Source organism: Magnolia sinica, chromosome 19 (genome assembly GCF_029962835.1).
Source record: "Magnolia sinica isolate HGM2019 chromosome 19, MsV1, whole genome shotgun sequence".
NCBI lineage: Eukaryota > Viridiplantae > Streptophyta > Magnoliopsida > Magnoliales > Magnoliaceae > Magnolia > Magnolia sinica.
The window spans coordinates 9,490,485-9,562,573 of record NC_080591.1 but is presented as its reverse complement, the minus strand read 5'-3'; the positions used below and the strand labels follow the sequence as shown (position 1 = coordinate 9,562,573).

Genomic DNA, 72,089 nt, shown 5'->3' with positions numbered 1-72,089 from the left:
GTTGCGTAGAGATCTTATGACCGAGGCACATCGATCGCGGTTTTCTATCCACCCTGGCTCGACGAAGATGTATCGTGATATGAGGAGACAGTATTTTTGGGCGGGGATGAAGCGCCAGATCGCCAGTTTTGTGGCCGAGTGTGACACGTGCCAGCGTGTCAAGGCCGATCATCAGAGACCCCCTGGTCTATTGCAGCCGTTGAGTGTCCCGACGTGGAAGTGGGAGCACGTATCTACAGATTTTATTATGGGTTTGCCGAGGACTCAGCGCGGTCATGACGCCATCTGGGTTGTCGTGGACCGTCTGACGAAGTCGGCACATTTTCTTGCGATTCGTATGACTTGGCCTTTGGACCGGCTTGCGAGGTTATTCATTGAGGAGATTGTGAGACTGTACGGCGTACCAGTCTCGATCGTGTCTGATCGAGACCCGAGGTTCACGTCTCAGTTCTGGAGGAGCTTTCAGAGAGCTATGGGCACTGATTTGCAGCTCAGCACCGCGTATCATCCGCAGACCGATGGCCAGACCGAGAGGGTCAACCAGATCCTTGAGGATATGCTTCGGGCCTGCGTGATTGACTTCGGGGGTAGCTGGGATGAGCATCTGTGATTGGCTGAGTTCGCATACAACAACAGCTATCAGGCGACCATTGGCATGGCTCCTTTTGAGGCATTATATGGCAGACCGTGCAGATCTCCGAGTTGTTGGACCGAGGTTGGAGAGCGGCGTCTCCTAGGTCCCGAGCTTGTGCAGGAGACATCAGAGGTTATTGATATCATCAGGCAGAGGATGTGCATATCTCAGAGCCGGTAGAAGAGTTTTGCTGATCGCCGGCGTCGTCCCTTGGAGTTTGATGTAGGGGACCATGTGTATCTCAAGGTCTCGCCCATGAAGGGCTTTGTTCGATTTGGAGCAAAGGGCAAGCTTGCCCCAAGATTCATAGGACCTTTCGAGATCACTGAGCGCATTGGCGCTATGGCCTATCGGCTTGCCTTACCATCTCAGTTGTCTGGCGTCCACAACATTTTCCACGTCTCTATGTTGAGAAAATGTGGGTCAGACATAGTTCCTGTTATTGATTGGCAGCCGTTGGAGGTTCATGAGGACGCTTCTTACATCGAGCAGTCAGTTCGTATCCTTGATCGGAAGGAGCAGGTCCTTCGAACCAAGGTCATCCCCTTGGTGAAGGTTCAGTGGGGTCACCATTCTGTGGATGAGGCATCCTGGGAGCGCGAGGCTGAGATTCGAGAGCGCTATCCTCATCTCTTTGATGATTGATTGTATGATTATGTTGTATGTTGTCTCTGATATTTATATGGCGATGCCTTGCTTCCTCTTCTATTATGATTTATGTTTTCTTGTGATGATTGTTTAAATTTCGAGGACGAAATTTTTATTTGGAGGGGAGAGCTGTAAGACCCGTGTCCTAGTCCGTACTGTTCCGTTAGCTTCCGCGGTCCTTCCGGTCAAATTCTGGCAACCTTCGCATCGTATTCGGTGTTTGCGCACGATCCTAAGCCAGGTCCCGCGCATCGACGTCGGCTTGATCCGAAAGTTGTATCATAGCGACCGCGTCGTCGCAGCGGTTCCAACGCCATGACTTGCGCATCGAACCGATACCCAGGCAAGAAGATGCCGATCTGCGTTTATTCCGAAGAAACACCGCGTGTTGCGAATTTCGAGGGAATCTCTACACAATTAGTCCCATCAATCAACCATTAATGCATCCCATACATCAAGTACTATACCCATTCCCTCTTTTTCCAAAAGTCCACCATCTTTCCACCTCACCATTCCTCTTTTTCTCATTTTCAACCACTACCATCTCTCTTCTCCACCAATTTCAAACTAAATCATACCTCTCATCACTCCTTTCTTACAACCATCACTCCACCCATTCCTCCGTCCATTATTTCTATCTCTCCCTCTCATTCTCTAGCAATTTTTCCAAATCCCATGAGAAATTTCACACATCCAACACACTCTCTCAACTTCAAGTGTGGCCCACCCTCTCATCTCCAATCTCAACCATTCATCTTTCATCAACCTCCGTTAAAAGTGAAGCTGAGGAGCATTGGAGTCTAAGGGACCAAGAAGAAGGAAGATAAGGTGGGTGATTTGTCATTATTTTACATTTTAGGGCCCACTTGTTGGTGGGACCCATTTTGATGTGTGTGATGTATCAATGGAGGGCCCATAGTGGCGGGGTCCCTCCTCTCTATCTCACCATATATTTCTCTCTCTCTCTCTCTCTCTCCTGTTGTGATGATGTGGATCCCACCAATGTGTTATATCTACCCCGTCCATCTATATCAGACGGTGTGGCCCACCCTATTGCAGGTGATGATCCACACCATCCACTGTTTGGATGGGCCCAATGTATTTATATATATATATATATATATATGTTATATTTTATATAATATATATACTATAATAGGCATTATATATATGTAATATAATATAATATATATATATATATATATATATATATATATATATTACATGTATATAGGTTGGTGGGCCACATCTACGTGGGACCCACCCCAATAATATATCTGAGTATGCCGTCCAGCATCCTTGGATGCTGGACGTTGGCAAATGGCGTGGGTGTGTACTAACAAAAAAAAAGGGGGAAAAAATTACTTTTAGGGTGGACCATTCATATAGGCCCCACCTTGATTCAGGTATTTGATCCAATCCGTCTATCCTCTTCCTTGGATTATTTTAGACATTGAGCCAAATTTTGGAACTAATTCGGTTCTCAAGCGGGCCATACCATAGGAAATAGATGTATCACCATTGAAATCCACTTTGACCCTTCCATTTGCCAACAACACATTGCATATTGGTCTCGTTTCGTCGATCATGAGTCGTAGAATCCTATGGCTGGGACGGATCGGACTGAAGTGGGCCCTACCATAGAAAATCCGTAGAAAAACTATTTTTTTCAAAAAAAAAAATAGACAAGGGATGCAGCAGCGCTGACGCTGCTGCTGCCATCAGCGCTGGCCACTGACGGACGGACGTGCTGGGGCTCACGGCCCCAGCTGTGGGCCCCACCTTGATGCCTTTCGACCATCAACACCGTCCATTTGATGGGTCCCCTCAGTCCACACGTCCAGCCCAAAAATCAGCCTTATACGAAACTCAGGTGGGCCATACCATGTGAAATCGTGAGAAGACATGCTGAAATATATAAAATCAGTTGGTGGGGCCTACCTGAAATTTGGATGTGGCCAAAACTTGGTCTGAATGTTCAGCCAAGTGGGACACGCATAATGGACGGGCTGGATCAGTGGACCACATCACAGTGGACCCCCAAACCGTGACCCTATGAATGGTTTAGATGGCAAATTAAAAAAAAAAAAAAAAATCCAGCGTAACCCTATCAACCGTCCGATGTAAGTGAACATTATGGTGGACCCTGGTCCACTTGGCTTCGTGAACAGATAGGAGGCAAATAAATATTACAATGGGCCTACCCCCCCCCCCCCCCCCCCCCCAGTCCACGTGACCCTTTGACAAGTTGGATGGCAACAAACATCACTGTAGGCCCTACCCTCCTATCCATGCCCACGTGACCTTATGAAGAGATTGGATGATAAATAAACATTATAGTGGGCCCTACTTTGGTCCACATGACCATATGAACAGTTGGGTGGAAAATAAACATTATGTTGGGCCTTAAGTTGGGTGGAAAATAAACATTATGTTGGGCCTTAAGTTGGGTGGAAAATAAATATTATATTGGGCCCTAGGCTGGGTGGAGAATAAGCATTATGGTGAGCCCTACTTAGAACTCACCTATGCATGTATTGTAAACCACGCCCTCTATTAGTGTGGACTCCATCATGATGTATGTGTTTCATCCAACTGTTCAACTATTTTGGGGATAATTTAAGGCCCATTTTATGAGGCCTATTGTGATGTATACAAGGCCCATGTGACTAGGCCCATGTGGATGCATTTGTGGCCCGTCATTGAGGCCTACTTTGATATTTTTATACGAGACCCATGCATGAGGCCCATTCCATGATTTATGTGTTGACCCTTATAGCGGCAGTGCCTTGGGAGCGATGATGGTTTGATGTCCACATTATAAGGTTAATGTTGGTTAAATGTCCGCATTACGACTCTCCCTAAGGCCCATTAATAGGCCCATGTCTGTAGTATATAGGCCGTCTAGGCCCATCTTCATGTTGATCAGAGCCCAACACCACATAACATGCATAGTAGAGATCCATGATTCATGATCATACGCATCATATGTATGCCTGATATGAGAAGTGACCGATCATAGCATATGCCTTCGGGCGGACTGTTTATGGGCTTCCTGATAGGCGGAGTTGCCCATATAAATGCATGGTACACACAGGACTGTTGCATGACTGATAGTATGATTTACGCACTTGCATTTGTGTGATTGTAGTTACTATATGCCCTAGCGACATCAGGGCCATAGCCTTCACAGACACATCGTGGATGGCTGGGTTGGATACCGGAAATGTTTGGTTCTAGCATACGGGCGCCATAGATGTCCCTGGGTGAAAATTCCTAAACCCAATGGTACCAGAGGATGACTCTAATGTCGAGACCGAGTGGATATATGAACGCACGAGGGCCGAATACCAGGGGGCCGCGTCTCCCACTGTGTCGTGGTCGGTTGGAAAGGGGTGTGGCCTTACTCGCCCGAGGGTAGGAGGCAATACTAGGCTGAGTTTGACCAGCTCGCGAATGGGTCCGCTATCGACGTGCCGGATAGGTATTGGCAGACTATTGGCCAGGCGGATAGTGAGGTTTCTTACGCTCACTTGGGTATGCGGCTAGGAGAGCGGCAGTGCCATTTGGAGTGTATTGAACCCGGTGATTATCGAGAATGAGAACTGCATTGGACACAATGAGGATTGGCATGCTTGAGTTGCATCTCGCATCGCATGGCCGTACTATGGCCGATGGCATTCATATATTGCACCGCATAGCCTTGGTACGGCTGATTGCATTCATGTACTCATCGCCATGATTCCGCATTACTCTGACTTTGCATTTTGAGCACGCTTATATTGCGCACATACTTACACCACCCTCTAAGCTTTCTATAAGCTTATGCACGATTGATGCGTGCAGGTGACGCCAGGACGCAGTCGCAGCCATAGTCTCGCCGTAGTTGGACCGTGCAGACGAGCTTTGGAGTTTTTATCTTTTGCACTACATTGTATTTTCCCTTTCTGTCGCATTGTACTAAAAAGTTTTTGATCATAGTGGATTTTGTGGTGGTGTTCTTGTGGTTATTGTTTGTGGGTTATGTTTTTGTTATGCTCATTATGAATCAGACTGATGATTTGAAACCCTCCTTGTAGCATCCCAGGATTGGAACCTGGTGAATGGGTATCGGGATCCGAGAACGGGGTTCTATGGAGGCTATCGGCGCCGGGTTCGGCGATCGGGAATTTTGTGAGCCCGGTTTCCGAGTTCGGGGCGTGACACGGTTTCACACATTGTGGCCAATAGTATGAAGGAACATGACGATCTTGTTCCTCTAAAGAGCATCTCATTATGTCAGACAGCAAATTCTTATCTCTTAATAAAGAACAAAGCTCAAAAAATTTATCACGACTCATTCTTAGTTGTGCAAGACAGTCTGCATCGCTCCTCTTTATGATCTCATCTATAAATCTATTTCTACTTATATGACAATCCAGTGGCAACAACTTCACACAGTAACGACGATAATATTCAGCAGCCCCCATAACACATGCAGAGGCTGCAATTACGATTAATACTGCTGCAATTTTTGTTTCATTCCAATCACTATTGGAGGAGTCTGCCCGGCTAGAGACCTCACTGTGAGACCCCATGAATGATATGGGTTCTGACCTATAACTTTTTTAAGTTACCCTGTTTTTAATAATTTAGATAACAGAAAAAATTCCAAATATACAGCAATGCGAAAATACTCGTTATAATAATATTCTTACAAGAAATCAGCTAATATCGAATCTGTTACACAATATGCATTTGATTGAAGATAATAAAAATAATTCATGGATCAAACATAACAGAAACTAATTTATCTAGTAATTTATTCAAAATCTTAAACAATAATCGTGCCACGAACATAAGTAATGCAATAATTACTGAAGAAATTCAATAATCTGTATGCCACATCATGTTTAACATAAACTGATCAGTATACCACGCACCTATTAACAGTTTCAAATGAAAAGTACTGATAACTTTGAAGGTCAGCACTCTTGGAAGACTGGACTGCAGTAAAGGGCTACAATTAGTCCTGTTTGAAATGTAGATTTCAGAGTGCTATATGCAAGTGAAGACAGTATTCCATGAGAAGCTTCCATAACACATGATGTGAGTATTCACTTGAAATTACACGAATATATTACAAACACACAACCCGCGTTTAGTTTGGAATATTACCTCCACTGTCCAAAAGTGGAGGTAATAGGAAGAACAGTGATGATACTACACAAATTTCATTGGCATTGAGAAAAAAATGTTACCTCCACTGTCCTTCAGCGTAGGCGATTTAGGAGAAACCCCAACAACATTTCATAGACAAACGGAAGCTGCTCCAGCATCCGGTGGTGAACATTTTCTTATATATTTATGACAGATATCGTTCGAACTGCCGAAGAAGATCATAAACACAAGTCCAATTAACATGCATAAGTCATGTCACAAGTAGCTGGAGGTGTATCCATCTACGGGATTTTCTTCTGGATTGCAGTAATGTCACGATGGTACAGCAGACTGTACAAAGATATTGTGGATGTACTGCATCACCTGCCTGCTTCGTAGAGGGAGAGAAAATCTTGGGCTAACACCCACAGAGATGCGACTACATGTCTTGGGATCATCTCGTGATGAACAGGGAGATGAGGTAGACCAACATGCAAGTGATAAGGTCCATCAGAGCGCGTTTGTTGATCCTCTCCTCAACAAAAAAACAATGACATTCCATTACATGCATAGGGTATTATACTTACCTTCGCTCAACACCTAGATTCCACTGTCCTTCTGTGAGATGATCGGTGTAGCAGATGAAACCGGGATGGAAACAGGGAAATCTCACAGAGACGCGCTGATTGAACGATCCTTAGACTAGCACATAACAACGGTACACATCAAAGAGGACAACAGATGACCATCCATGACGACGATCTTGAAGAATCGTTATGATCTTCCGTCCCAACCAGATCAGTGAGGAAGAAGGGAATGGATGCGGGAGGGATGATATCAAAACTAAGGGAGTACATGCACGTATGGTCTGCAAGATCGAACCGTAATGAGGCTTGTCTTTCACGCTACAGGGTGGTGCAGTGCAATGACTGCACTGCCATTTTTGGATGCGTTGTATCTGACATGATATTACGCGTGGAAGCAGAAAACTGGTTCGGGGGCGTACTTGGGTCTCATCCACAATCGGTTTTAATTCAAAATCAAACGTTGCAAAATGTACGACCGACCTCTAAACACAGTGCAACACCACGTGGGCCATGAATCCAAACACGCTCTAAGGGTTTAAAAAATTTCACCCAGGGACATCTATCGCACCCCATGTAGAGAAAGATTTTTAGTGTCTAATCCTGCCACCCATGATATGCCTGTGGAGGCTATGACCCTGATGTCGCTAGGGCGTGCAATAGTCATGTCACACAAATGTGAGATGCATGAATCACGCTATCAGTCATGTAGCAATCTCATGCGTATCGCGCGCTCATGTGGGCAACTCCTCCTATCAGGGAGTCCCATAATAATCCGCCCAATAGCATATGTTATGATCAATCATTCCTTATATCAAGCATACATATGATGCGCATGGGCATGGGTCGTGAAACTATACTAAGCTTGTTATATAATGATGATGCACTTTCCTCATATCAAGGATGGGCCTAGACGGCCTACTCATATCAAGAATGGGCCTAACAATCATGGGAATCCAACAGTTTGGGTTAGCCCACTAAGGGAAGATGAGAAAGGGCCTAATAATGGGCCTTAGGGAGGGTTACAATGCGGACATTTAACCATCATTGCTCTTACAAATGTGGACATTAAACCATCATTGTTCCCAAGACATGACCCATTTAGAACCAACTAGGAAGATGAATAAGCATCATAAACATCATTACATACATCATGGTGGAATCACACATCACAATAGGCCTCATATACATCACATAAGGCCTCACTCAGAGGCCTCAAATACATCACAATGGGCCACATCTATAGGCCTCAAATACATCACAATGGGCCACATCTATGGGCCTCATGTACGCAATCAAGTGAGCCTTACACACAACCATAATGGGCCTCACACACGGCCACAATGGGCCCTGCACATACAACAGGTGGGCCCTGCATGTATAGTAGGCGGGCCCTACACGTCCAGCAACACAAGCGGGTGGCGTGGATATAAAACATATACATCATGTGAGTCCCACCGGATTACAACACATATATTACGTTGGGACCCACGGCTGCTGGACAACGTGGTTGAAATACATAATAGTGGGTCCCACTTGAATTTTTAGATCTATCTTATTCTATTTGTAATGCCACAAATCAATCTCTACAATGATTAGATGGTGAGGATATAGATCACCCGAATCAAGGTGGGCCGCTACAGCTGTTGAACAATGGTCCAGCAACGTTCCACCCATTTGAACGGTGTGGATCAATGCATACATCATGGTGGGTCACACACAGATGGACGGTGTGGAGCAAAACATATACGTCTCAGTGGGGTCCACACATCCTGAAAACGAATGACTTGGATTAACAAATACCTTATGATCAGATCCTCAGAACTTACTGACGTCGATACAGCTATATAGGAGGGTGGTCCCCACCGTCTAGATGGACAGTTGGGATATAACACATACCTCTGATTAGAGTCACGGAACTTGTTGACGTCCATGCAGATGGACAGTTTGGATATAACACATACCTCTGATCAGACCCACATAACTAGATGACGTCAACATAGCAGCTAGATAGCTATGGGACTCACAGAGCTTGTTGACTTCATACAGCTAGCGGGACCCACAGAACTTGCTGACGTCAATACCGCAGCTACATAGCTGGTGTAAGGTACACCAACCGGTCCTCTTCTCACTGTCCATGGTCTGGACGGTCTGGATATACAACGCATACTTCATGGTGGGTCCCACCGTCCAAGGTCTGGATGATGTGGATACCACACATGTGTCTTGGCTCCATCGTCCAAGGTCTGCACGGTGTGGATAGACCCATACATTACGGCAGGTCCCACATCATGGATGAAATGCATGCATCATTGGTGGGTCCTCACGTGTGGCCCACCACAACTTTGGGATAAAACTAATATTTACATTTTCCTTCAACCATGCCTGTCCAGACGGATAGCCAGGTGGGCCGTATGGATGGTCAGTAAGGCGGGCCCCACAGGTGGTCGGCATAGGTAAAATACTTGCATCATGGTAGGCCACAAACAAGAGAGAGAGAGAGAGAGATGTGAGGTGGGGGAGCTCCGCCACTATGAGGTCCCCTAGAATTTACAACACATACATTCAATGGGTCCCACCACAAGTGGGCCCTCAGATAGAAATCAAGGGTGGAATTCCCAAGATCACCCACCATTGGTCTTCTTCTTTAAATCCTTGGACTCCTTAGCTCCTAGGCTTTAACTTTGATGGTGGAAGATGAGAATTGAAGGGTGGAGATGGAGTTTAGAGGTAGGAAGTGGGCCACACACTAGGCTCTTTCTCTCTTAGAAAGCTTGGACATCCACTCCTCTTGGGTTGCTTGGGAATGGTAGAGAGAATGAGAGAGGAGAGGGCGTTGTAAGAGGAGGTGATATGGAGGGTATGGCCTTTGTTGACTTATGGGGGCATGAGGTGGCATGGGATATGAGTTGCCTTGACTTGTTGGTAAGAAAGGGATGGGATAGGCATGGGTTCATTTGACTTGGTGAAGAGAGAGGTATGGGTGAGGGATGGGTTGTACTTGACTAATTGATGTGATGTTTGGGTAAAGATTCTCTCGAGATTCGTAATACACGGCGTTTCTTCGAAATAAACCGAGGCCCACAACTTCTAGCCTAGGTATTGCATCAGTGCACAAGTCACGGCGTTGGAACCACGGCGACAGTGCGATCGCTAAGGTATAGGTTTCGAGTCGAGTCGACTAAAATCTACGGGATGCGACTTAGGGTCGCACGCAAACACTGTCTATAGGTCGCAGGTTGCTGAAATTCAACGGGGAGGATCGCGGGGATCTAAGGAATGGTACGGACTAGGATACGGCCCTTACACTCATAGCCAAAGTGATAGAGGCTCCTAAAGCCCTATATTCGATGCTTGTGATGGATTGGAAAAGCTTCTGGAAGCTCTTGATTGGCCGAGATGGAGTCATGCTTAAAGAGGAAAGATTCCTTCCACCTTTTTGCTAGCCGTAAGGAAATTCTAAAACAGGGTGGAAATGGAGGGGTGAGATGAATTGGAATGGAAGGTTTAGATGAGCAGAGCCAAGCTGACTCAGATTGCCAAGTTAGCAGATCAACAAATATGATTTCAGTTTTCGGTAAAACTCCCAGCATAGCTCTGTTTGCACCCCACGTTGTGCACATTTTCATGTGAAACGGCCCAAGTTTTGGTTAGATTTCCCGTCTAGATCAAATGGGCGGTTTAGATTGGGTGAGCCGATCACAAAGATGGGCCATGGATCACGTCAGTAACGGAGAGTTTCCATTTTCAGAAACCATCGCACGCACCATCTGATTTGTGCCAGCTATTGTGAGTATGAGCATGTGAGTGACCGAGGTTTTGGTCGGACGTCAATCCCACACTTGATGAATGGTTTAGATCACCTGGACATGGTCGGATGGTGGGCCACAACTGTTACAAACGGACTTTCTCTGTTTAAACCGCAGCCGGGCGAGAAATGGGAGAAAAAATCTCCTTTTTTTGTTTTCATCGGGTCAAGCCCGATTTAACTGGCTACGCTGTCTAGTGCACGACGGGTGTGTACAATTCTATGCACATGCACGAATTCAAAAGTGGGGTCCACGTGTTACTCCATGAGATCCATACCGTTAATATGGCTCTACTACTACTGATAGGTTATTAGACTAATTTCTCAATAGATCCGACAATTAGATGAGTCATAACTTTAGCTTTTGGTCTTTTAGTTGTAAATTTTCATCAATTTGATGGCCAGATTCCGTCCATTCTGTTCATCTACGGTTATAAGGGTCCTATGTCTGCGTAGATGGGATTTAGAGGATGAATTAGTGGTTTGAGGGCCTAGGCATGATGGTTAGGTGGTGACCCTATAGGTTGGACGTTGTAGGTTTGACGAATTGTGAATCTGATGATCTAAGATCCAAGATCGATAATGTAGGGTTCAATTTATTCACTAAGGCAGGGTTTAGGCTTTTATTAGCATTGGGATCCCAGACATACAATGGGTTCATGAAGGCCAACGTTGATTTCGTGATGAGATGTTTGCTTGTCTTTGAGAACCAACGGTCATATGACTTGATTTACAGATGAAGGTTGTTTTTCACAATTAGATTGATGTATGTTAGAATTTACAGGCTGATCTCAAAGCTTTTAGGTGCAATATCACATGCCTTAATGGTTGGATTTGGATCGTGGGTTGACTAGTCAGCGATGATGTAATCTTACGCTGAGAAGTAAGGGGTCAATCAAGGGTGGATCGTGAGTAATCAAGCATCATGTAAGTTATAGGTTGGGTGTTCTAACGTATGTTCATACTATATTTGATTTAAATGGTAACACTCGAGTACTGAAAAGTACAGGGTGTTACAATCTATCCCCCCTCCCCTCCCCCTAAACCCCCTCCCCTCCCCATAAAGAGAATTTCGTCCCCGAAATTCAACACTTCTACCACTACAGCAAACGAAAATATCTTTTTAATGATATTTCTAATCATTCATTACTTTCCCTTCGAATTGTATGTGTATGTACACATGTATACAACTAATTATCAAAATTGGGGGTTGTTACAGAAGCATATCCAAAGCTTAAGTGGACCACACCACAAGAAATTTTTTTAAAAAAAATCTATCGAAGAAACTTGGCATAGGCAGAATTTGCTTGATCGCATCCAACAAGTAAATGTTGATTTTGACTTATTGAAAAATTTATAAGACGGCATGATTTTCATATGGGCACTTTGATGAGATGAGGTGGTGGGAAAATGGAGTCAAGGGCTTGTACTCATGCGTCGACTCTTTGTCATGTGGAGCGGTACTAGGTCCATCATCATCCTTGGTTTTATCTGAATTCTTAGGCGTGTCGGTCTTTATCGGGAAAGTCTTATCAATTTCTTTTTTACTTCTAAGAGTGGTGATGGACTTGGCTTATTTTGCATGTGGGTTAGGATGATTAGAATCAGTCACCTCATATTATTCTTTTGGCTTAGGCTGTGGTTAGGCCGGAAATATCCATTTCTCTCTAACAATCAAGTGTCATTCAATGCTAGAAACTGACATGGTAAGATCATTTATGGTTACATGGTGGTTTGGTTGATTTGTATATGCCCTTGCATGAATACTTGTAGCGTGCCTCAATGATACTCTTTTGCAGTTGCACTTGTAGTGTACTTTGAGGTGTGGGAGGAAACCCTTGGGGAGGAGTGCTAGCATTAACAGTTAGCCCGTTTTCCAACTGAAGTTGGGATGATTCCGCCAACTTGGATTATATGTGTTAGAGTTAGGCTCACTAAATAGGCATTGATAAGCATTCATGGCATTTACTTGAGTTTGCAATACATCCTGTAACGTTAGGATTGTAGGGCAACCCTTAATAAGGTGTGTATTGCTCTCACATATGCCACAAGTACTCTCAATAACTACATTGGTGGGTTGGACGACTTATACCTTCTTGAGTTCCATAGCCTCAACTTTTCGAGTGAGACCTACAGTTTTAACATTTACATTGTCCTCCTTTCTCCTTAGGTGTAAGATTGACATTACTTGATTCGTTGGTGGTATCCTATGACTGTGCGTTTTCAGCCAACCTATCAAAGTAATTCATTCCTCTCCAAGATCATTGGTCATGAACTCACCATTGCACATTATCTCACAAATTGGTGCATATTCGAGTTCAATCCATCATAAAAGAAACTAATTGCTTGTCAAATTTCATATCCATGATGTGGGCATGCAAGTAAGAGTTCCTTGAATCTCTCCCAACATTGAAAGAATATCCCATTTTCCTTTTCGAAGAAATTTATTATAGCACGCCTTAAGGTGTTGGTTTTATGAATTGGGAAGAACTCTTTAAGAAATTCCTATGTCATCTCAGCCTGTGTCTATCGAGCGTGGTCATAACGAATGGAATCATGACTTGGCTCTCACCTTTGGAAAGAAGTGGATTATTTCAACTCCTCCCTTATTTTGTAATCCTAAGTAAGGGTTTATTTCACTTATCTCTCTCTCCTTGACTAGTAGTAAGGATAAATTAATGTCTCCGTTAGATTCAAATCTAGCCCTCTTGTAGGAAAATTGGAACTTTAAATGTTGTTGTTATACGTTTTCCTTGCGTTAGGAACTCCTTTGATCGATCGCAAAATTTAAGGATTAATTGTTAAGCTGTATAACATGGACATTACATACCTCATGTGCATAATGTGTTTGGGTTTGAATTATAGAATGCATTGTATGCTTGGGATTTGCTTTCATTTTCATAACATTCATATCATCACTTTATTTCGTTCTATTTTTGGTTGGGTGACGATCGATAGTGCATGGTTGATTTGTTCACCAGTGTGCATGATTTAATTTACTGCCTTGATGTACTGGTTAGGTGAGCATAATTGATTTGTCACAAGTTCATAATGTTAGAGGCATGTGAGATCTAGTTATTCTATTTGTTTTATTGAGCATGGTTAATTTGCTCAGTTGGATCGGTAATTTATGATTGATTTCGATCCTTATGTACACATCTTGCCAGATCGGTTAGATAAGCATGGTTGATTTGCAACATGTTCCTATTGTCAAAGTCGTGCTAGATCATGGACATTATGTACATGCCTCGTTGTATTGGTTAGGTGAGGATGTTTGATTTGTGATGGGTTCCTAATGCCTAGAGGCATGCGAGTTTGTGGACATCCATTGATTTAAATTTATTATACATTCATTATAGTATACATGACATCTTGATAATCATACTTCATTCATACTCTCAGTAAGGAATCTAATGTATAACATTACTTTTTAGTACATTGTCAACTCTATTTAATATTAAGTAGGATATCGTATATCAACAGGAAATTTTCCTATGATGAATATGTTCTTGCTGAGCTTTTAGCTCACCTAATTAAATAACACATATAAGTTTTCGGGATGAGAGAGGAGCATAAGATGGATAATACTTGGATGGTTATTCTTATTAAAATTTAGTTTTATTTTCATTTATTCGGAAAGTTGTAAAGAAATTATAGTTGAAAACTTTGAGTACGAGTTAGTAATAATATAGGAATTGAAAATGGGGATTCATAATGTTTATATTGAATTTTAAGTATTATGGTTTATATGGTTTAATAAGGAGTTGTTAAATGCATGATGAATAGAATGTGATTATTAAAAAATAAAAATAAAAAAAAAGAGAGAGAGAAGAAGAAAACAAAGGAAGAGAAAAATTAGTTCACACCCCTAGAACTCGACAATTGGGGCTCCATACTCAAGTTCCGAATTTTGGTGCATGGCAAAAAGTTTTGGGCCTAAAAAAACTTAATACATACAACATAAATGTGAAATAATAGGTGGTCATTCTTTAAATTTAACCGATCATTTAATTTCATATGGGCCCACTTATACTACAAGTTGAGAACCCGAATATGTTGTATATATTTTCATAATGATCAAATCTATTTTCATGGATTGTTTTGATTAGATCTTCATGATTGAGCCATCCTTGATTAATTTGAGCCAACAAATGTTTCCAGAACATGCCAATTAGGATAGGTATAAAATTTAAACCCAATCAAATCTGAGATGAGCCTGGTAAATTCATGCCAATATATGACAACGATCAATTCGGCCATATCTAGATGATCATTATCCAATCCAATTGAACAGTCTCAAAGAATGCATCAAGGATCCAACTCAAACCAAATTTGATCTCCTTCCAAACTAGTAGATCATGAGATAAGGCTCACTCAATAGATGATCAATCTTGACTATCTAATAACTCTGTGATCCAAACTTCGATATGGATGAGTTACCACTTATTTGAAGCTTTCAATAAGGAAAATAAGATGGATGGATTAGATATTCTAAAGTGAGATCAAATTGTGAAAAAAAAAAGAAGGCCGGAACACATTTCATGGGCCCCATATAATAATCCAGCAATCTAAAGGCTACTGGTCCCATCCACGGTTAACTAATATTGGGCCCTATACTCCTAACTGCTCACAAGGTCAGATCCACATACTGGTGATTAGATTTGGACATGAATACATTATGCATATATGATCAGTATAATGGATGGATTGTATCATGCATGAGCATCTAAACTTTCAAAATTAAAAGTTTTTAAAAATTTTAAAATTTCAAAACTTTAATTTGTATATTTAGGAATATTAATTTAATTAGGATTTTAAAAACAACCTAATATTAAAAACATGATAAAACTTAAATAATAAAAAAAAGTAAATAAGATAAAGAAAATAAGAGAAAAGGATATGTAGAGTTCAAACGTCAGCGAGTTACGGTTCACTTTTTAAATGACTTAATTTAATCATCTTTAAAAAAAAAAAAAACTCTTTTCAACAAGACTCATATGTATATGTGTATTAACATTGGTGTTCATGATCCGATCTAAGTGGTTAGAAATCTAAACTCATATATAATATTATATACCATGTTTTGGTAAATTTGCAGTTCTACTATGATAAGTAATATAAGCTTTATTAATTGATACAAAATCTTAAAAATAAATCTTGAAATTTTGCCAAAATACAACTCTCTCATAGGTCATACAAACATGTGATAATAATGGATTATTAAAATATTATTAGTGCAAGCCATAAGTTGAATCAATATACACACCATATATCACATAGCCACAAACAACCCATTATGAATGAAAAGAATGGTTTCAATCAGCCAACGTGTCCTCAAACAATCCATAATTCAATATATATTCTTGATAATATGACAAAATTGAAATAGTTGTATCTCCCAATCTGAAAATCATTTACACTGAAACTTGTTTCTACTTGATCCTCATTTAAAATACTACCATCTGATATGTCCATGTGCTAAACATATATTAACCAATCTACTAAATAATTCTAGAAGTTGATGATTATTGTGGAGTGGGGATTGAAATTATCGGGAATAGAATATCACAGCTACGCGCGGAAGCTTGACAGAGCTAATGAACGATGGCTATGTTCTAAAGGAGGTGACTAGGACCAACTAAAATTATGCTTTTAAAGACACAGTTGCCTACTTAAACTAATATATAAATTAAACTAAGTAAGCTACTTAACTCAAAGACTTCCAAGCCAATAGAGGGTTAATCATATAGATTATAAATGACGTGGCAATTAAGAAACTAGTCTATAAGCATGATAGTGTATATGTGAGTGTAGGATGTGCTACCCATTAATTCATAACATTCATTTAATCATCCATACATATAATAAAATATTCAATCACATAAGCATATAATTAAATAAGTGCTCAAATAACAATCTCAAAATATAAGCATGTATAGTTGTTCGGTTTCTCTACTCCACCTCAACAAATACACTTAACATATGAGTGTACCAGATTTCATTATAGGAGGTTTTTAATCAGGTTCAAATCTAATCTTTATAACCCTACACAATGACTTTAGCGTACACTCCCGTTGGAGGCTCCTTTAAGAGATTTTAGTTAGTTTTCTATTCGTTAATTAACAACCTCAGTCATCCAAGGACATATGTTTAACCCCACTGGAGGCTTACTCGGAGATTAACACATACACACTCGTGTCTGGTGGCTTACACGAGAACTTTGATTTAGGTCATACACAAGAACCAAAGCCATACACAGGAATCTAATTGAGTTTGAGAATTCAAATTCTTACACTCAATCCTACATAATGAATGATCATATACAGACTCGACAATTGACAACTTTACTTGTCGGATTGAGCCCCATTACTATGTCATCTTGGACGTAGCTTGATCAATGCACTCTCATGCTTCAATTAGCTCAGATTTTCTCCCTCGATCATGATGTCGATGCTTTGCCGATGCTTCAATTCCAAGATCAAACACCTTGCATGTAGTACTCTACAACTAATCAGGAGTTGAATTCTGACGAGATTCTATTTGATGGGCACTCTAGAATTTGATAGACATTAGGATTTGCCAATATAAATGGTGTCTAAACTCTAAAAAAAGCTTGTGATCATGATCTTCTTATAGAAGAGCTTGAAATGCTCATTAGAGTAAAGAATCACTATGAAGAGAGCATGAATCTCAATAGGATATAGCCTATGAAGTTTTGTAAAGCTTGAAATGCGCTAGGGTTCCTAAAATACCAAAATCTATAATTTTCACAAAGATTCGGTTGGTAGATTTATAAGAAAAAGACTCAAACGGATCTATAATGGCTAGTATTTGATTATGCCAAATGAAGGTTTAGTCGCACGGAGTTATATTTGATCGCACCGAATTAAGGTTCGGTCGAACCGAATTTGACAAGAAAAGTTGCTAGACAGATTTAAGCATTTTATTTGTATCGAAGGTGGTCTTTTGTTACACCGAAAGTGGTATTTGGTGAGACCGACTGTGGCACTCGATTGAAGCTGAATTACACATAATTATGCCCCAGGATGTTGTCTTGTTTTAACTGTTTTCGATTAAACTAAACGTGGGCTTGGTGACACAAAATGTTGCTAAAATTAAGCAGTTTTTCCAGCAACACAGGACGTATAAAGCTATTATAAGGATGGTCAATCTAAGCTCATATGGTTTAAGGGATGATCAACAAATGGTTTACCTATTGAGTTTAAGATCATTTAGAAGTCCATATTATTTTGGATCAAGGGTTAGGGTTACGAAGGCACCATGTTTACCTGTTCTTTGCTCCTTTTTACTCAACCTTCACTTGTATATTTGGTCTTTAGCTTATAAGGGCTCAACCGATTACAGGACACAAGGACTCATGTAATTGACAAATAAGGTGCACAGATTAGTGCACTGATAGGGACCACTATGATAACACTTATTGGGTTTCGAAGTTGAAATTTTAATTCAATACACTTGATCTGAATTACATACTTAAATGAGAAGCCATGTCTGATGTTGACAACGAGGATGAAATTTGATCATCCGCACCTTCCACCATTCTAGAAACTTGAGATAGGAAAATATGTTTTTTGTACAGGTGAATGTGGGGGGACCAAGACTTTATTTAGTAGAATGAGGTTGGAGTAGTTGTAGTTGAACCCATTACAGCTACTCATTTAAGAGTTTCCACATTGTAAAAGTTCATGTATCTTTGAAATACTATGCATAGTACAGTCTAAGTGTGCCACCTCTTACGTATCTGAACGATCACAAGTACCATGTGATACACCAATATACTTAGTCTAAATAATTCAATAGTCATATCCAAATCAATCGATAACATGGGGCCCATGTAATAAAAGGCTTATAGTTGGTTATTTAATTTTTTTAATAATCACATCAATGACTCAAAAGAAATTGTCCACTAGGTAAGGGGCATTTACAATTATCAATATAACTCATGTTAGGAAGCTACAATATCAAAAGTAGCAAGGGCATCCATTGCTTTCAAAAAGTTGAAGACAACGTATATGAAGTTACCTATCACTTAACAAATGAGTAGAGTATTGCAAATGTATAAGGCAGGTGCACTTTTGAGCCTGCTTGGATGCAGACCATGGATTTCCTAAAGGGGTAGTTTAAAGCTTGCTTTTCTTAGCGCCCATTTTGTTTTAACAAGATTATATATGAATGGTGTTTAGGCCTTAGTTGAGAATTAAAAAATATACTATTATTTGATACTTAAAGGTTGTTTGTAAACAAGTAATAATAACTTAGAGAAACATATTTATGTAATTATGTCTTAAAAACGACGTCTAAATGTGTGAAATTGAAGTAGGCATTGGGTACTGTTAAATTTCATAGGTCCCACCATGATGTGTGTGATCCACACCGTCCATCCATTTTACCATCTCATTTTAGAGCATAAGTCCAGAGATGATGTAGATTGGAAGCTCAAGTGGACCACACCATAGAAAAACTGGGGGTCAATGACATCCACTATTTAAAATTGAAACCTTAGGGCCCACGGGATGTGTATCTATCATCTAACCAGTTCAGAAGACACTAACATGTATAAAGGGTATACACAAATATCAGCTTGATCCAAAAGCTTTTGTTTAAAAACTTTTGTGGCCCTCAATAAAATTTTAATAATAGACGGTCAATTCCCACCTCTTCCTATGGTGTGGTCCACTTGAGCTCTAGATCTACTTCATTTTTTGGCTCATGCCCTAAAATGAGTTGGCAGAATGGATGGATGATATGGATAATATACATATATCTCGGTGGGCCTATAATTTTTACATGTGGAAATTGTATAGTGAACTTTGAAGCCTTACCAACAAAGTCCTTACCAACATCAACATTGTGAATGTTGTTGTAATTACACCGGTAAATAATTATGACGTATTTATAGTGAAAGATAATTATAAATATAAAATTAAATATCTCTTTTGTGAGACCTGTATTCTAGCCCGTATCATTCTGTAGGCTTTTGTGGTCCTCTCTGTCGAATTCCGGTGACCCGTGATCTGTAATCGATGTTGCGCGCGATCTTGAGTTGTATCCTGTATTCTAAAGTCGGTTCAACCCGAGACTTGTATCCTTGTGACCGTGCCATCACCGCGGTTTCGACGTTATATCTCGCGCGTTGTGGCGATACCCGGGCCAAGAGATATGGGCCCGCATTCAGTTCGAGAAAAATGACGCGCATTGCAAATTCCAAGAGAATATATCCCATCAAGCAAGTATACATCACACATCAAATGTCAAGTATAACACCATCCCCAAAGTCAACTCTCTCTCTTATAATCCTTACCTATCAAGTACACCCATCACTCTCTCACCCATCACTCCTCATCACTCCATCACCCATCCCTCTCTCTCCTTACAACCCTCTCTTTCTCATTTTCTTACTCCATCTCCCAAGCAACAATAGTGGAACCGTTCAAGCTCCATGGGAGAGAGCTAGTGTGGCCTACCTTCCTACTACCCAATCCCACCATCTAAAGTCTATTTCAACCTTTGAAATTCACCCCTTGGAGCTCTAGATCGCATCAGTGGAAGGAGGAGTCCAAGATCTAACGGTGAGTGTTCATCATCTCGACTTTGATGATTTGAGGGCTCACATATGGTGGGACCCATCTTGATGTATTCTTTGTATCATGTATTGAGGGACTCATAGTGGCGGGGCCCCTCCATCAGGCGATTTTCTCTCTCTATCCCTCTTTTCCTTGTTGTGACCCACCTTGATGAATGGAGTAGATCCACACCTTCCATCAGTGGTAGCCACCTTGCTGTCCACCTGTTGGACGGTTTTGGGCAGGTCTGGTTGAGGGAAAAATACAAATATCAGCTGATCCAACCATGGTGGGCCACACATGTGTGGACCCACTTGATTTCTCACATGTGAATCCACCGTCCAACAACCAGGACGGTGGGTCCCACATGGCATCTATGTGAAATCCAGACCGTCCGTCAATGGACGTCTAGAGCTAGGCATTTGTATAATATATATATATATATAATATTAATAAAATATTATAGCTGGTGGGTCCCACATGTGTGGACCCATCCTTTAATATACGTGTTTCGTCCCTTACGATCCATGTGGGACGATGGGCCAGACCTACCAGGATATATGTGTTTTAATCTCCACCGTCTAGTGATCTTGATGGTGGAAATCACCGTGATGTAGTGTGATTGGATGGTGGAAATCACCGTGATGTAGTGTGCTGTGTCCAGCACATGCATGTGGACACCACCAGAAGTATGTGTTGTATGCATACCATCCATCAGGGGCCACCATAATTTATGAGTTTTATTTGCACCGTCCAGATCCATCTTAATGTATATGTTTCATACCCACGTCGCCCGTGCTTAGCACGTGGGGCCCACCTTAATGGCACGTGTGGTCCCAATTGATGAGATCCACACCGTCCAGACCCTGGACAGTGGGTCCCACGCAGCCTCTCATAGTTGTTGTACTTGACGTCAGTAGTTCTGTGGACCACACCTAGATGTATTTATTATATCCACATCGTCCAGGGGGTGGGGCTCACCTTGATATATGTGTTTTACCCAAGGCGTCCACCTGTTTTGCCAGCATGGGACCACCACGATGTATTTATTTCATCCACACCATCCAGATTGTGCTGGACGGTGTTAGACAATGTTTGGACAGTGCTGATTTACATGGACAATGTTTGGACAGTGCTGATCATCATTAGTGAGCCATGTACCCCATAGAATGATAGTGTACAGTGATACACATGTTGCACTTGTAACTATTGAAATGATTTTTGGTGTAATCCAAACTCCCACTTAAGGCTCATTAGTGCGGCCCATTGATACGACCAACTCGTTATATATGAGGCCCATTAGTGCGGCCCACTTAATGTATATGAGGCCCATTGGTGCGGTCCATTGATGCGGCCCACTTGATGTATATAAGGCCCATTGGTGCGACCAGTGTGATGAGGCCCATTATGATGTATATTGAGGCCCATGGGTTGTGGCCCATCTTGATATATTTATGGTCCATTGTGGTGTGTATTAGGCCGTGAGATGTGGCCCATTGTGATGTATTTTCGGCCCATTTGATAAGCCCATTGTGATGTATATGCGGCCCAAGAGTGAGGCCCGATGTGATGCATTTATGGCCCAGGCCCATAGTGATATGTATTAGGCCCTTGAGTGAGGCCCATGGTAATGTATATTAGGCCCTTGTGTGAGGCCATGGGCCCACTATATGTTTGGCTCTATGTGGACCACTCCTTGGGAGCAATGTTGGTTAAATGTCCACATTGATGGGCAATGATGGTTGAATGTCCACATTGTGACCTTCCCTTAGGCCTTGTTAGTCTCATTCTTATCGATGCCGATTATTGAGGCTGACTGTTGAGGGTCAAATATTGCATATTAAACCCCAATTATTGGTTGGATTTACGAACCTGATACCGTTTAATGGCCCACTTTAATCATGTTTGTGATGCAGAGTGTATTTACGAGCATGGACTGAAAAGGGAGCTTAAAGCATGGATTTAATGCTCTAATGACACCAAAGGCAAGGAACAGACTCCAGGGGACCAAGATCGATGAATTTATATACCAAAGATCCGAGAAAATCGAGAAACTAAAGCTTAAGTGGCTAGAAAGTCAGCCAGAATGCAAGATCATAGGGTTTCCACCATCCTTTCAGCTTGAAACTTCATACATAGCCTGAGGACCATAAATTAACCGTGCACGTCGAATTTCAACCATTAGATCCCTGTGAAAGTGGCCCAACGGACAAATCAGCCCATAAAATCTCGATTTGGGGCCCGTATGATATCAAGATATGCTCCAAATTAGGTTTTAACTGCTTTAATTGGGTGACAAAACGATTGAACGGAGTGGATTTCTTAAATACATCACCTTCGGACCCACACAGGCGATGCGTGTGCATTGCATATACACTCCGGCCGCGCACTAGTTTTCCAAAGGTTGGTCAGCGGGTGCTGACCGACTATTTCTAAACAAAGCAAAGATGCAACAGCGTCTTTGCATGGTTTCGCTGGTTGATCATTGTGGGCCCCACTCATCATCCGTTTAGATGATCTGAACAGTTAAATTGTCTCAGGAGACGGCGAAGACCAACGCCTAGGTTTCCTTTTTCCACCATGCAAGTGTATGTACGTTTCCAGCCATTAAACGCAGGATGGAGGATGGAGAAGAAGATAATGTGGGCCACACCAACTTCACTCCAAAACCACCATTCTCGAACGAGTTTTCAAGGTGAACACATTGATCGGACTAGATTTCCTTTCTGGCACCCATCCTGGGCCCCACCAACGTCACAGCAAGAAACATCCGCAGCTCTGTTTCGCAAACAGAGCCTGCGGACGAATCTTGTGGGCCTCTACCATGCTTCATCGGTCTGATCTGGACTGTCCATCAGAAGCCCACGCTCCCTATCATCCTAGCCTAGATGACAGATTTTCAAGAAACTGCGAAGATCAGTTTTCAACCGTCTAAACGGAGGACGAATGGTGCAACAAAAACTTATGTGGGCAGCACCAAAACAGAAGAAAATGGTCATGTCCGACCATTTTTCCATGCTTATCTCAGTGAACGGAGTAGATTTTCTATCAGAACTCGTCTGTGGGGGCCACCAAAGATCAGCGTAAAAGTCATACGCACGCTGCTGCGTAAGAAGCCACCAATTTCTCTCTCATTCGCACCGACCTTGCGCCGATCCCTCTGCCTATATAAAGGAGAGGAGAAGAGAAAGAAGGGGGGATATCAGGGACGTGACGCACCATCTGGGCCACCGTAAAGTTGAGGACGTGGGCCGACATTCTTCTTCCTTCTTCTTCTTTGGTTTCCTCTACCTTTTGATGTTTTTTCTCTAAGACTTGGTTAATCATGTTTGTGTGTGGCTAAACCTCTTAGCTAGGGCTAAGAGGTGAAGCTTGTAGTCTGATGGGAGAGAGTTTGCTTGTGCCTCTTGTTTAGACTGACTGATGTTAATTTTAGTTCAATTAAAAGGAATACTTTCAGTTTTTTTTAATGGTTTGTTGTGACTGAAATTACAATAGATCTGCGATGATTTTGAGTATTTCTTCCTCCTTTTGATGTTTATAACGTCAGGAAGCCCTGTTGTTCACCATCGTCTCATGGGCATGGTCGGATGACGGTACACTTCCTAACCTCCATGCATTGTTAATTGGTTGGTAATTAGTTTAATTCTGTCGTTTGCTTTGTCTCCTGGGCATGGTTTGGTGATAGAATCCATTCTAATTCATATACCTTTCATCTCGTAAAAACTAGATCAAGTAAGTTCAGTTTAATTTCCATGATTCTTGATGCAGGCATAAGATCTCCCTGATCTCTACAAGTGGATCCTCTGAATCCCTAGTTTCCTTTTCCTGAATTCTATAATTTTAGATAATTATTTCATCATTATTTCTCAATTCATACTCAATTTAGATTTCATCTTAGTCTAGTTCTAGTTCTATTTAGTTTCAGATTACGTACAGGTATCAGTCACTTGGGATTCGACCTCGGTCTCACTGAGTTTATTACTACATCACAACACTATTCTTGGGGAGTGAACACTGACTATCGATGCTGATTATTGGTCTTAATTATCGATAGTGTATCGATGTTGATTATCAGTGCCGATTATCGAGACCGATTCTGATTATCGAGGTCGATTCCGATTGTCGAGACCGATTCCGATTATCGATGGCGATTCCGATTGTCGAGGCCAATTGTATAGGCCGATTATCGATGCCGGTTATCAATACTGATTATGAGTATGTGACAGCATAATATCATGATACATGCCCATACACATCATCTGCATATTTGTTATGAGACGTGGTTGACCATTGCATATGTCATAGGGCAGGTTGTTTATGAGGACTCCTTGGTAGGTGGAGTTATCCTACATGAGTACACAGTATGCACAAGATTGATGTATGATTGGATTGTATGACTCATGAATCATGCATTTTATGATATGACTACTATACGTCCTAGCGATATCAGGGTCGTAGCCTCCACAGACATATCGTGGATGACCAGATGGGACACGAAAATGTTTTGTTCTAGTATACGAGCGCTATAGATGTCCCTGGGTAAAAATTTCTAAACCTCCGTGGCCAGGAGACGCCCCAACGTCGAGACCGAGTGGATATATATGAGCGCATAAGGGCCGTATACTAGTAGGCCGCGTCTTCCACTATGTCGTGGTCGGTTGGGAGGGGGTGTGACCTTACCCGCTTGAGTAATGGGGCAATATTTAGGTTGAGTTTGACAAGCTTGAGGAATAGGTCCACTATCAACGAGTCGGGCCCGATATTGGTAGGCAGATAGTGAGGTCTCTTCCACTTACCCAGTTATGCACTCGGATAGGGGCGACAAGTTGGCGTAGAGTGTAATAGACCCTAGTGATAATCCTAGAAAAGTACAGTACTGATATGTGAACTCATTGAGCAGGAGTTGTATACTTAGCATCTTACTCATTCATTTATTCATTCACTATCCACTCGGGCTAGTGGTGCGCAACTAATTTGATATGTGTACCTTCGCAATGGCCAAGATTTTGGTTAGGTGTGCAATTAACCTGAGATCAGGAGTCTACCACATTGAGATTGACTATCTAAATTTAAGTATGTGACTAGTTTGGATAGAAGTCCCTTGTGATGGACCCACAGTCTGCGATACTACGTACTATCATCCTGACCTCACACTCCAGCTTGGTCATTTTATTCGCATCGCATATTACATTATATCCGCGGCATATGACATTTTGAGTTGCTATGTTTCTGCACTTATATGGCGTAGATGGACTTAGCAGGATTTGCATATTGCATTGCATCCTCAGTATATGATATTTGACTCATTATGACTTGCATTGCGTACTCTGATATTGTATAACTCGTGGACTTACCAGTATGTTTTCGCTTACTTTGATATCGTATGATTCATGATCTTGACAGTATTTTCGACATTGTATGATTATGCCATCGTATTGAAAACTTGTCACGTACCTTGCGCACACACTTACACCACCGTCTAAACTTTCTATAAGCTTATGCACGATAGATGCATGCAGGCAGCGTTAGGTTGCAGTAGCATTGAGCTTGGAGCATGCATCGGTCTTCTGGAGTTTTGATTTTTAATATATGTATTTCCCTTTCAGTATTGTATTCAAATGTTTATATTAGTGGATATGTGATGATGATGTTGCCTTTGTGATTTGGGTAACTTGTGGTTATGCTTGTTATGAAACAAATATACGTTGAAAATTATCCTTGTAGGATCTCAGGATCGGAATCTAGCATATGGGTGCTGAGAGCTGGGAATTGGGTATTACGGAGGCTGTCGACACCGGATTCGGCGATTGGAAATTTTGTAAGCCCGGTTTCTGAGTTTGAGGCGTGACACCTTTAAATCCATTGTAGTGGTTGATATCTAGGCAATCCAAATTTATTCTATATGAAAAGCATTACTAGTAAATACTCTCAAGCGATGAAACCTACCTTTAGCTAGCTTGTTGAATTGAAAGTTAAGTTTAGGTTGAGTCAAGTCTTTATTATTATTATTCGAAAAAATATTGAGTTGAGTTCAAGCTGGCCCAAGCTTAACTCAGGTCGGTTCGGCTCGATCTATATACATTTAATATATATATATATATATTAATATAATATAACCCTATATATATATATATATATATATATATAAATATAATATAACCCTAAATTTCTTATCCTTTTTTTCACCTAGTTGACGTGACTGGCCCTCCCTCCCCCCCTAGTTGACCCTATCGGCCGTCTCCCTCTCAATCTCAAATTATTCTCTCTCCTTCCCTCTCTCTCTCTCTCTCTCTCTATATATATATATATATTTATAATCATCCTAAATTCTCTTTCTCTTTTTATTTATTTCTTTATTTAAATTTTCACCCCAAGTGACCCGAGTGGTCCTTCCTCCCTCTCAAATCTCCTTTCCCCTTTCACCCTAGCTGACCTGACTGACCTTGTCTCCCTCTCAATCTCAAATCAATCTATGACTCTCTCACTTGGACTGTCCTTCCAGTCCGAGTAGTCGGTTGTCCTAGCCTGGCCGTTCTTCCTCATTCGAGCACTCAGTCACCCCTCTTTAAGCACTCGACTATCCTTGTCTAAGAGCTCAATGGATCATTCAAGCTTCTTTGTTTGGGTGTCCACCTGTCTGAACACTTAAGCTGATAACCCTCTCTCTCATGCCTCTTTTTCTATTAGGCGCTTGAACTTGGCTCAAATTATTGAGCTAGTTAGCTATGCAGCCTAACTAAACTCAAATTGAGGTAGGCTGCTAGTCGTAGCCGAACCAGCCAAGCTATACCAAGCTCGACTCGGTTCCACTCGGTGTCCAGCTCTGCATCTCCACGATCGTCCTTTTCAAAAGTTTCTAGTAGATGTGGTGTTCAAGAGACATCTATACTACCCACAATCTGGATGGTTTCTATGACTTAATCATGCATCACGTGCACAATTTCTTAATCCAGTCTATGGGATATCATAGTGCGCCAGAGTATATATATTTTTTCTTTTGCACAGCTCACGTAGACGTGGGTGGGGGGAAGTGATGCGACGTAGCCAACCCGGCAGATCCAAAACCGCTGCCCGAATCCGGTTTCCCCTCTCCCCCAAAACAGGCTTGCGTATCCCTGTTTCTCCTAAACCCCCACGACCCTGTCACCCCCCACCCCCAACCCCGCTTCCTCACCACTCTTCAAAATCCAACGGCCCTTGATCTCTCCAAAAATGTCCACATCCTCATCTGTCCCGTCAGATCCAACTCCATCATCATCATCATCATCGTTATCGTCATCAGAAGACCACTTCGATCGCCTCCCAGACTCCATCCTCCTCCTGATCTTCAACCGCGTAAAAGACATAAGAGCCCTCGGCCGGTGCTGCTCCGTCTCCAAGCGTTTCAACTCCGTCGCCCTCCAAGCCGACACCGTTCTCATCAAAATCGACTGCGTCATCTCCACCGACACTGATACCGACACCGATACCGACACCGACACGCCTTCGTCCTCATCGTCAAAGCCCAAGGGCATTTTCGGAAACCTCGTGAAAATCCTCCTCACCAGCGTCTTCAAGCCCTTCCAAGCCCTCCATCAGATCCTCCTCCCCAAGAAAGGGATCTCCGCCCAGATCTCCCACCACTCGCCTGTCCAAGTCCTGAAGAATTTCAAAGAGATCAGGACCCTCCAGATCGAGCTTCCCGTTGGCGAGCTCGGCGTCGACTGCGGGGCCCTCTTGAAGTGGACCGCTGAGTTCGGATGCTCCCTTGACAGCTGCGTCATCCTTGGCGCCACTTCATTCTGGAACAATTCGACATCTCCGATAATCGATCTGGCTGCGGCAGACAATGCCGATTCGGATCATGCCCCTAGCCCTTCGATCGAAGATCACTTCTGCACGAACGGCGATCTGAAGCGGAGGGTCGTCTGGACGATCACGTCCCTGATTGCGGCCTCGGCCCGGCACTATCTCCTGCGGGAGATCGTCGCTGAGCATCAGACGGTTGAGGATCTTGTGTTGACAGATGCTGGCGGGCAGGGGACGCTGCGCATGGGGAAGGCGCAGCTAGAGGAGTTCCGGCAGTCACCAATGGAGGCAGTCGCCGTGTCAGCGCATCGGACACAGGTGCCGGCATTGAATATGAAGCTGTGGTATGCAGCACAGCTGAAGTTACCGGAGTCGGGGTGTGTGATGGAGGGGGCGACACTTGTTGAGATTAGGCCGGTTGATCGGCCGGTCAGGAGGGAGAATGATGCGATCGCGGCATGCTCTTTTGATGAGCCATTCGATGAGGCTGTGAAGGCAATGGTGAAGGGGAAGACTTACTTGCTGGAGATGAATCCATTCTAAGCGGCATTTTTGTAAACTGTGTTCGATATGAGGTATGCAGTGGGATTGCCTGTATCTCCTTCCTAGTCATTGTTGTTTGTTGCATCTTGATAGCTGAATGCAAATGTGAAGAATAGTTTCTTGATACACCATTAGAATCATGCATTTCTTTGCCACCTATTATTGTTGTTTTTGTTTTATCTTGCTAGCTTAATTTGAATGGAAAAATGGTTTCTTGATCTTTGTAAGAGGTTTGTGGCAAGGGCTTTGATTTTTCTATTTTTTGGTATAATTTTCTTTCACTGTTTTTTTTTTTTTTTTTGGTAGGGTGTGTGTGTGTGTGTGTGTGTGTGTGTGTGTATATATATATTTATTTACTTATTTCCTTTTTTGTTGTGTTTAAAGTTAGGAAACAATTTCCCTTCTAGTGCATTTCACTCTTTGGGCCATTTGGCAACAAAAGTTCTTGACACATCTATTGTGAACATGCTTGTCTAGACACATCTATCTTGGATAGGTTATTCTGTTCACTTGTATTTTGTTTGTTAAACACCTTGTAATAGGGTGTCACATGTAGCGCATGTGCACATTGGCAACTTTGCACATGAATTTGTGGATGCTTGAAGATGTAGGGTAACATGTGACACACGTTGGCATGTAGATTATGGTACGTTGGCACATGTGGGGCACATGAAGGTTGAATGTGGCACATGTGGGGCGTTTGAAGATAAACGGTGGCACTTGTGGCAAATTGGCACATGTGGTCCATGGGACCCACGTGTACCAAACACAATATTTCAACATGTATCTTATTAAGGATACATGTAAAACATCTCTCTCTAATATCTAAAGACACATCTATCCAAAGTAATGGTAATTTTCATAGACAAGTTTATCTTGTTTTTCATGAAACTTCGTGGCCATATGCAATAGGCAAACTGTGGATGCCACTCATGTTTAAAAGACTCAATGACTCGAATTGACTTCTTTAGTATCAAGTCGAGTCGTGACTAACTCAAGTTAGGTTTTTTTTTTTTTTTTTTGGGGGGGGGGGGGGGGGAGTTTGAGCCGACTTGCACAAGTCACATAAGACTCGTCCAAATCTTAAAACCATGATAACACTCCATTGACAGCTTATACTGAAGATGGTATTTGAGATCAAACTTACACAGTTACCAAGCACTTTCTATAAGTCCTCTCAAAGGTGTCTCTACAATTAATGCTCTACTAGGAACATGGTGCAAATTCCTAGTATTGAATTAAAAATAGTTGTCTTGCACAACAACCTCCAAATATTGATGCTTTTAAACCATGCATCCATATTGAAACATCAAATTGAAATAAAATTATAAGATGTTAATAAATCTCATGTCTGCCCAAACCGATCACATGTTCCCTCATGTACCAATGTAGCTCTCACCTATAGGTTTACTTAGGTGTGCAAGATCTAAGATGTCCATTTGAATGGGCCCCAACATATGGATGCCTTGGTCCATGAACTAGGGCGGTTTATTCATTGGGTGTGCAACACACCTGTAATTGAATGTGGATCCATTGATTTGTTTTACGCATTGTGTCCTACAAAATCTTTTGTTGGAACCTTGGAGAGAGAGATGAGAGAAATATCTACTAGTTAAGGTTTACCACTAATTTAGGGAAAAGCAAAGGACCCAACTTTAAATTTTCAATGAACAAGGTGATGAAACCTATTGATTTGGTGCTGATACCTTTAGTTTTTTGTATGAGTTTGAGGTTGATAAGAAGAACAAAGGAGAAAACTTTTGAACAAAGAAGATGCACGAAGTTGCACTAGTTATCAGGGATCAATTTTATGAGTCTCATTATGAAGTTTGGAAAGGGTGTATGTCAGAGAAAGTGCTTGGCTTCATACCAGAGAGATCAATAGTCAAATTTTGTTTCCTCCTTGAACAATTTGATTAAACATATAGATAGAAGGTGCAAAATCTACACATGGTTGTTATTATTGCACACGAAGTAGATGATAAGAGTACCTTTGGAAGTTAGGTGGTGGGTGATGATGAAGTAACGGTCGGTCCAAAAGATAGATCTACATCATTACAAGTGTAAGAACAACTTGTAGTGAGACGAATGAGTCCTTTATAGAGTTTGGTCTTCGTTGTGGGTCTGCACGGAGCCCTTTCTTGCACATGTTATAGATGAATTAGTCAGAGTATCTTGGTGTGCAACTTTAGTAGGAATAATTATAAAGGCAAGGCTTTAGTTAAAATCGATGGTTGAGCGATTCCTCAAAGCAATGTGTTTTGCTGCATGGGAATTATTATTTAGAGGGATGGGAAATTGACAATGTTTCCAACAAAACTAAAGCTAGGTGGATGAATTGGTGATGTGCCTTAATAGCTTTGTGTGATCATTACATGCCTTGTGAGACAGATGCAAATTGCATGAAACCCTAGGTTACAGGAATCTCTCGTAATCCTAGACGTGGACTACTTGAAATGTCTTGTGTTGTGTCATGTGGTAGGCTTACAAATCACTTCCGTGGATGAAATGATGCTTGTACTTTTTTCTTGATCATGACATGGTGGGTCTATCATGTGGTGCGCAACGCGACGCATTTCAATTGGTCCGTGTCAAGAGCTACGCGGGATTCCTGTAGTTTGGGTTACGAGCAATTCACCTTCTTAATGGAAAATTTGTAAGTAAGCTATTTGACTGGCCATGTTATATGGGTAGAGACGACGTCGAGCAACTTAAAGAAGCTTGTCCAAGGTTGAGTATTGTGGAGATGTGGATGTTAATATGGATCCATAGGAATACTAGAAAGGATAGAATTAAGATGGTGCTTGGTAATTGTCCAAGTATTATCCTGGACACCTATCTCTAGAATAAGTGATTGGAGTGCAATGTATGGCTTGTCTATTGCCTCTAGGTATGGAGTCCCATTGAAACAAGTTAACCTTGTTTACAAAATGACTGTTACTTAGATATAAGTGTCTTTAAAAAAATGTGTTTTACATGTACCCCTTTAGGTTTGTATCCATCACACGTGCCACAAGTGCCATCGTCCATCTTTAAGCACCCCACACGTACTACATTGAACCTTCAAGCACCTCACATGTGTCAACGTGCCCTCCTGTACATACACTGCATGTACCATTATGTCTTTAAGCACCCGGCATGTAATACTTATTTCAGGGTGTTTGACAAATAACATATAGGGCAATGGAATAACCCGTTTGAAACAAATGTGTCTAGATAGGCATGTTCAATACAGATGTGCCTGGAATAGGTTTAGAGGATAGTACTTTCGTTGCTACTGATTGGCCTCTCAGATTGGGGTCATCCAAAGCAGTGTTGTAGTTCCAAACATCAAATAAGAGATTAAATAGTGGAGTGATTGACATGCTTCAAAGATGGGTCTAGTAGGGAGATAACATTGATTATGGTTGAATGACTTGAAAAGAGGATGAGAGGAAAACCCAAAAGGATGTGGATTGGGGTGTTGATAAGGAACGTGAAGGTTTGTTCACTTATCGAATAGGGCCTTAAATAAGATTAATAGGCGAAATGAGATTTATAAACCCAACCTCAAATAGATGGGATGGGGCTATCATGATGACGATGACAAGGGCCAAGGCTATCATAACTACGATGATGATTAATTACTTGATTCAAGATGGGGCCCCTAAATTGGAGGTCTTTAGAGATTTAAAAAATAATAGAACCAAGATAAAATATATGGCTTAAACGGATTTGTTTTGTCATCTTGTTTGGTCATTCAAAAGGATGAGGAGATCAAGGAGGATGTTTCCAATAGAAGTACAATTGGTGGGTGTACTGTGATCATGGTTTTGAATGACGTTATCGGTTGCCGTATCGGCCTCGTGGAAAAATGATATGATATGGCGTTGCGTATCGGTATTGGGGTCGTGTCGACCCTTATAGGTCAGAATTTTTTTGAAGCAAAAAAATATGAAAAAATATCAAAAAAATAGGAAAAAGGAGATATTCAAGAATCTATCTTCTTCTTCTTCTTCCTTTTTTTTGGATCACGTATTCAATGGTGCATGGGACTATTCTTTGGTAAGAATGTTGTCTTGGCGGGTTGACCTACTGTAAGTTGTAGTGTTGATATATATATATATATATATATATATATATAAACTATTGATATATGTCATAAATTGATATCATATAATACTAATAGACTAATATGAGTATATATCAACTATTGGACTAATACTATTAAATGTCTAAGAAGTATCACTAGTTACTATTGATCTTGCTTGGAGAATATGTATATAACAATGTAAGTGTAGAAATACTTAGTACTTACCAATTACCTTAAGTTAAATGTGAATAATCTCTAAAAAAACACTTATCTTAATTAAAACCCCACCACCAAAGTGAAAATACTCCCCCCCAACATAACTATGCATTACATTTCAACATATTTGAAAAAAACATTAACAAAAAAAAATTGAAATTGAAGAAAAATAAACATAATATTCGAAAAAAAACTACAAAACCCCTAAGATCTAGTGTAGATCTTATCAACATTAGCCTCCAAAGCAATATATTTGAAAAAAAAAAAGATTTTTGGAATTTTCAGAAAATTTCACAAAAAATTTCCCAAATAAAAAAAGTTTTTTTTCCCCAATCAAATTTGCTGTAGATCTGATTGGAAATGCCCCCTCATAAGAGATCTATGCTCAGATTCAAATAAAAAAAAGGTTTTTGAAAAATATAGAAAAATCGAGCGCAAATGTAAAAAAAAACAAACAAAAAAAATGCACAAATTTGATCTCTAAATCAAGTAGGTTTTGGTAGATCTAGGCATAAAATGGCGATTTCTATGGATTTGAACAGGAATAAAATAGGATTTTTTTAATACATTTTTTCAAAATCGTCCTTAACCCCTTTAGATCCTTCAAATCCATTGAAAATTACTGTTTTGATCCTCCAAATAGCTGTAAATGGCGCCGAAAATGCCTATACTATGTATTGAAGTGATTTGAAGCAAATGAGAAGATATGAAGGAGAGAACTTGAGAAGGGGAAAAAATGAATCAATTTTAACCTTTTATACCTGCATCGGTTTGACCGATACGGGTACCAAATATTGGTATTGATACGGGGCATATCAGTCCATATAGCCTGATACGGCTTGATACGGAGTGGATTTTTCGTGTCCCATGCAAAGAAGATAACATTGATCAACAATAATGTGTTTATCCATTGCCACCCCAGCCAATGTAGGAAATGCTTCATGAAGTGACCCCGTACCACACCATATATCCCCCCAAAAATGAATTGTGATCCCCGCGCCCATAGAAAAGGAAATACCTTGTTGAAATCTGTATTCGATTGAGGTGATGACTTTTCAAATATGAGAATCACAATACAATGTAGAACGCTTTACGGCCCCATCCCCCTTTAGAAAGACCATATTTGTTTTCAATGATAACTTTCCACAAGGTATCTTCTTTTTGTGCCAACCTCCATAGCCATTTGCCTAGAAGAGTGATATTCATTAGGTCTAAGTCTCTAATACCGGCTCCCCCATCTTCCAATGGGCAACAGACATCGTTCCAGTTTAGAAGATGAAAATTACTTCTATTTGCCGATCTGTACCAAAGAAAATCTTGTTGTAGCTTTTTCAAACGATTCAAAACTGATTTTGGACATTTAAAAAGAGACATAATATAAATCGGCATGCTAGGAAGAACCACTTTAATAAGGGTAAGACGGCCTCCCAACGAAAGATACTGGCTTTCCCAAATCGATAACTTCCTCTCAACCTTTTCGATAACCCTGTCCCATAGAATTAATGGAGGTTTTCCCAAACAAAGAGGCATAACAAGATACGTTGAAGGAAAAGAACCTGTTTTACACCCAATGAGAGAAGCCAGTTTCCCCAACTCTCTTTCCTCCAAACGAATACCCAGCATTTCAGATTTCGTGATATTGATTCGAAGACCTGAAACAACTTCAAAACAAACTAAGATTTTCTGAAGATTATCCACCACCGCCTCATCTGCATTACAAAAAATAAGAGTATCGTCAACATACTCAAGATGGGAAATGGTGAAGCTCGGTCTGATACCTGAAATCCTTTTATCAATCCAACCACCGCTCCTTGTTGCATCATTATGCTAAAAGCTTCCCCAACTACAATTAAAAAAATAAGGAGACAAAGGATCACCCTGCCGAACTCCCTGAGACAATTTGAAAAACCCCTTAGAAGAACCATTTATAAGAATCGAAAAATAAGTGGATTGAAGACAAGAACGTATACAACTCCTCCATTTGTCTCCACATCCAATCCTCGCAAGCATGTAGTCGAGAAAATCCCAATCAACATGATCATATGCTTTATGTAAATCTAGCTTACAAACCAATCATCTTCTTCCATCACGATATATCGAATGAATACATTCATTTGCAATTAACACACTATCCAGAATTTATCTGCCCATCACAAAAACTCCTTGATACTCCAAAATAACTTTTGATAAAACCTCAACCTTATGGCGAGCACCTTAGCTAAAATCTTATATGGACCTCCAATTAGGTTTATCAGTCGAAAATCTTTCATTCTTCTGCACCTTCAATTTTTGGAATGAGAGCAATAAAATAGGCGCCAATATTTTTTTCAAAATGATACCTTGCTCATAGAATTCATAAAAGAAATCCATGACATCAGCCTTAACCATTTGCCAAAACCATTGATAAAATAATATAGGGAAACCGTAAGGTCTAGGAGCTTTCTCGCCGAACATAGCATCCATCGCTGTAGACACTTCTTCAGAAAATGGGCGTTCGAGAGTTGTTGCATCATGTATAGACATAGATTTGAAATCCAACTTATTTGAGCTGGGCTGATTCCACTACTCTTTTGATAAAAGATGGTGATAGAAGGAGATTATCGATGAGCAAACCTCCTCTTTTGCTGTTATTCTTTGACCCTCCACCACTATACAGCAAATTTTATTTACCCGAGCTCTCACACTTGTCATATGATGAAAAAAACTTGTGTTCTTGTCCCCCTCTTTAAGCCATAATGCCCCAGATCTCTGTCTCCATCTAATTTCTTCTTCCTTTAACCATTCAGCATACTTAAGTTTTAAAGCGTCTCGTTTTGCATCAATCTCCTGTAAGATATCTGTAAATTCTGACTCTTGAGCACCAGGAATATCCTTCTTCCAAATGTTAATTTTTTTCCTTCAACTTCTTAAGCTTTGTACATAATCGGAAGCTGTCATATCCAACCACCTGGAAAGAATTCCACCAATCAACAATAAGCTGTGGGAAACATTCCACCTGTAACCAAGCTGATTCAAAATGAAATGGTTTCGGTCCCCAATTTTCTGAACAAACTTCCGATAAAATAGGTCGATGATCGGTGACCGATTTCAGTAAACGTTTCTGAGTAGAAAGAGGGAAATGATCGATCCAATCCCTAGAAACTAGGAATCTGTCCAAATGGGAGATGCAAAGATTTTGCCTACCATTCAGCCATGTGAATTTGGCACCACCCAACAGCATGTCCACCAAACAATGATGATCTATCCAATCTGCAAAATCTTTCATAATCCATGTAACCCAACCCCTTGTTGATTTCTCATGTGAAAATCGGACAAACAGTAAAATCGCCACCAACTACCCATGGCATGCTCCAGTCTTTCCAAACATCAGAAAGTTCTTTCTATAGATTAGAACTTTGTCCTGCAGAACATGGCCCACAAACAGAAGAAAATGGCCAGCGAAAACCTGGAGGAATATATTGTAACCGCATCGATAGTGAGAACTGCCTAATCTTCATATCCTCTTTTTGCCAAATACCAGAATGTCAAACTATCATAATTCCACCAGCATATCCCACTGCATCAAGAGAAACCCAATCTTTATTCGATGTCCCCCATATCAAATCAATAACACTCATATTGATCCCCTGTAATTTTCTTTCCTGAATTGTAAGAATCTCAACTTTGTTAGATTTGCAAATCTTTCGAATCTGAGCTCTTTTAGCTGAACATCCCAGCCCTCCGATATTCCATGATAACACTATCATTGAGCTACCAGTCTACCCCATTGAGCCCTTTTACGCGCAGCTTGTTGAGAATTATCATACTGGATAGAACACTCCAAACTCAAAAAGTTGTTCCTGCAAACCTTTGGGTGTCTTCCTGACAGCTGCAACCCTGCTTTCCATCTGCGAGAATGAACCTCTGGATTTGATGAATTGAAAAGCGGCATACACATCGTCATCATTTGCCCCAACTGAAAGCCCAATAAGACCTCCAACCCTTTCAATCACATCTTTAGACCAGCGCAGTTGTTCAGCAGTAAGAGAGAAGTCATTAAGATAGGGAAATTCTGTAGATTGAAGTCTTTCCATACGTGGAACCTGATTTGGTGAAGAAAAAGATTGTAGAGGAGTAACAGTAACCATATCGTCAACTGTGATTAATGAAAGAGTGAGATTATCAGCATTCACTTCTTGCGGAAAAACCTCCTTCGAATAAGAATCTTTGTGATCTTTCGCTTGGCTGTAACTTGGTATCATAGATTTGACATTATCATATCCCAGGGGCAGCCCCCACGTGCTGACAGAAGGCAGACTCCCAGCTGTCACACGTGAGTGGACAAATGACGCAAGGGACGTAAGAGGCGAGATGAATAAAGACTCCCAGTTGTTGCACATATCAGCTCCTGTGTAAACTGCTTTGAAAAAAATTAGAAAAAGTAAACCTTCCGGACCCGTCACAATTCAAAATTGAATTTGAAAAAAGAAGCGTTTGGTTATTAATGAAACACGTGTCCCGATGCTTACACAAAGCTGATATTACCGCTGGCTTTGAAATAGGTTTGGTCGTAGATTCTGGAATCCCCCCAAACCTTGAAGTAGACTCCGAAGCTGAGTACGCAACCATAGATTCATTGCATCTACGGAACTGTTGATATTTGCCATCTCATCAACAATTGAGATTTTGACACCATTCGAATCGTCATACGGAGGAAACGTGTCCAACAAATCCTCTGGTACATCAACAAATGCTGTTTATTTACCCTGGCAACACAGTAAACCTGTCCAGTTTGGACATAACTACCGCTTCTTGCCCATTTAACAAGGTATGCTTAACTCTACTGGGTGGGAGATCCACCATTTCATGATTGGTCATCCACTTTGAGAAATCCTTCATATTGTGTGCAACCCCCATCCCCCCTGGGTTAGATTTTTTAACGGAGAATCTGATCACGTTGAAACCCCCTACGACGCACCATGACCAATCGAATCTCCTTCGGGTTGAGTTTTGCTCCTCCCAAAACTATTACCTACTTTTTCCTGATTTGGTCCATATACAACTATGCACAACCAACGAAATTCCCAACTTTGATTTTTTTAGCACAACCGAAACAGAGAACACCACACCAAGAGTCCTCCCTAGCCCAGAGCTTTGAATCCCATGCTACCACAATTCCCTCTGATGCACCTATTGCATATAGAGATATCCCCTCCTTCGTCTTGATGCTCCACAAAGAATCCATAAACTTACGGCACACAACATGGAGTGTTGTCTCTTGTAGTGCAGTTACCCAAGCCTTCGATTTGGAGCACATATCTCTAACCTGTCCTCGTTTTTGTCGGCACCCTAGTCTGAGGACATTCCAACTAATCTTTATTTGGGTATTGATATTCCCCTCCTAACCTTTCTTGCCACCTCGTACAAGCTTCACAGCTCGTAATTTACAATAGAAGCCATGCTCACCAATTCTCTAAAGCCTTTGGGCAATCTCTGGGTCCTCCTTTGTTGCACCATTTGCATCTTCTTTTTCCCATGTTCTTCTACAAATCGAAATATTGCCAGTCTTCTTAATCTCACCGAAGTACACACTAATATTCGTGCCCACGCACTTCATAGCCTCCGTTATCCACTCTTTTTCCTTTTTTTTTTTTGCTTGTGATTCTTCTTCACCTACAACTACAATATAATCCTTCTAAGGGTTACCTTCTCAGAGCCATGGTTTTCCTCCCTTGGTCCCAGGCTCTTGACTCATAGAGGAGTTACTTCTAGCACCTCATGAAGATCCCTCACAGACTTCAAAACTTCCTTTTTTTAGCTCCTATTGTCGGATCACTTGCACCAGTTTCGACTCTTGAGTTCCCGGTCTCTTTCGCTACCCTATATTGAGATTCCCTCGTCTCTGTTGTAGACTTCCATCTCCAAACTAGACAACTGCATCTTTGGACCAATTAGCAGTTTTTTTTTTTGAAGGATAGTTAGCAGGTATCCTGAAGCTTTAGAAGGGATGGACCACCCCTCTCCTTCTAAGTCCCTCACAGACCAATGCATTTTGAAACTCTTCACTCTTTTCGAAATGGCTGGTTAGTGATAAGTAACTTCTCACACCTATGGGAGGACTCACACGAGTGCGTAAAGACGTCTCCTCATCATGTCCGATAGACCACACCTCCCTTTCTTGCACAAAATTAAACAGGTTTGGGACATGTGGCACTATATTGAGCCTCGTCCCATCCCCCGTTCCTTCACCATTTTCAACCTTGAGCCACCTGTCTTCAATTCCTTGCTTTAGATCCTCAGACTTGACATCCGAGCCACCCTGTGTTGCCACCTCTTCCCTCTCATGCCACGTCAACTCTCCAGGCCTGACATTCTCCAACCTTTTCTCCCTGATCCTGGCATGCGCTGCCCTACATGTCGAGACTTCCGCATATTCGCTTGTCAACAACGAGATATCTCCTACCGTCTTTGTCTTTGTCAACCGTGTGCCTGCGTCAACACATGTTACCCTTCTCTCTATCAACCCACCGCTCGAGACCTGCAAGCCAACCTCTTGCGACGACATCCCCCGAAGCTCCTAATGCAGTGGCATGTTCATACTGGGCTTGAGTGGGGTGGCTTCTGTGTGGCGGGGGCACATTTGGGGTGGGTGGCCCGTGTGAGGTGAGACCCATGTGATGTGGGCCCATGTGAAATGGGGCCCACGAGAGGGGTTTGGCCTAGGGCGTGACCCATGTGAAGTGGGGTTTGGGCTACGAGATAAATGGATTAATTTGCCACGCTCTATCAGTTCAAGCTTTTAAAGCAAGTGGTTAGTTGTTCTGCATCAGCTCCACCAACCACCTGAATGGTGCTTTGTCATCCTCAACCGCTTCTCCGCAGCTTCCTCTCGGTCGACCTCCAAACATCCACCCCTCTAAAGCCTCCCCTGCTCCTTCTGCACCTTCCTTCAACACTCTTGCCTCCAACCTCTCTTCCCCAATAACAATAGTTACTCTTTCCGAGAATAGAGCAGTGGTTTCCCTTCTTACATATACTCTCGCCTTCGAGATGTCCTCCCAGCTCTTCATCGCTGGATCCACTTCCAACATCCTCAACTGCCTCTCCGCAGCTTCCTCTCGATCGACCTCCAAACATCCACCCCTCTAAAGCCTCCCCTGCTCCTTTTGCACCTTCCTTCACCACTTTGCCTCCAACCTCTCCTCCCCAATAATAATAGTTACTCTTTCTGAGAATAGAGTAGTGGTTTCCCTTCTTACATATACTCTCACCTTTAAGATGTCCTCCCAGCTCTTCGACGCCGGATCGACTTCCAACATCTCCTACAACATGACCTGGTGTCTCGAACATCTTTGAATGATATCCCTTGGATTTGGAGCCACACCTCAAAACTCAACTTTAGCCAGTTACTCCACCTCCGGCCGCCCTTGTAGGATGTTTTTGCTACAACGACCCCCTTGAGCTTCACATACAGGCTTTAGAGACATCCAAACCTCCATTTCTGAGAGAAACCGGAGGATACACTCATTCGGCCTCACTCCATAGCATATCATTAGCCATCTTTGTATCTCTTCCACAAATGTCCGGTGTCTCATAATGGCCACTAGACTCCATTCCCAATGAGTTTCAAGCCACATGAACCACTGATGGGTTGGCCTTGACCAGAGGTTCTTTGCTAGTGACATCCCTCCATCCCCATCTGTCTGATAATTTGAAAAGCTTTGCTACCTTCTTCTCTCCCCCTTGTACTACTGTGCCCTTGGACGGAATCCCTCGCGTCTTCCTCCCCTTGAGCTATAGGCTTGCCTCCTCTCGAAACGAGCCCATCCCTTCCCTTCCTCTTTTCCCGCCCTCGCCCTTTCCTTCTCCTCTCAAATGTTCTGCTCCTCCCCTCCACACAAACCCCTTTGTACCACATTACGATAAGAGCTCGCTCCCCTCAATCCCAATTCTTTGCAATTCCTATTAGTATTCTCGTCCCCTCTCCCCCACTTTCATCACTCCAAGTCTTTCCCCATTATCCTTTCCCTTCCCACGCGTAGGCCTGCTAATGGTTTTTGGCCCATGATGGGCTCTTTGCACCAGCATCTTTCATCCCTTTGTAGATCTTGCCGTTGTAAGCTTTAAAGGCATGCTTCGCCTCATCGGACGTCGTCATTCACACAATGTTGTCATGTGTGATCACACAATCGATTATGTGATTGTGCAATGGCATAATTGCGCATTGATTGCATATGTGACCATGGCTTATGCCATGTGAAGCATATGCAATCACATACTCATGGCATAATGGCATATGTGACTCCAACGGTTAGAAATATGCTCGTTGGACATTATTATTATTATTTTTGGAAATACTCAATTTTGCCTATCAAAAGTCACTTCTGCCCCTCCCCTCCCCAACAGACACACACACACACACATGGCACTCCTCTCTCATTGTAATCATTTTTAAGGCTAAAGTTGTGCTTGTTCTCTCATAAGCTCTCCTTCTCACTCTTGATTTTCTTAAAGAAGAAGGACCAAGAAGGGCCAATGAATTCTAGTGAAGAATTAAGTTTAAGGATTGTGCTTGTGGCTTGTGCTCTTAGGCCTCTCATAATCTCTACCATTCTCGTAACTCTTTCTCATTCTTTTATTCTCTCCAACTCTCTCCCTTATTCTCTCACTTTAATCTCTGCCATATCATTATCTAATCTCTATTTCTCTCTCTCTCTCTCTCTCTCTCTCTCTCTCTCTCTCTCTCTCTCTCATTCTCATTCTCCCTCTCTCTCTCTCATTCTTTCTTTCCCTTTCTCAAATCTCAATATATTGCTAATTTGCTAATCCTTTTTATGTTTGATTGCGGTGTATGTGTATTTGCGTATTGTTTGTTTATTCTCTTTTCCAAGTTTATTTAAGTTCAAGACGAGATAAGAGTTGATATCAAATATCAACTAAATTCAAGTTCATTCTTTCTCTCTCTCTTTTTTTAAGACTTCAAGATTCAATACAAGAGTATTCAAGACTCAAGAGACAAGTTCAAGGATTCAAAATTCAAGACTTCTATTTTTGTTTTTGTTTTGTCTCATTTACTCTCTCTCTCTCTCTCTCTCTCTCTCTCCCCCACTGGACTTTGAGGCATGGGAGCTCCTCCTCTCTCTCTCTCTCTCTCTCTCTCTCTCTCTCACACACACACACACACACACACACACACACAACTGTGTAACACCACTATAGAGAGTCTCTCTCTCTCTCTCTCTAGTTTGAAGTTTCTAATGCATTTAGTAGTACTAGTAGTGTAGTACTTACTACTTAGTTAGAACTTGGAATCTATAACTTAGAATAGAAGTAGAGTAGTAGTATTTTCTATTTAGTATATAGAATACAACTTATTTAGTTCTTCGATTGCTATTTAGTATTTGTTATCTACTTAGTCAACTCAACATCATCTCATTCAGCATGTCTTCTTCTCATTCTTCTTCTTTGAGACCCAAGTCCAATGACACGGTTTGAAAGTACGGGCACCATCGTAGTGCTACTGGAAAGTCTTTTGTAGTATGTGATCTATGTGGGTTTGTATGTTCCAGTGGCATTGGACGGCACAAGCAACACCTTGTACATTCACCGGGGTCAACTGCAAGAACATGTGCCAATGTTATTTTAGAGATCCAAAAGGAAGTCATGTAATACATGGACAAGCATGCTAAAAAAAGGAATGACATTGTGCTTATCCAAGAAGAATTTATGGAATGAGAAGCATATGAGGACATTGATGTTGTTGATTTGGATGTTACTACACCTACGTCCACAGAGCGATCTAGACCATTGACATCTAAAGGAGCATGTGGGCATGGGCCAATGGATAGGCGGTGTAACATCTCGAGGATGTGGTTGACCAAAGGGGTAAGGGAAAATGACCAACAAAAACCATTTTAGAAAATAGTTCTAAGCAAAAAGAAGGGAAAACCATGATACAATGTATCGCTAAGTAGTTGTACCAAGCCGGTGTTGCTTTTAACATCGTAAAATTGAAGAGCTTCAAAGTTATGGTGGAAGCGGTAGGTTAATGTGGACGTAGATTGAAACTCCCTTTCTATTATGAAATGAGGGGAAGTTGCTTGAAGAGGAGGCTGAGTTTACTAGAAACTTGATCACGTCATACAAAAAGGCGTGGAAAATCCATTGTCGTATGCTAATTGCTGACGGATGGACCGATAGATCCGGTCGAGCGTTTATTAACTTTCTTGTAAGCTGTCCAACTGGGACTGTTTTTGGAGTTTGTGGATGCATTGACCCATTCCCACACGGTTGATTATTTGTTTAAATTGCTAGATAGTTTAGTTGAGGAAATTACAAAAGATTATGTTATCTAAGTTATCACAGACAATGCAACCTCCTACATAGCTACTGGTCTCCTTCTTAAGGAGAATAAGTGCCGTTTATTTTGGACCTCATGTGCGTCATCTTGTATATATTTAATGTTAGAAGATATAGGTATGTTATATCTTAAAGTAATTACTAAGGCTAGACGAATCACTGTCTTTACGTACAAACACACCCTTCTCCATCACACGAGAAGGCTTAAGAGTGTAATTTGCTTTGTCTAGCTGTCACCAATTTGCAACAACGTTCTAAACACTACAAATGTTGGATTTAAAGAAATCTAAGCTTAGAAGCTTTTGTAGTGTCGGTTGATTGAAATAATGGGCCTTGGTCAAAGAAGATTGAAGGGAAGTTAGTCCAACAAACCATCCTCTCGCAATCGTTTTAGACACAAGTGTTAAAAGCACTAAAATCGTTGCAACCCTTAGGGCGTGTTTGGGCAGTGGGATTAGAAGGGATTAGGTGGGATGGAATTGCATCTGGTCCTGTGCCAATTCCACTCCATGTTTGGGAAGAATGGAAAAGCTGTAGATGGAATTGCATAGGGTCCCGTGCCAATTTCACTCAATGTTAGCAAGTTGTGTAGGTCCCACCATGATGTGTGGGCTATATCCACACCGTCCACCCATTTTTCGAGATTATTTTAGAGCATGGGCCAAAAAATAAGGTAAATCTAAAGCTCAAGTGGACCCCACCATAGAAAGCAACGGGGATTGAAAACTTACCGTTGAAAACATCTTTGGGGCCACATAAGTTTTGGATCTGCCTCATTTTTAGGCCCATGCCATAAAATGAGGTTACAAAAATGAACGGTTTAGATATAACACGTGTTATTCTCAATAATTTCAAATGACGGTGGGTATATCCATTCAATGTAACATCGTATTACCAACAAAGCATGGCATTAATCTTATCCCATGGCAACAGGGACAATCCCTGCCATGGGTAATAATTATGTTTTTTGAATCCCATCCCACCTAATCCCTCCTAGGGCGTGTTTGGGCGGTGGGATTGGAAGGGATTAGGTGGGATGGGATTCAAAAAACATAATTATTACCCATGGCAGGGATTGTCCCTGTTGCCATGGGATAAGATTAATGCCATGCTTTGTTGGTAATACGGTGTTACATTGAATGGATATACCCACCGTCATTTGAAATTACTGAGAATAACACACGTGTTATATCTAAACCGTTCATTTTTGTAACCTCATTTTATGGGCTCTAAAATAATCTCGAAAAATGGGTGGACGGTGTGGATATAGCCCACACATCATGGTGCGACCTACCCAACTTGCTAACATTGAGTGAAATTGGCATGGTACCCAATGCAATTCCATCTAATCTAATTCCAAGCTTTTCCATTCTTTCCAAACATGGAGTGGAATTGGCACAGGACCAGATGAATCCCATCCCACCTAATACCTTCTAATCCCACTGCCCAAACACGCCCTTAGCGTATTGCGATTGGTGGACGGTGATGAGAAGCCACCCATGGGCTACATCTATAATGTGATGGAGATGGCTAGAAACAAAATCATGGACTACTTCCACTATAAAAAGCGTGATTACAGGCTCATATTAGATATTACCGATAAAAGATAGGTTAATCAAATGCCATTTCCATTGTATTCGGCTGCCTACATTCTTAACTTAGCCATATTCTTTGCTATTCTTTGCTTCTGTTGATTGGATTGTGGCATCAATAACGAATTATATCACAGATTTTTTTGAATCAAAGCTCGGTGGGCCATTTTTCAGAAATTCGTCAAAAATAGGTATTTATACTTTTTTAATATGTTTTGCTGTTTTAATCATGTCATATGATGTGTTAATCATAGTAGAACATGTTAATGTACATTTTACAGATTTGGGGTGCCATTTAATAATTTTTTAATATTTTTTCTATTTACGCATGAATTTTGGCCCCTTTTTTAAAATTCGAAAATTCAAATTTTAATGGTTGTTTTGCTGTTTTAATCATGCCATTTGATGTGTTAATCATAGTAGAACATGTTAATGTGCATTTTACAGATTTGGGATGCCATTTTATATTTTTTTAAAATATTTTTTGCTATTTACGCATTTATTTTGGCCTTTTTTTTGAAAATTCGAAAAATCATTTTGTAATGATTCTTTTGTTGTTTTAATGATGTCATATGATGTGTTAATCATAGTAGAACATGTTAATGTGCATTTTACAGATTTGGGGTGTCATTTTATATTTTTAATATTTTTTTCTATTTACGCATTTATTTTGGCCCTTTTCTTGAAAATTTGAAAAATCATTTTTTAATGATTCTTTTGCTGTTTTAATGATGTCATATGATGTGTTAATCATAGTAGAACATGTTAATGTGCATTTTACAGATTTGGGGTGCCATTTTATATATTTTATATTTTTTTCTATTTACGCATTTATTTTGGCCCTTTTTTGAAAATTCGAAAAATCATTTTTAATGATTCTTTTGCTGTTTTAATGACATCATATGATGTGTTAATCATAGTAGAACATGTTAATGTGCATATTTAGGGTGCCATTTTATATTTTTTTAATATTTTTTTCTATTTACGCATTTATTTCGGCCCTTTTTTGAAAATTCGAAAAATCATTTTTTAATGATTCTTTTGCTGTTTTAATGATGTCATATGATGTTGTTAATGTGCATTTTACATATTGAGGACGACAAGTCACAAGACAGGAATCACAGTCACAGCCACAGGTATGTTAAATTGTTAATAACTTAATATAGAATAAATTATGAAAAATAATTGCAAACACCTACACATAAAAGATATTTTCATATTACATTCATTCTAATATATCTATCATTGATAGTAGATAGTTAGAAAATTAAATATATGAGTTTTGCAGTCAAACAGTTATCCGATACAACTTCTCACCCTAGAGTGGATGGCTAGAAACAAAATCATGGACTACTTCCACTATAAAAAGCGTGATTACAGGCTCATATTAGATATTACCGATAAAAGATAGGTCAATCAAATGCCATTGCCATTGTATTCGGCTGCCTACATTCTTAACTTAGCCATATTCTTTGCTTCTGTTGATTGGACTGTGGCATCAACAACGAATATGGTCATCTTTCTTGACGTTTTGGAAAGAATGATTCTATATAGAGAAGAGCAGGATGGGATTTCTCAATGCGATTAGGGAAGCCCAACAGGAGGAAGCCTAACAGGAGGAAGCCTATATGAAGAGTGGGGATTTTCTCAAGAGAGTTGTCAGTCATAGGAGTATGAAATTGTGAAAGTAAGTATGAAGTATGAATGTTAGTGAGTTGGTCTTAACTTAGAAACGATTTCTTACAATGTAAAATTTTTAACCCAAACCGATATTTGTATAACTGACTGGTGGTCAATGTATGGAGTGGGCCTAAACAGGAAGGACCCATCATTATAGAAGTTAGCCATGAAAATTCTTGGCCTCACATGTTCCGCTAGCGTTGCAAGTGCAACTGGGTTACGTTTGAGTCAGTAAGTTATTCAATTCACTCTTCAAATGTTGAATTTTGATGTAGAGAGTTAAAAGCAAATGACCATCGCCAATTCAATTTCAATTGGAGATTTGGAATATTATGCAGATCCATTAAAAAAGAAAAAGAAAAAGAGAGAGAGAAAGAAGAAGAAGAAGAAATTGTCTTCAACAAAAGAAGCTCAATGACTTTGGTCTTTGACTACTATAACTAAAAGTTGTGAGAACAATTATAGGATAGATGAGAAAAGCCCGATTTCTATAATCCTGTCTACCTAGATGATTTGGAGATAGATAGTGAGTGGCTTGTAGAGACAGAGGATCTAGTCTTTTGCAGGTGATGATCTACATGGGCCCAAGTCGAAGACGCCGCATTTGGATCGGCACCTGGAGAAGGTTAAGGTGGAGAAGAGGGGGAGCAGTAGCACGAGGCCTAGTTGCATTTAAGGCTGTGGATGGGATTACAAGAAGAAAATGATCAACCATTGGATGCAGATGAGTAACTTGTGCGAACTGATGATTAAAAGATAGAAGAAGATGGAGTATACGTTGAAGAAGGAGATTGAGTCCAACGATGATGGTAATTATGGTGGTGATATGCCTCAACGGGAGAGGGATCAATGTATATAGTAGTATAAGTTGTAACTTGTTGCAAACTATCAACTGTAATGGCTGGTAAAGCTAAGTGGATTTACTGCTAGTAGGTTCTTGGGAAATCACATTATGTGATTGGTATCTTTTGCTAAGTAGATATTGTTTGGTTTAGGACTGATATCCAAGGAGTTTAGACGTACTACAGTATGAAGAGATCCATTGATTATAGAGAATTATTAAGAGATATCTTTCAGGAAAGGTGATTGCAGCTGTGAGCATTTTCAAACAGGCATATAGAGTGATTGCAGTTGTTAACTGTTTTCAAACGGGTATGTAGAGTGATTGCAGTTGAGTGTTTTTGTTTGAAAACAGGCTTCTCACCTGAAATTTGGAACGCATTGAAATGGTAAGCTCTTGTAGTCAAAATAATATTGATATAACATGGCTCTGCATTTCTTGGGGTGAACAATTTGATTTGCTCGTTGAGCATCCAGCTGCTTCCTGCTTCTGGGGTTTTCTGTACGGAATATGGACCTGAGAAAAAAGAAAAAAATTAAAAAAAAAGAAAAAAAGAAAAAGAAGAAGAAGAATCGTTCCATTTGCGTCTCTTAAGTGGATCTCATGATGTGCTAGAGGAGTGTAACGTGCAGCCTAGGGGGAGATCCCGACCGGAAAGAGAGAGCAGTGTGATTGGCACACTGCTCTGTCGTAGAGCTTCACTAGCAGTGTTGAGCTTTGCTCGCGGTTTGACTGGAACCGATACTCATTCCACCTACTTTTCTGCACTCTTCATCAATTTCTTTAGTGTTTGATTTGTAGAGGGGTGGATTGTCCATGGAACTACTCCCTTTCTGCTAATAGGGATTTGGATTGTGTTAAATCCTTGCCAGTCATTTCCTTTTTGGAGGAATTATACAAGTGGATTCTCCACCACTCCGCTTGGGGTTTTCTGTTTGTACAAGTGGGTCCATTGTTCAGTATAAATGAGTAAATGCTTCGAAGGGGTCCATTGTTCAGTATAAATGAGTAAATGCTTCGAAGGGTAGGTTGGAACACCCTAGCCTCCCGTACTGGTCCTTTTTCCCCCCTTTAAGTTGATTGTGGATTATTACTCTCTTCTTGATTATCCATTTACAGGCAACAAATTCAATGGTCAATGTCTATAGGGATTTACTGGTCCTGTGTGTAGATGGCCCATCTCCTCGCCTGCACGATTATTACTCTCTTCTTGATTATCCATTCACAGGCAACAAATTCAACGGTCAATATCTATAGAGATTTACTGGTCCTGTGTGTGGATGGCCCATCTCCTTGCCTGCACACATGCCAAGCTAGCACATTCTCATGGGGTCTGAATCACCACCGGTCAGGTGGTCCCCACAGTATAGATTCCACAGCCTCAAGCTGTTCCAACTGGTCAGGTATGCTGCCATGGTGCAAGGATAAAATGGACAGTCTGATGAGGTGAAGGCCTGACTTATGGGCCATGGATTCTTAGATGGTGGTACCCACCTGACCGATGGGGGCATAAATGGGTCTTGGCTATTTGCCCTTGGGAAATTTTACCTCTACCTACCATTTGTTTTGCTGGAGATCAAAATGCGCGTGAAAGAGGCAGTTTGTACTATATGCTGGATTTACTGTACCATGATGAAAGTTTAATTTATTTATTTATTTTTATTTTTGTGGAAGGAGTTTACTGCAAAATGCTGAGGAGCAGATTGTCAAGGAGAGTTTTGGGTCTGAGGCATGCAGAGATGCAAGGTGATCATAAGAAGAAAATGAAGAGACGATCGGCATGTTGGCAGTAAGCATGGCGCAGGTGGTTGTGTCCTTTACGGGTCCCACGGTGAAGATGCGCCAGCCCAGAAATCAGGCCAGTCCAGTCATCAGGTTGCTGCACTCTGTTTTGTGGATTTGGAAGTTCCCCAATTCCCGGACCGTCTATTTTCTTGCACGTGGAGCCCACCCGATGAGTAGGCCTCCTAAAATTTGTGGGACGGGCCATGTTCTACTTGATGCCTTACGGGGTCTCACAATGTAGCTCATCTGATAGGAAGCTCATTAGCATGTTGTGCATTTGGAAAATGCTCAAGCTGTTTGTCTTGGCATATCCTTTGGGAAATGTGAGGGTGCGAGGGCACATTGCATAGGACGTATGATGAGTACTGATGGGTCCCACCTGCCTGATTTCAGTATTATCTAGACCTTTGTTTTTGTTTTTGTTTTTGTTTTTTGTTTTTTTTGTTTTTTTTTTTGTTTTTGTTTGTTTTTGATCTCGCATAGCTAGCAAATACTGCAATCATGTTGATCCAAGCCAATTGATTGTTGGCTTCCAGCAGACTGCCAAACAGAAATGAGCTGATACCAACACCGGTGTCCTTCGATCAGACGGTTAGTGTCACATAAAGAAAGGATTATTTTACCAATGCCACTGAATATGGTATGCTTATTGGGTGTTGAACCCATCCATCTGTTTTTTTCAGCTCATTTTAGGATACGATCCCAAAATTGAAGCATATCCAAAGCTCAAATGGGCTACACCACAGGAAAGTGGGGATAACGATCTCCATCGTTGAAAACCTTCCTAGGGCCCTAGTGATGTTTATTTGCCATCCAACCTGTTCATAAGGTCATACAGACCTGGATCAAGGGATAAGACAAATATAAGCTTGATCCAAGGAAGTTTTCAACAGTAGCTGTTCAATTCCTGCTGTTTCGTGTGGTGTGGTGCACTTGAACTTTGGGTGTACTTCAATTTTGGGCTCGTTGTTTAAAATGAGCTGGAAAAATGGATGGATGGCGAGGATATACCACACACATCACGGTCGGCCCCACACTGTCTTCACACTGCCACAGAGCTGCGTGGTGTGGGGATCACCACGCAACCCCCGTCCCTGAATTTGGGTGGCTTGGGGAAATTGGATTCCGTACTGAGTTACTCAGTACGCTCTTATCGTACTGAGTAAACTCAGTTGGGCCCACCGCGAATGCATGTGGTTTATCCACGCCGTCCATTCGTTTTTCCATATCATTTTATGGGTTCAAACCAAAATTCGATGCAGTTTGACTTGAGGTGCGTGCATGCGTAGGTAACGTCACACTCAGGCTGGGTTTTGCTGGCCAAACTTGTACCAGCTCCAGTGCCAACTTAGCAGGTTGGTAGTTTAAAGCCATACACTCGGTTTGGGTGGTGACTCTAGCACCACCCATCTAGCATGTTGAAAAGTTGTGGGCCCCACTATATTTTCTGTAATTTACAACTGTCTATGCCATTTTGCCAGTTGCAGATACAAAGCCTTTTCTTTTCTTTTCTTTTTTAAAATTTTATTTTATTATTATTTTATTATTTTTATTTTTAAATAACACACACACACCCCCAAACACTCATGCCATAGTGGGATTTCACCACCTATGATACTTGAACCCTTGACCAGGTGTTAAACTCCTGAGAGTCTACCACCAGAGCAAGAGTAAGGATCCAAAGCTCATGTGGACCATACCATGGGAAACAATGGGTATTCTGTTGGGTCAATTTAATCAAGCACAAAGGTACACGTGTGATTAAGGCTTATATTTAATAACACATGCACACACCCCCATGCACTCATGCTGTAGCGGGATTTCACCACCTATGGATACTCGAACCCTTGACCAGGTGTTGAAACTCCTGAGAGTCTACCACCAAAGCAAGAGTAAGGATCCAAAGCTCATGTGGACCATACCACGGGAAACAATGGGAATTCAATTCAATCAAACACAAAGGTACACGTGTGATTAAGGCTTATATTCAGATTTCATATGTGATTATGATGCACCAACGTGCTACAGTTTACTTGACTCAATGTTTTATTGACTTGCTAGTGTCCTTTGTGTTGAGACTAATTAAAGACAGGATGCAGGATCCAACTCTTCTCTTAACCATTGGTTGTGATCAATGATAACGTGATTTGTGAAATGATTAAGGTTAGCTATTCCGAATGGATTCCTTTTGCCTTATATATAAGGACTTGCTCTTTCACCAGTAAAATTACAATATTTTTCTTAAAAGAATGAAGATGAACAAATAAATAAAAATGACCGAACAATGCCAATTTCATTAATTGAATATGTGGCCTATTACAATCGATAGAGTATTGAAAAAAATAAACAAACGAGAGATATATACTTGATCAGTCTATTAGAACAGATGATCAATGCGAATGGTTAGGATGATGTAACTAGATAGGTGTGATCGCCTATGTAAGAACTCAGTTGTTCGGGATCAAACAGCTTATGGCCATGGATATTTAATCCAATTCTTCGTTACTTTAGCGGTAGGCGTTGGACAATAGTGATATATATGCTAAAGTTAGGCTAGGCTATGCTAGTATAAAAGATGATAAATGAAGGATAAATTGAAAAGTAAATATATGTGTTTGGTGTAGGGCGTTGATTTCTTTTTTGATTGCTCCTTCTATAACTTGTCGAGGTAGCAAAACTCTCGCCGATGTCTTTGCTGATCTTTGATCCTCCACGTTTATGTCATGCATTTCGAATAGGCAAGATTCTATATAAATTTGGAATTGTTGGCTTCTCGGATCTTCTTCTCATAATTGATCCCTTGATGGGAGATGTTCATGGCCCATTAATTGACCATGGTCACTCATCTAGTGACCCACATCTTGCATTTGAACACTTGCTCCTTGATGGTTTGGAGTGCTGAAGGGATGGTGACACTTGGTATTGATCTATCATTAGACGGGCTAAATTAGATCTTTCTTCGAGTTTTTTCATTTTTTTAATTCTGATTAATGTACGGCTTGGGACCTGATCTACTTGATATCCATTCTCTCTTGATTTGGATTTGAACTGTAACTAAACTTGCTTGGATATCAGTCTGATCTTCAAATACTTAAAACATTCTTGAACATTGCAGACTCTCTGAATGTCTCTAGGATGATCCCTCATTTTGGAAAGACTGTGAGGGACAGCCTCGTTGATCGTATCATATTATTTGTGATATGATAGGTTCTCTCAGCATGTCTTTTATAGAGATGTTAAGCACGCTGCCTCATTAATTGACTCATTTAATCGTAGTCCATTCTTATATTTAAAGAATGAACAATTTAAAAGAAAAAACTATATAGTCTGACTAATGATTGGATCAACCCGATATTTTCTTCACACGTGTTCCAAACACTTGCCAAGTTAGCACTCGTGCTGCGTGTGGGGTTCAAGAACCTTTACAAAAAGATGTCCCACTAAATCTAAGGATTGAAAAAGTGTCCCTCAAATATCAAAGAGGCATGCTACCGTATACAATAACTGATTGAAATGGAACCCACATGCACAAGAAGAAGCAGCGATTGAATGTTACGTGTTCCACATCTTTGCGGCTTTCACATTTGACATGGGTTTTCAGTTATGATAATTGGGACCCATGGTTCGGTCATATAGACCACTAGTCGATTGTGCCCCACCTTAGATGAATTGTCCCTTGGAGATATTCTTCATAGGATTGTTTACACTTGACTTAACAAAGCTAGTCAAATTAACAATTGTAAAGCTACTATGTGTCGGCACACTCATATGAAAGTAGAAGACAAACATACTCAACATACACCCTGATCCATAGCTCAAGTGGTAGACTAGTGAAAGATACATCATTTCAACATTGAGGTCTTGGTATGGATTCCCAAGTGTGGGTGGCTAACAGTGAAGTCTGAACTGACAAGCTAACCAAAAGAGAGAAAAAAAAAAAACTTGCAACAAAAGATGCCTATCTACTGAGGAAGGCTAGATGCTCAAAGCCGTACACATGAAAAGCATTTGACCCTCATATGACACGTGACTAATGGATGCAAGGCTTGCATGAGTTTAACATGAAAAAAAAGTTTTACCAACTTTCCATTACTAGATTCTTTGAAACTAGCATGAATGTTTTAGGATTTTAATTAAAAAGAAAACTCTTCTGAAAAATATTTGAGATCGTTCTAAAAGCCACGAGAGAGTCGAAAGGAACACGAGAAGCCATCTAAGAATAGAAACATATCACTTATGATGACACAATAAAATAAGAACTCTAGATCCAAGTGGTATATGACCACAATGTAATTAGAATGCTCTTGTGCAAGTCATGGGATTTTACGCATGGCCATCACCTATCAGAAAGCTATAAAAATAACATACGAAGAAGAGCTAGGAGCTACATACTAATAGAAGAGCTAGGAGCTACATACTAATACAATCACGCATAAAATTTCAACTCTTTTGTCCTTCATGAACATGTATTAGTGTTTTAGCTTAGTCTCCTCCACCTTTATCCAATACCATACTGCAGTAGGCCTGGAGCCTTCAATTACCTTTTAGTTTAATTTTGCTACTGTTCAGTATATCGCTATAGTATGCTAATAGTATTATCCGTGACCTTGTTGTTGGATTCATAAATTATTGAATTCTTATTGGTACATTTTTTGTCATATCTTGCTAACATCACACCATGTCCATCTTACGACTGTCTGGTATTTTTCATGACCATTTGGTATTTTCCACAACCATTTAAGTCTAGAGCACCGTCAAGACCATAGACATTTTCGTTAAAATAGACTGCCATAAGTAATTTCTTCTGCTTATTTATTTGTGTTTATTTGACTAATTGTACTACATTAACATACTAATTAACAAAACTGATAATTAAGCTCTTTATTTTTAATTTATTATTTTTATTGAGAAACATAATCTAAGCTACCACCATTAAAAGAGAAGTGGTCTTCAAAGAAAAAAACTCATTTAAAAGGACTAATCCCCTCTTTTATCAATTGCCTGATTGCTAAAATAGTGAGTCACTGAATAGTTAGGCTAATATTCACAAATTTAGTTCTAATCTAGCTAATTCGGTACTTAAGATCACAAATGTTTAGTTTGATTCAATTAGTTGAACACTACTCTAGTATACCAGTATCTAATCTCTAATTGCACACGTTTAACCTAGAATCGAGCAGTTTCGTTACATGCGTAGCCATGCGTTGGATTGAACAACAATAGCAAGCATCGACATTAACCTTTTGATTTTTGGCTAACACTAAGACCGTTACGAGCTACAACAGCAGTCCGCATGCAAGGAGAAAGGTCAGAAGTCAGTCGATCGGATATTCCATTCTCAGCATATTTCCAGCGGACGCGGATTGCGTCCTACCCCCGCCCGGGCGGTAATCCGTCCGGGCAGGGCTCTGTGGGGCCCACCGTGATGTAATTGTTTTATCCACGCAGTTCATTGATTTTCTCAGATCATTTTAAGGAATGCTGCTAAAAATTAAGTAGGTCCACAGCTCCAGTGGACCACACTAAAAGAAGCTGCAGTGATAATGACACCCACCGTTGAAACCTTTCTATGGGACAACGTGATGTTTTTTTTACCATCCAACCTATTAATAAGGTCATGTAAACCTGGATGAATTGAAAAAACAAATATCAGCTTGATCTGAAACTTCATCCAGCTCCCAAGAAGTTTTTAATGGTGGACGTTCAATCCCCACTTTGTGGTCCACTTAAGGAATGTACCTGCCTCATTTTTTGAATCATGCCTTAAAAATGATCTGATAAAAACTATTAACAGCGTGGATAAAATACTTACATCACGGTGGGACCCACAGAGCCCTGCCCGGACGGATTACTGTCCGGGCGGGGGTAGGACGCAATCCGCGTCCATTTCCAGCATGCTCCATCGGTTGCGGGACTCAACCGTACAATGGTCTGGATTACTGATCCATATGGACTCAACTGTCAACCGGAAAATCCATGCACGGTGAAAAGGCGTACCATAAAATCTCTCCTAGAAAACCAGCCCAATATGGCCGTAGTAATTAGACAATCGTGGCCATCTGATTTTTCCCGCCAATTTTAGACAGGTGACCATTTCTTTTCGTCTGTCTATTTGATTCTCACCAACTGGACGGTGAGGGTTGTCCATAGGAGCTCTACAATGGATGAGTTGTGGCACCTAGTGAGGCCCACCGGTCGGATATCAATATCTCCCAATGGCTAAGATTGCAAGAGTAACCATAAAAATAAGCTATCCTGATACCATTTTAAAAAAAAAAAAAAGAAAAAAAGAAAGAAAAAGAAGAAGCTACCCTGCTACCTTGTACCTGGGTCATCGTCTACATTAGATAATGTCATTTCAAATGGACGGCTGGATATTGCTTGCTGAGAAGTGCTTCTGCTACTCTTTTTGCCAAGGACAGTCATGTGTCATTCCACTAATAAATATATAAGATGAAAGAACGGCTTTCATGCACCCATTTCCATGGCCCCTTGAGTCAATGGAGGGGCCCACCATAACATGCATGTCACTAGACAGTTCCATTCCTAGTTTGTCACTATCGGACATGGATATAATAAATAATATTTTCACGGCCATCCTTTACATTTTCATGTCCATGCTTTTCTACGATCAATGCGTGTTACCATCATGGCCATGCCATGATCCAACGGCATAAAGCTTGTAACAATCATATTCCATGCTTCCTACATGGGTCTTGAAAATTGAAGTGTATCCACGTGCCTCCTCCTTTTTAGTGAGTGATGTTTATACACCCTTCCCTTTTTAAGCTTACACCCCTATTTTCTAGATACTCTGGAGATTGTGATGGATGATACGCATACATTTAGAAATTGCATATGTGGTGTTCAAGTAATTCAAATAAACTGTTCAAATTATGGGCTCCAGTTTAGATTTATCATGAACCAAAAGTTATGCATGTTATCTAGCTATAGGGGATTTGGTGGACATTTATTGGACGGTTGTATAAGTTTGGAGTGCCTGCGTATCAAGTGGCCTACTCTGACAGTGTATATATAAACAACTACTTCCCTTCTCAGCTGTCGTAGTGAAATATGGGAATGATCATTTGTGATCCATTAAATGTGATTTTCACATGCAAACTCACATCATGTGCTGTGGGACATCGGAGGCGTTCCATAAGGTGGGCCCTGCCATGAAGATCACATGGTTCAAAAATCAGTATGGTCCGCTCATCACTCTAGAAAAAAATAGATGGTTCTAATCAGATCCTTTAAAAAACAAAAGTAGAGTATTCAATGTACCATAAGTAGTAAAAAGGAGTGTATGCATGAAAAACATAGGGTGGTAAATATCAATTTTCTAATTGGATTCATGCCCTTTTCTTTTAATCATAACCCATGTTCATGAATATGTGGCCCACCCACAAACAAATCCCAAGTTAAAGAAAAAGCTAAAGCTACGCTCATCTCTATCTTGACTCATTCCTTTTCTTTTCCAGTACTCAATGGCCATTCCTTTACATTCTTTCATGGATTCCATGTCATCAAAATCCGTGTATCCCATATGTGGGTATGTTTGGATGGAGTTCAGGTAAGCCCACACGCACATTTACACCAAGACACACGTGCGAACTAGGTACATAGGAGTACATCAGGTGGACCAAAGTCATCAGGCCAGTCATTGAACGTGGACGGCTGGTAATTAATATTTTAAAACCATACATTGTTTTTGTACACATCTGGCCTACCCAATTTACACCTTGGATGTCCCCGCATGCTTGTCATTTTTGCACGTGTGGCACATGTAGACTTCAAAACCCCAAGATATCTATCTTTATCTGGATTCGAATAAAAATCCACGGCCCATATGTGGGTATGTTTGGATGTGGACCCTTTGGTTGCATTTTTTTTTGTACAGTATTTACAAAAAGGGTACAGTGCATATTCAATCCATGCTCATTGTCTAGTCAGCAAGCAACCCAAAAGCACAGATCACGTACATCCAAAGGTGGGCCATGTCAGTGAGAAGGGAAGAAAAGTGGTGTGGAATCTCTATGTAGCTTCCCTTCCCAAACTCTAACTTTGCTCATCTTCTCCTCACACCAGTGCAACTGCTCTTCAGTTATATCAGACGTCCTCAAAACCCTAGAAACCACCTCCAGATCAATCAGGGCCGTCAATATCTCCATCTCTTCGTCTGCCTTCCATGTCCTCTTCCTTATGCATTTTCGACTGCGCCGGAGGTCTTTAAGCTTCTTCTTCTTCTGCACAATTACACAAAAAGAACAAGAAAAGTACTATATGATCTTTGATTGTTTCGAATGATCTATCTTACCCATCATATGAAAATGGAATTAAGATGATGATCCCCATCTAACGGGTCGTGATCTAGTGGTTAGGATCATCTGGTTACCTTAATATCAGATGATATCCATACTATGAAAATGGGTAATTATAACTAAATTCATTGAATGTGGTAAAATTAGGAGGGTAGGATTATGTGATATTCTGATGGGCTCACTCATGGATGGGCCATGCCCCAATATCTCACAATATCAGATGATCCTATCCCTCCAAAGAAAATGGAGGATTACATTTTAGGACATCTCTCATCCACCATGGGGCCCACCATACAAAAAAATTGCTGGGTCACACATGAAATATTTGTCGGGCTAAGCAAGTGCTGGATCAAACAATGCATATTTCCTCAAGAATAATGAAATGGCAGGCAAAGGTGGGCCATGACTCTCACTCTCTTATTAGCTTTCTTGATCAGATGGAGGAGCGTGGGATCAACCGAGCTTTGCTTCTTCTTTAGAAGCGCACGAAGAATCTGGCAAGGCTTCTTCTTATCAGCCTTGAGAAAATTCATGAAAGTCCGAATCGCATCTTCCATTACTATAAGAAATTCAGCTAATGAGATCTTCGCATCTTTATCTCCATTGCTTCGATCAGCTTCCGAATCTTGGACAAACCAATAAACGAAATTCAGCAACAAAATAACAATAATCCACTAAACATGGCACACGTGTGTGATCTGGTTGGTTTGTTTTGTGGGCCACCATGAACATGTCCTCCCACCCAAAAAAGCTGGTCCGTTCATCACGTTGGCTGCCCATGTAGAATTGAAAAATGGACAGTTAAGACCAAACTAACCAACTGCCAATTAAATGTACATGTTTGGCCCACTCAATGAGATGATCGTACCAACCTTATTCTTGGGCCAGGTCATGTTCTTCGTGAGGCCCATGTGATTAACAGCCCCAGATCAATCAATGGTTGATGAAAATTAATCAACGGTTGAAAGTCTGTGCAGAAGAGTGAGCCCTCAAGATCTGATGGTCTACATGATATGAGACCTCACAAAGCTGAGGATGAACGGTCCAGATCTAGCGGTCCACCTAACCACTACTAGAGCAGGTGAGTCTAATCACTCCTTTGACTCTACGGTATAAATGGCCTCGGATTATGGCTTATATAGTTCAACTTAAAACGAACAAAGGAAAATGATTATAAAAAAAGAGGCTAAACCTCGTGTGACCCACCAACTAGTGATTGCCCACAAGTGGGCCCCACTGGCCTATGTCCAGCAACGGTACCTTGGAACTCTGGAACTTGAAGCAGTTTTGGTGAAGAAAGCCTCATCCGAGCATAAACTTCAGGCCTGCGGCCACGTTCAAAAGGTTCGGTCTCGATGAACCGTTGTAACAGAACCTGAAATTGCTGGAACTGCTGAGCAATATAGGCCGGGCAGCCCGAATCTTCCTCACCTTGCGACTCTTTCATTCCCCGTAAGTTCTTGTAATTCCAATTCAGAGCTTCCCATGTCAAGCAAATCTGAGCTACATAAGCAGCCTCCAGTTCTTGAAATGGGTTCGGACCCTTCTCCACTTCTTTGTTTCTCGTTGCCAATCTGTGTGCTATCCTTTGCGAAATCGATCTTGGGTGTATTTGTATAGACCTTAAAGATTCTGAAAATGGATTTTTTTTTAAGGAAATCAGTACACTAAATGTTATAATACCATTTGAATTCACAGAAAGGAATATGGGTTTATTCAAAGCTAGCTTTAGAATTTAGATATTGATTCTGGAGAACTAACAATACCCGTTTCACTGAGTTTCTGTGCACTAATTCTATCGAAGAACATCATCTCTTCATCATATTTCCGATAGACAGTGAAATTTTCCCATTTGGATGAGCTCCTTCGAGATGAAGAAGAGAACGGATCTTCCGTTTCCGAACCTCTATAATTCGTTGAGCTTCTCCATTCATAAGAACTATGGGAGGTAGAACCGCCGGTGAAAGAACCAGCAAGGACTTCTTCACTTTCATCTGCTCGCGCTCCAAACTTTTCACTTTCGGTCGGAGGAGTCAAACTCAAGAAACTTTCGTCTTGAGAGGAATTCTTCACTTCTTCTGGTTGTTGGCTGCGATTCCCTACTTACAATAGCATAAGCAATATCAGGTCGAGTAATCTTTTAATAATTAGACAAATCACGATTACCTAAGTATTTATTACATTTACCTTTTGAATGAGTATCATTGGCTAATAATATTTCAAGGTATGGTTCTGTTGGTGTTGTCAATAGCTTTATGTTATCAGCTTCCTTCGTTTCAAGCTTCTCTTGAGGTTCTTCCTCATCATTTTCTTGAGCTTCTTCCTCATCATTTTCTTCCTCATAAATGATTGATTCAGATGCATATTCGGGGCCGGATACTTGTTCGACGGTAGATAAATCTTCGAATTTATTCTCTTCATGATCTTCGTGTTCCTCTTCAGTATCTTCGCCTTCCTCGACAAGTGGTGGAGCGTCTTGGGAGCTTCTAGAAGGTAAGAAGACCAGTGCTTCTCCACCAAGAATGATGTCCGCAACCAGGTCTTCTTTCTCGAAGCATTGGCTGCTGAAGAAGCCGAGATTGCCTTCTTGGGAACAATCGCTGAGATGATTTTCTTCATGTGGGTCTTCTTCAAATCCATTGCTTCTGTAAAGGAAGTAAACGTGAGAGAGAGAGAGAGAGAGAGAGAGAGAGAGAGAGAGAGAGAGAGAGAGAGAGAGAGAGAGAGAGAGAGACCTTGTAGAGATTGGTTTCCTGAAATGAGTCTGGAAGAACCTGGTGAGGCAATGGGAAGAGAAGTAGAAGAAAAGGAAAAGGAGATTGAAGGAAGTAGAGACATGAGAGAAGAAGAACATCTTTTGCTCTTACTACTAAAGAAAATGCCCCTCAGGCCTTGCCATTGCAAACCTCCTTCTACCTACTCTCTTTTTACTTCCACACAATGCCTTTATGGAAGCATTTTAATGCCAAAACCGCCTCATTTTATAGAGAAAATGACTAATATAACCCCTGATTGTTCTTTTCTCCTAAATTTTCGGGTGGCTCACTTACAAAACTGCAAAGAATTTTAATCTATTGATTCAAAACACTGTGGGATGTGATGTGGCCATTTGTTTGATGGTCGAGATTAACTTAATTGTGGTCCCATTGCTGATGGGTCAATCCCAAAATTTTGCAACAAGTAGGTAATACCAACCGTCTGTTTCGTTTCCTATAATTAGATGCTTACTTGGACCATTTAGGATCGTTCAATTTTTGGGTCATGGCCCATATACAATGGCCTCCGGAATTTGGACGGTCCACAATGACTCGTCTATTTGTAGAGTTAGAGCTATAATTTAATTGACTTATGTCTCAGATGTCAGGGTGTTTTTGGTCATTTTCTATCGGTGATGTTAGTATTCTTGGCCGCTATCACAAGTTTTTGTCCATCCTATTAAATTAATCAACGGTAGGATCAGGCTCTGCGCGCTTATATAGAAGTTAGTTTCTAGATCTCTACCACCATATACGTGGCTTACTTATATGAGATCCAGACCGTTCTTCTGTCAGGCCCTATTATGGATGTGGTGCATATAAATAATTCATTGTGATTGGATAATAGCCGCATTATGGACGCTTTTCGACCATTTAATTTGAACCGTTTTGTCAATACATTTGTAATTAAATAGTCTTCCAATTGCTATCTAGATTTAAAAAACTAATGTAATTTTCGAATTTTGGTCCATCTATGGAGGGATCTTTTATACGAACGGTTTGGATCTATCAGATGACATAACTTTTATAGATTGTCCAATCACTTACTGTAATCTACCGTGTCCAATCACTCGCATGGCCGCATTGAAGGGTATTTTAGTAAATTTTGTAAAAGTTTGGGGCATCTTCCCAGCGAGTTCTCTCCCCACCGTTGATCTCTTTCAAGTGGGGAGTTTATTTGATACTCTGGCTAGGGCTGTATATTGAGTCCAGTCGAGTGGGCTAAGATTGGCTTGATTTGTCCGTGCTCTCCTCTCCTGAAGCTCGAGCTTTAGTTAAGACTCAAGCTTATCATTGGAGCTTAGCTTGTTTGCCGAACTTTTCGAGTCGAGCTCGAGGGGTGCTAGTGGATCGAGTCGAGGCGAGTTTATCTTGAGTCAAGTTGAGTCGAGCTTGCTCCCAACCCACCCAGCCTGCACCTGACTCAACCTAGCAATCCGACCCAACCCACATCTGATTTAACCTAGCCACCCAACCCAACTGACCCAATCCGCACCAGACCCAACTCCCAAATCAAATATTAATTAATAAAATATATAATATTAGATAAAGCTATTGATGTACCTTGTTGTTGGTGCTCACAAAGAGAGACTGTGAAGCTCGGACACAGCGAGTTGGCTAAGGAAATGAAATGGTAAGAAATAGATGGACGGATAAGATAGGATTTAAGTTTTAACTTTTTCTTTACTATATATATATATATATGTTTTCAAGTTGAGCCAAGCTCAAGCTTGAGATTATAGTTGAGCCCAGTTCGAATTGAGTCGAGTTAAGATCCGCTATGATTGAACTCTGCTCGTTTTCAAAATGAGCGAGCTTATTTTTAAGCCGAGTCGAGCCCCGCTAGATCAAGCCGAGCTGAGTGAGCTTTTCAATCTAGCTTGGCTCATGTACACCCCGACTCTCTCGCAGGCATATGACGTTTGATAAGCAGGCACTCAGAAATTATACAAGTGATGTGTAGTAACTCAAATTATACTCACTAAATTGTGTAAACCATGTTTCTAAGTCACATTATCTGTATAAATAATCCTAACATATGAGTCGTGGAAATGTTTTTGTTGAAATAAAACCATTGGATTTTTTTCTATTTTTATTTTTCATTTTTAACCGTCCAAAGAGTGTCCACCAATTCAATAGTCAGATAACCGTAAAAGCATAGTTTTTAGATCTTCATACATCTAAACTGGAACATATAATTTAGAAAGTTTTAAATTGTATGTCAAAAAAGCAGTTTCTAAGTAATTTTTAAGTTTATGCGTATCATTAATCACACTCTGCCAGAGTATTAAAGATTTTTCAATTTAACTTCCCTGTTAAGGTTTCCGAACCAAAGAAAAGGATAAAGGAGAGCCCTACTGCGAGTGTACTCTCTCTGTACTCGTTAGTTACACATGCCACCATGGAACATGTGTGTAGAATCCGAGCCATTCTTCAGGTGGGATCCATCGTGTAGATGGTCGATAGAAAAAAATCAAAATTTTCACACTCATCATGTGATCTGTAAATATATAAAGATAAATAGATCGTTAAATGAAACTGACCAATAGAGCACTTAAGAGACCATGTGTAGCACAGTACCGTGTTAGTAGACTGACCTGATTTTGTAATAATATAGCTGAGGCCTACCTAGTAATAGGCTAGGATCTTGCACACGTGTGCCACGTCCACACGTGAGCACGAGAACTCGAAAGGTGCATAAAAAAGAGGTTGGTGTGCGTCCACATGCGAAAAGAACTTGGGAGTATAGTTTGTTAAGGCTCCCAAATCTGTACATGTGGGGTCCACGGTTTCGTTCTCAACCGTTGATCTCAAAGTTCTCTCCACGGCCGTAGGATGCCCCGAAAATCACCCAGGTTGGAAAATACACAGCATGCGATCTTGGTCTCTTCCCTGGTTAATGGATCCACCGTACCCATTTCCAGGAAATCGGACTGCCTACTAACTCAGTACGCTTTTATCGTACTTAGTAAACTCTGTTGGGCCCACCGTGAATGTATGTGGTTTATCCACGCCGTCCATCCATTTTTCCAGCTCATTCAGTGGTTGAGCCCAAAATTGAAGCATATCCAAAGCTCAAGTGGTGGAACACACCATAGAAAACAGTGGGATAATGATTTCTACGGTTGAAACATTACTAGGGCCCACAATGATGTTTATTTGTCATCCAACGTTCATAAGATCACACAGACATGGATGAAAGGAAGACACAAATATCAGCTTTATCCAAAACTTATGTAGCCTGCAAGAAATTTTCAATGGCAGACATTCAATTCACACTGTTCCCTGTGGTGTGGTCTACTTGAGCTTTGGATATGCTTCATTTTTGGGATCAAGTCCTAAAATTACCGGGTAAGATGGATGGAAGGAGTGGATAAAATACATAAATCATAGTAAGCCCCACAGACTTCTGCTTCCATTTTCCTGATAACTAAGCAGTGGGCCTACTTGCACAAAACTGAAACCTTAGTATACTGGTACCGGGCAGGTATAGGACCCTCAGTTTGTATGTATGACATCCAGATGCTTCCCATGAGTTTAACCTAAGGTCTGAAAATTAGATCATCCAAAACTATGATGGGCCAAAGCACATGGAAAAGGTGGAGGGGTTGTGGTCTTGGATGTCCTCTTTACGAAAACAAAGGAGTTCATTGATCAATTAGGTTGATTGATTGAGTGAGCGTCAGATTAAATAGATTGGTTGCTGGATAGTTTTAGATATGTTCAATAGATCAACCTTTGAGGTTCGAGCAATCGACAAAATTAAAATTTTTTTATGTTAATTCGCTAGGCACTTTTGAGCATATTCGAATGATTGAACGTTGTGAGCTCGATCAATCTATAATATGCACTATTTTACATAATTGTGTGATTTGTTTCCTATTCCGGGTATAACACTATATATATGGGTGTAATTGCGGGATTATGATAGAATAAAAAAGGCTTAGTCATTTTTAGAGTTTGGAATGGAGAAAACAAGAGTTTTCGCATCTGTATGTGATTCTATCTCTTATACTTTCGCTTTTATAGTGAATTTGTTTGTCACTTTGTGTTGTAGTTTCATAGTGGATTTGTAGCATTGGGAGACAGTGAAATAACTACTTCATTATCTACGAGGTACTACGGACTTCGTCTTGACATTTGAAAAATCAGATGAAAAACTCGTAGGTTATGTTTTTTTAGATTACGCGGGGACTATAAATAATAGAAGGTTGACTTCTGATTACTTGTTTGTGCTAGCAGGTGGAGCGATCAATTGGATGTCGAAGATTCAATATGTGATTGCTCTCTTTGCAATTGAGAATATATGACAATATCAGATACATTCAAAGAAAGTATTTGATTGAGAGGAATGATGAATAAGCTTGAGCTTTTGGCAAGAGGCCGTGCCAGTTAATTGTGATAGTGAAAGTGTGATTAATTTGGTAAAGAATTTTGTATATCATTCTCGTACTAAATATATTAATGTTCATCATTATTTTATCTAACAGTTGCTTGAGGAAGGTGGTGCTAGTTTTGAAAAGATCCACACGAGCGTAGATCCAACGAATATACTTACTAAGGTAGTTCTGACGGGGAAGTTTAAATTCTATTCAATTTATCTAGGTCTAGTAAAGGTTTGATGCATACGAATGTGTACAAGAAGTGACGACGATGAAGCTATGATGAAGATGATTAAAGATGGAGCTTGGAGTTGAGATTTATGATGATTGAAGCCATGGTGGAGATTTTTATCTGGATGTCTTCAATTTTTACAGAAATAAGGAAGTTCGATCAATCGAATAGGTTGCTCGATTGACTGAGTGAACCCCTGATTAGACAGATTGGTCTTTGGATAGTTTTGGACATGTTCGATCGATCGAACTTGGAGTCTCAAGCAATCAATAAAATTTGAAAAATTCATATTAACTTTCTGAACACTTTTGAGCATGTTTAATTGGTCGAACATGGTAGGCTCGATTGATCGAGGGTTGCTCGATTGATGTCGATCGATCGATGCTTAAATTGACGGCATGCGCGGTTTTGTGTAATTGTGCTATTTATTTCTATTTTGGGTATAATACTATATTTATGGGTATAATTATAAGATTATGGTGGACCGAAAAGAGATAAGTCGTTTCTAGGGTTTGGAAGGAAGAAAACAAAGGTTTTCGCATTTGTAAGTGATTTCACCTCTTGTACTTTCGTTTTCACAGTGGATTTGTTTGTCGCTTTGTGCTATGATTTTTTCTATTAAGAGTTTTCCATGTAAAATCCTGTGTTTTTGTGCATGCTTTGTTTGCTTTGATCTTTCATTGTGTAATTCGAATTCGAAGTTTGCTTATGTGGTTCCCCAATAAGGAGCCCACCCTTGTTTTCGTTGAGGCCTACTTGAATAATAGAATAACCTTATTTTCCTTTCATTCATGGCAGATGAAGGGTCTAGATAGCCTAGATTCCATATACACAATATGATGGGCCAATGCAAATCAAGCGTGGTTGTCCTCTTCTCATTTATCCTCCTTTTTTGTGGTCCACTAACATAATGAGTCCTTGTATAAAGAGATGAGATTACTGTATTCTCAAGAATAACTCTTGAACATGGAGAAGAGAGAACATTTAAAAAGTAAGAAATAAAAATAATATTATTGATAAAAAAATATTACTTACAATGTATCTAATATACTTATATAAGGCAAAAATAAAATAAAATAGAGTCCTAAAATTTGAATGGAAATATATTTGGATGTATATATATATATATAAAAAATAGTAAAAATTATAAAAAATAGTAAAAAATGTTTAATCATATCAAAATTGGTAAACAACCTTTAAATGACTAAAATAAAGACTTTGGACTACAATCTAAACATCATAACTCTAAAAATAGAAAAAACAAAACTTATTAAAATGAGTAATGGACCTTATATGATCCCTAAAATTATTGAATTTTGCATACTTGTTTGGGGCTAATGAACCTTAGGTTACTGGCTCAGGTGTAAAGCTCGTTGATAAATTTCTAATGGTATAATAGACATCCCATGGATCTTAAGACAATCCACTGACAACACCATTATTACCGTTAAATCCCATCCAATCCACCCTAATCCGGTCAAATTTGCCTGAGACGTGTTTGGTTCGAAGGATTGGAAGGGATGGGAAGGTCTAATCCCGGGATTGGCCGTGCGTGCCAAACAGATTGGATATAGCAATTCAGGGATATAAACATCAGAACTCTAAAAATAGAAAAATCAAAACTTATTAAAATGAGTAATGGACCTTATATGATCCCTAAAACTATTGAATTTTGCATACTTGTTTGGGGCTAATGAACCTTAGGTTACTGGCTTAAGTGTAGAGCTCGTTGATAAATTTCTAACGGTATAATAGACATCCAAAACGGGTAATCCGTCGTAAAATCTAGCAAGCATATGGACTATTTATGCCCTAGTTTAAGCTTTCCATCTAGATTTATTTCAATCCTAGCTGGCTGTCCATGTATAAAGTCATATGTTATCTATTCTACATCAGCCACTTGACTTTACTTTTAGGCTGATTTCAGGCCCTGGGACAACATGAGGGGAATATCTTCTGAATGTATCGGATGTCCTTACATACACCGCATCGGTCTACTTTCCCTTGTACCTCTTCATCTTAGGGTGGCATTCGTCTGTATTATACAATCCCCCTAGCTTTTAGCTTTTTCAAGCGTCATTCCTAGCCTTCTTTTACTTTGAAAAGACATAATCACATACAAAAGAAGAGAGTCATCGAGAAGGTTGCTGGAAAGATATCTTAGCCATGAATTTAAATGATATCATCCTTGTCTGAAAGATAAGTATCCATTAATTGTATCTTAGTTAGACTTTTACACGTATGTGCATGGGCATGTCACCGTTCACCTGTGTCACCTGTCACCTTGATTTTTTCTAGAAAATACTAAGGATGTGGACAACTGTCACATTTTAGTCTTGTCATGTATTTAAACGATGGAGAAAAGCAAATTGCACCTGCTGGAGTGCACTCGCGGCATAAGTGGAAATAAGGCGCATGTGTGTAATATCCCAGCCGCTCATCATGCTATCTTTGCAGTAGAGCTGCCATGTCTTAAAAATCAGGCTGTACCAATCATCTGATGGTTAGGATGTGCGTGTGGCCTGTCTGACAACGGGATTGGTCTTTCTGCGACGTTGAATCTACGGACTCGGATTGCGTAGTGTTGCACAGCACCGACGTCCGTACTGTGTGCGACTGGAAAAACTCTGTGGGCCCACCGTGGCGTATGTGTTTTATCCACGCCATCCATCCATTTTTTCCTGATCATTTTAGGAAATGAGGCTGAAAATGAGGCAGGTCCAAATCTCAGGTGGACCATACCATAGGAAACAATGGTGATTGAAAGCCCACCGTTAAAATCTTTCTGGGACCTACAAAAGTTTTCGATCAAGCTGGTATTTATGTTTTCCCTTCATCCAGCTCTACGTGACCTTATCAGGTGGATTGAAAAATAAATATCATAGTAGGACCTAGGAACTTTTTAACGACGGCGTACAATCACCACTGTTTCCTGCGTGGTGTGGCTCACCTGAAATTTGAATCTACCTCATTTTCGGGCTCATCCCCTAAAATGATCCGTAAAAATGGATTAACGGTGTGGATAAAACACATACATCATGGTGGGTCCACAGAGCTTTTCCAGTCGCCAACGGCACTGACTTTGGCGCTGTGTGCACTACGCAATCCGAGTCCGGAATCTACACATGGGGTTAGCCTGGTAAGCGGCTCCGATGTCACACACGTGAACCTTGTGTCCAACGTGTGAGGCGAGTGCACTCTGCATTTGTCACTCATGCGTAAGGAAAGATCTTTATTTATATCGATTCTTATCTGCACGACATGCAACTGCGCACGTAAAAGATTTTTTCAAGGATAGTCGGCGCAAGCAATCGTTCAGGGCTGGTTGGCACGAATCCCAACGCGTATTCAAATGAATATTTTAAAAATGCTATCCCGAAATTGTTGTTGGATTTCCCAACTCCATGTCTAGACCGTTGGAAAACATGTGGACACTCAGCACACGCCCTGTGCCCAATGTATTTTGGCTTGTTCAAAAGATGATACTTGCATTGAAAAGAGATCACCTACAATTGTTTGGAGCTCCACTTAAATTTCCAAGGCATAACCAAATGGGTTGTAGCATGCAACCCTTTGTAGGGAGGGAAATGTATTAGATCAACCCAATGAGATAATGGACCCAAAATTCTACGGTTGGCAAAGTTCGACCTAATTACTTAAGGTGGGTTTAAGACTTTCAAAATCAACATGATCGACCCAAGCTCGACCCGGTTTTTAAATGGGTTTAATTTGTACAACCCTAAAATGAGTGTGTAATTAATTAAGGGATTGAGAAGAAGGGCACGGATTGGGTACTACCCTCACCAGACCTAGCTATACATGGATGGTGCAGTTAAGGGCCTGTTTGAATTACACCCAGATCTATAGCTCAACTGGCAGACTGAGTGGAGATACCTCGTTTCAGCCCTTAGAGGTCTTGGCATCGATCACTAGCGGGGTGGCTAATATAGAGTGTGTGAGTGGCAGGCGTTGGTTTGGGGCAGTTGCATTGGAATGGATTAGGTGGGATGGGATTTAAAAAACATAATTATTACCGTGGCAGGGATTGGGATAAGCTTAATTCCATGCTTTGTTTATAATATGGTGGTACATTGAATGGATATACCCACAATCATTTGAAACTATTGAAAATAACACACATGTGTTATATCTAAACCGTTCATTTGTTTTGTAAGCTCATTTTATGGCATGGGCCTAAAAGTGAGGCAGTTCCAAAACTAATGTAGACCCGAAGAAGTTTTCAACAGTAAGTATTCAATCCCCGTTGCTTTCTATGGCCGGGTCCACTTGAGCTTTAGATCTACCCGTTTTTTTGTCCCATATTCTAAAATGATCTCGAAAAATGGGTAGACAGTGTGGATATAGCTCACACATCATGGTAGAACCTACACAACTTGCTAACATTGAGTGAAATTGACACGACCCAATGCTATTCAATCTAATCAACTTCCAAGCTTTTTCATTTTCCCCAGACATGGAGTCGAATTGTTAGATCTGCATCACCAAATAAGAGAGGAGGTTGTGATACATTTTAACTTTTAGGGCGTATTTGATTTTCCAAACCAATGGTAAATACAGGGAAAATGGGTAATAATGATTTCCCCAAGTCATTACAGCAGCAGTACCCTGCTTGATTAGGCATTGGCTTTTTTCGGCACAAAAACCGATGGTGCTATTAAATATACGTTGGGCACATAGTGATATATGTGACTTATCCACACCGTCTATCCATTATTCCAACTAAAATTAGAGCATCATCCAAAAAGATGAGGAAGATCCAAAGCTCAAGTGGGCTACACCACAGGATTTAGGAAATCAAATACCTACCTTTAAAAGTTTTTGGGGCCCACTGTTTCCTTTGGTGTGGGTCACTTGACCCTTGGATCAGCCTCATTTTTTGGCTCATGCTTCAAAATGTTATACTAGAATGGATGGAGGGCACAAATACATCATATATATCACAACAGGGCCCACAAATTTAAACGAGTCCATTTGGACCAATTTTCCAAGCAGAATTACACATGAAATTTCAAACTCACCTAGATTACTCTCGAAATGCCTTAGCTCATCGGGTTCCCACTACATCATCTTATTTCCATGGATGGACTACAATCTGCCCTACATCATCATCATCACCATGTGCCCGGATTTGACCCTTTAGTAAATGGTAGGCTTTTTATTTTTTATTTTCACATGCACACACTCATGCCATAATGCCATAATGAGATTTTACTCGAACCCTTGACCCGGTATTGAAACTCTTCTCAGTCTACCACCGGTGCAAGAGTAAATGGTTGGCTTATTTTACTTTGATCTTGACAGGTCGGGGTTAAAAATGCCAACCCTATTATAAAATGGATTGGGTTGAGAACTCCCTTTCATATAACCCATCTTACTAGGACACTTTTTTTTTAAATTATTATTTAACACACGAGCACACACGCCCACACACTCACGCTAGTGAAATTGCACCACCTATGGGTACTTGAACCCTTGACTGAAAAAGTTTACAACTGTAAGGTTTCAATCCCGGCCCACTGCTTCGTGTGGTCCATTTTAGCCTTCAATCTGCCTCCTTTCTGGGTGTGATCGGAAATAGTGAGCAAGAAAATAGCTTCCGTCGACACCTTCCATGGTCTACCATAATGTTTATATTGGGAATGAATTGAAAAAAAAAAGAAGCCTAATTTAAAACTTCTACAGCCTAGAATGTTTCAAAGGACATGATATTGTGAACCCCCTCTAGCTTTAGACGGCATGAACTTTCAGAGACTTTGTTTCGGTGTCCTCCGTTTCGCACCTTTGTAGGTGATCAGCCCTTAATTACATCCACGCAATTAACCGTGGTTGGCGGTGTTTTCATGAGCGAGTTGACATTTTTCACTTCCCAAGAAGTCTACATATGTCATTGTTACGTGTGGCTTCGATCTCTCTCTCTCTCTCTCTCTCTCTCTCTCTCTCTCTAAAATGCAGGCAAGCCCAGCGTACTTCGCACGCGGGCATGCACACTCAAGCATCCGAGAACGAAAAAAGGCGAATGATCATGGGGAACTGGTAAGTACAATGTTCCAGCTGCCTGGACCCTACTGTCATATGCAAGTGCCATCCAACTGGTCTATTACATGAAAACCCACAAGTCAGACATTGATTTAAAAAATCCAGCTTGATCCCTACCTAGGTGGGCCACACCAAAGGGAAGAATGGGAGACAATAGGGATGAGGAAGCCCACCGTAGAAACTTCCAGATCCAACTTGGGGTGGGTCCACGTGTTGGGTATATGCCATCAATCCGGTCATAGGTTGCCCCACCAGGATAAAGTGACACCCCAAAACTCAAGTCATTCCAAAACTCAAGTGGGTCAAATCACGTGAATACACATGCTATAGGTGTGATTGTACTCCTGTGATATGTACTACCTGAATTCTGGACTGGGTTGATGCTTTGGATGTACGGTGAAAATGAGGAGGTGCACCTGATGGACGGCGTGGATTCTGTATAAACATTATAGGCAGTCCAGTCCCTACACAGATTCCAACCTATGCTGTCCTTCCCCTGAAAAAGTATTGTTTAATGATGTTGTAATCTACGAATGAGAAAAGAAGAACCTTGCACATGAGTTTAAACTTTAAAGTGCAAAGCGAGTTTAATTAATCAGAGAAACAACTGAAAAAGGAGAATGAAAGAGGAGTATGGAAATGCAGAATCCCCATGACAAATCTCAACCACACACTTGTGTCCCAATATCGAGGTGAATATTCCCTGACCACATAATATGATTGGTGGAATTCTTTTGCTGCATAGGATCCCATGACAAAAGAATGTATTACACTTTTGATATGAGCTGGCCTTTCATAGGATCTGGGTTTGTGCTGACCACAAGGTCCATCGGGCCATGTCCTGCCCATATTTAACTGAGGCTTGGGCTGTAGTTAGATAAGTGTTACTGAGGCCCGGACTGAGTTAAGGTCCACCCGTGGCTGCGACAGACGTTAACCATAGTTACTTGGGCCTGGCCCAAGTCTAAGTTTAAGCCCAAAACATAAATGTGCATGACTTGGGCCCATCAATTACCGCCCGATTCCTTGATCTCTCGAGGTCCTGTTTGGACGCACCATGAAAGGGGTGTTTGATGTCTAAATACC

At 40.7% G+C, this 72,089-nt stretch overlaps 3 protein-coding genes across 9 annotated transcripts; 1 reads left to right on the top strand and 2 right to left on the bottom strand.

The window, feature by feature from the left end:
• Positions 1 to 27,482: 27,482 nt before the first annotated feature.
• On the top strand, positions 27,483 to 60,042 carry LOC131235458 (F-box protein At5g46170-like). 3 transcript variants are annotated; one of them, XM_058232647.1, is made up of 2 exons: positions 27,483 to 28,763; positions 59,935 to 60,042. In XM_058232647.1, the coding sequence occupies exon 1, from the start codon at positions 27,613 to 27,615 to the stop codon at positions 28,729 to 28,731; it is 1,119 nt and encodes a 372-aa protein (XP_058088630.1). In that variant the 5' UTR covers positions 27,483 to 27,612; the 3' UTR covers positions 28,732 to 28,763; positions 59,935 to 60,042. The 3 variants fall into 3 exon arrangements, with proteins under 3 accessions (XP_058088630.1, XP_058088629.1, XP_058088628.1); XM_058232646.1 differs by lacking the exon at positions 59,935 to 60,042 and adding an exon at positions 49,148 to 49,669 and having other exon boundaries at positions 27,484 to 28,763; XM_058232645.1 differs by lacking the exon at positions 59,935 to 60,042 and adding an exon at positions 49,145 to 49,669 and having other exon boundaries at positions 27,485 to 28,763.
• Positions 34,088 to 36,765, bottom strand: LOC131235665 (uncharacterized). The gene is made up of 2 exons (XM_058232948.1): positions 36,564 to 36,765; positions 34,088 to 34,728 (listed from the first exon to the last, which is right to left on the bottom strand). Exons 1-2 carry the CDS (start codon positions 36,763 to 36,765, stop codon positions 34,088 to 34,090), a joined length of 843 nt encoding a protein of 280 aa, XP_058088931.1.
• On the bottom strand, positions 55,883 to 60,520 carry LOC131235457 (uncharacterized). Of its 5 annotated transcripts, none has more exons than XM_058232640.1 (7): positions 60,312 to 60,520; positions 59,764 to 60,221; positions 59,343 to 59,678; positions 58,783 to 59,208; positions 57,990 to 58,201; positions 57,238 to 57,501; positions 55,883 to 56,473 (listed from the first exon to the last, which is right to left on the bottom strand). In XM_058232640.1, exons 1-6 carry the CDS (start codon positions 60,428 to 60,430, stop codon positions 57,256 to 57,258), a joined length of 1,797 nt encoding a protein of 598 aa, XP_058088623.1. In that variant the 5' UTR covers positions 60,431 to 60,520; the 3' UTR covers positions 55,883 to 56,473; positions 57,238 to 57,255. The 5 variants fall into 5 exon arrangements, with proteins under 5 accessions (XP_058088623.1, XP_058088624.1, XP_058088622.1 ...); XM_058232641.1 differs by having other exon boundaries at positions 55,885 to 56,425; XM_058232639.1 differs by lacking the exon at positions 55,883 to 56,473 and having other exon boundaries at positions 56,894 to 57,501; positions 60,312 to 60,519.
• Positions 60,521 to 72,089: the final 11,569 nt, after the last annotated feature.

Coding starts and splice junctions, on each gene's coding strand:
- LOC131235458 (XM_058232647.1), top strand. CDS start 27,613: ATGTCCACATCCTCATCTGTCCCGTCAGATCCAACTCCATCATCATCA.
- LOC131235665 (XM_058232948.1), bottom strand. CDS start 36,765: ATGATAGTGTTATCATGGAATATCGGAGGGCTGGGATGTTCAGCTAAA. Junction 34,729..36,563: donor TGATGCAGTGGGATATGCTG/GTGGAATTATGA, acceptor TTTGTAATGCAG/ATGAGGCGGTGGTGGATAAT.
- LOC131235457 (XM_058232640.1), bottom strand. CDS start 60,430: ATGTTCTTCTTCTCTCATGTCTCTACTTCCTTCAATCTCCTTTTCCTT. Junction 59,209..59,342: donor ACAGAAACTCAGTGAAACGG/GTATTGTTAGTT, acceptor ATCCATTTTCAG/AATCTTTAAGGTCTATACAA. Junction 58,202..58,782: donor TTGTGGGCAATCACTAGTTG/GTGGGTCACACG, acceptor GGTTTGTCCAAG/ATTCGGAAGCTGATCGAAGC.